At 39.9% G+C, this 60,948-nt stretch overlaps 3 long non-coding RNA genes across 3 annotated transcripts; 2 read left to right on the forward strand and 1 right to left on the reverse strand.

Annotated features, from left to right (window-relative positions):
* Nucleotides 1-4,260: 4,260 nt before the first annotated feature.
* Gm46122 lies at nt 4,261-16,353 on the forward strand. The gene is made up of 2 exons (XR_001779247.2): nt 4,261-4,513; nt 11,666-16,353. It is a non-coding gene; the product is annotated as a predicted gene, 46122 (long non-coding RNA).
* A 10,733-nt stretch (nt 16,354-27,086) lies between these two features.
* On the reverse strand, nt 27,087-37,350 carry Gm40536. The gene is made up of 5 exons (XR_003948197.1): nt 37,188-37,350; nt 36,456-36,797; nt 35,167-35,389; nt 33,056-33,162; nt 27,087-27,425 (listed from the first exon to the last, which is right to left on the reverse strand). It is a non-coding gene; the product is annotated as a predicted gene, 40536 (long non-coding RNA).
* A 1,701-nt stretch (nt 37,351-39,051) lies between these two features.
* Nucleotides 39,052-41,532, forward strand: Gm46123. Its single transcript, XR_001779248.2, has 2 exons — nt 39,052-39,487; nt 40,521-41,532. It is a non-coding gene; the product is annotated as a predicted gene, 46123 (long non-coding RNA).
* Nucleotides 41,533-60,948: the final 19,416 nt, after the last annotated feature.

Here is a 60,948-nt window from a genome sequence, read left to right on the forward strand (position 1 = left end):
GTACTACTGGAAGTTCCAGCAATACCACTCCTGGGCATATATCCAGAAGATGCTCCAACTTGTAATAAGGACACATGCTCCACTATGTTCATAGCAGCCTTATTTATAATAGCCAGAAGCTGGAAAGAACCCAGATGTCCCTCAATAGAGGAATGGATACAGAAAATGTGGTACATTTACACAATGGAGTACTACTACTCAGCTATTAGAAACAATGAATTCATGAAATCCTTAGACAAATGGATGGATCTGGAGGATATCATCTTGAGTGAGATAACCCAATCACAAAAGAACACACATGATATGCACTCATTGATAATTGGATATTAGCCCAGAAGCTCACAATACCCAAGATATAATTTGCAAAACACATGAAACTCAAGAAGAAGGAAGACCAAAGCGTGAACACTTAGATCCTTCTTAGAATGGAGAACAAAATACCCATGGAAGGAGTTACAGAGACAAAGTTCGGAGCAGAGACTGAAGGCATGACCATCCAGAAACTGCCCCACCTGGGGATCCATCCCATAAACAGCCACCAAACCCAGACACTATTGCAGATTCCAACAAGAGCTTGCTGACAGGAGATTGATATAGCTGTCTCCTGAGAGGTTCTGCCAGTGCCTGACTAAAACAGAAATGGATGTTCACAGTCATCCTTTAGATGGAGCACAGGGTCTCCAATGAAGGAGCTAGAGAAAGTACCCAAGGGAGCTAAAGGGGTTTGCAGCCTCCTAAGAGGAACAACAATATGAACCAACCAGTAACTCCAGAGCTTCCTGGGACTAAACCACCAATCAAAGAAAACACACGGAGAGACTCATGGCTCTAGGCACATATGTAGCTGAGGATGACCTAGTTGGTTATCAGTGGGAGGGGAGGCCCTTAGTCCTGTGAAGGTTCTATACCCCAGTATAGGGGAATGCCTGGGCCAAGAAGCAGGAGTGGGTGAGTAGGGTAACAGGGGAGAGGGGGAGAAGATAGGGGATTTTCAGAGGGGAAACTAGGAAAGGGAATAACATTTGAAATGTAAATGAAGAAAATATCTAATTAAAATAAACTGCAAAAAAAATCTTGATGAAGGTCAAAGGGAATTAGTAGTGTTTAGCTCTTACAATAGCTAGCTTTGACTGTAGACTTGGTGTATTGTAGAATCTCCTGGGAAGGGAGTCTCAATGAGAGGCTCTCTAGATCAGGTTGACCTGTGGGCATGCCTATGAAAGATTTTCCTAGTTTAATTCACTGAATAGGGAAAATCCACCCACTGTGGGTAGCACCATTCCCTAGAAAGGGAATTGACTGCCTAATAGTGGAGAAAGCAAATTGTGGGTGTGCTTAACTGTTTTAGGTTTCTCTCACTTTGACCTCCCAGCTATCATAGACTGTAACCTGAAATGGTGAGCTAAAATAATTGCCCCTAAGGTGCTTGGGTGGATGCATTTTTATCACAACAAGAGAAACAAAGCTAAAACACCTCTGCTCTGGTTGCTAGTGGCTTGGCAGTGGGTGCTTTGCTTTCCATCTCTCACTGGTGTTTCTCTTTTTATCTTGTTTGAATTATTTCCTCTTATCAAACAAAAAAAAGCTCTTAAAATATCATTGCTATGTACAATATCATTAATGGTGTAGCCGACAGTGTGGCAGGCATATACTACATGTGGGAGTATAAGTTGGAAAGTATTTCAAAATTAGTTTTATATTTAAAGAAAAGCATGAGAGTTTTGCGTGCCTATTCAACTCAGAAATTGTACTGCTTTTTATGGCGCCAATTTAAAATGAATGTTTATTCACTAAGACATGAATTGCATTTTTTTGCTGGTGTACAGTACTGCCAGATTGCAATTAGAACTTACATCAATATTCCCAGTACAATCAGTCTTTAAACATGTGAGGTACCAGCAGCTTCCTCTCCTTTCCTTGGGTATACAATTGGACTTTATAGCCCACCCTCCCTGCAATGAGACCCAAGGTCTGAGTCTAGGGATTGATGCTAGTTCCAATTCAAGGTTTTCAAAATGCAGAATATCCTCTTCTCACTTCCATCTTTATCCACTGACTGAAGACAAATGATACACAAAAGGCCACGAGTCTACTGACTGGCAGCAGAAGATAAATATAAAGGACATCGTAAATCTGGGTCTCTGAGTGTCTATGTTAATAAATATCCACCGCCAATTAGGAATAACTGTCTTGGTTTGTTAAGTGTACAAGAAATAAACCATCTTGTTTAAGCTACTATACATGTTTAGATCTATTTATCTGCACTGTAATTCACTTTGATTGTAATGCTGTGAGCAACCCATGAAGGGACTTGGTCACATACTTAAGTTTTCTTTTCAAGTTAAGCAAAGAAAACTTAAAAAAAAAAAAAAAAGACTGTGGAATGTACTTTCTTCCTGTAGCACAGCTTGATAGTGAGTTCAGATGAGGTACCTTATTACAAAGGAACTTTGCCTGATAAGCCAATTGTCTGTCTCTCTCTCTCTGTCTCCCCCCCCCCACGTCTCTCTCTGTGTTTGTGTGTCTTTCCTCTTCCCATCCCCCTTTCTTCCCCTGCCCTCTCCCATTCCCCACCCCCATTCTCCCCCTCTCTCTTCCCCTCTCCCCCTCCATGGGCATAAAATCCAGAGCCTTCTGAATGGCAGATAAACCTTCTACAACCGGTCTTAGCCCCTAATACACCTTGTGATAATGAATTTGCAGACATTTCAATTTCCTTGTTGATACTAAAATTCGTCCCTGTCATCAGCCAGCTGAGGATTTTATAGCATCATCAAAACTGTCTGCCCTCTATTGTTTTGAGTGGAATTCCCCTATTTTCCGCTGTGTCCCTAGTGAAGGCAGTGGGTTCAAATGAGTTCTTAGAAGAAACCAAACATGTTTCCCTGTTTCTCATTTTCTCTTTTGTATGTTTTGACCTTAGCCTCTAAAAGCATGCAATCCAAAAACCGTGTTGCAATATATTTTTTCACACTAGTGTAACTCTTTTAAAAATAACATTTCTTTATCTCCTCTGTCTCTGCCTGTGTCTCTCTGTCTCTGTCTCTCTGTCTTTCTCTGTGTGTCTCTCTTTGTGTCTCTGTCTCTCTCTCTCTCTTTGTGTGTGTGCGTGTGTGTGTGTGTGTGTGTGTTTACAATACACAAGTCAGTCCTCTCTTCCCTCCAGGTGGGTACCAGGAACTGAACATGAGTCCTCGAGCTTGGCAGTAACCACTGAGTCACTTCACCAGCCCCCTCAATACAGTCCTTTGGTCCTGTTCTCTTTGCACACAGCAGCAACTTCACCAATGCCATGAACATGATGTCATTGCTTACTTTTCTCCAAGGACTATCATGGTGTGTGTGTGTGTGTGTGTGTGTGTGTGTGTGTGTGTGTGTGTGTGTGTCTGTGTCTGTGTCTGTGTCTGTGTCTATATCTATGTCTGTGTGTCTGTGTGTAAGTGTGGTTACTGAATCTGCCCATTGTCTTTCAAATTAGTATAATCTGAATATGGCACAATTATTCTTGGCTAAGCAGTGAGAATTCTTATCTGGTGGCTGAAGGAGGGATTAGCCTGCTCAGAAAGGCTCATGTGTTTCATTGAATATCTCAAAAAACGGAGAAATAAGTGTGCTATCTAAGCTGATGGTGTTAAACTTGTTTGGATTTCATGAGTACCTCAGAGCGTCAGACTCACCGAGGGGTGCTGGCCCCTGGGGTTATTGGCCACTGAGGAAGTCTTGGAGTTACTCCACACAGCTTATGTGTTCCGTAATAATGAAACCATCAAAATGACACCAAAGAAAAACCTTTAATAACATAAAAATTCTGTCATGAGTTTCTCAATGAAAAAGCAATATATACACAGGATGATACTATGCTTATAAATAAAAGCATGGTTTGATGTGTTCAGTAAATAAACATTAAGACCCTTCTATGCATGTAGCAAACATTACAGATACTGGTACATATCTGTGTATGTTAAAACAGAATCTAATGTTATTTTACCTTTTCCAATTTACATTGAATATTCATTAACGGTTTAACAAGACATCACTATTAAATTAAGGCTCGTTTTTGAATTATAAGAAAAGGCTAATGTCGTAACAACCAGGTTTAATAAAGTAAACAGAAGACTCAGAAGTCATTCTAGCCCTGTGCTCTGCTGTGACTCACCAAACATGCCCTGCACTGTGTGTTTCAATCTTCTTCTATTCCCTTATTAAAATGAACAGATGCATTGCCCATCACATGGCTCGTGGAAACATGCCAACCATTTTCTTAGCAACCGAACTCCTGCCTTGTGCACTGTGCATGTTAACTAAAACAGCCTGTTGACGGCTTAAAATAAACCTGCCTTTTTCCATTTAGCATTTTATCAAATGAATGTAATTTTGTTTGCTGATGAATTTAGTTCAGCTTCAAGGAGATTTTTCTCTTCTTCCTGGGGAGGCTGGAGAATCAGAATTGTCATGCCAAAGGATGAAAAACAAGCCTAGGGAGAAAAGACAGGCTGATGTGGATGTGGGTAATGTAAGAATATCTTCTCAATTTCACCTCTCCCCTTGTCTTGTTTGTTCCTTCGCCCCCCTCCCCCCTCCCCCGGGTAGAATGTTGATTTAACTTTAAATTCTCCTTAGCCTTTGCATCATAATGTTTGGGTTACTTGATTAAATGCATTAATTTAAATGAGTGTGCTGATGATTGCTATTGTTATTATGTGAAGGCTCTTGTCTTATTTTTTTTCCCTTATTTCTTTTTTTCCCCTTATTTCTAACACTTCAATATGCTCTACAGTTAAATTATGCCCTTCTCACTGGCTAGTAGACCCGCTTCTACGGTCCAGAAATAAAGAGACCAAACAATACATAATTTGGCAAGGCAGGAAGGGGAGAGTTATTATCAGCAGTGTAGAGAATTGGTATTTTTCAGATAGAGCTGACTCTGCATCTTGGAATAATCTGCTGTTTTGCTGGGATATAAAAATAAATCTGTGTCTACATGTATATGCAGACATCTTGGGTACAAAGACCACCGGAATATTTCCTGAATAAGAAAACTCTCAAGTTGCCATGAAGACTAACGGTATAACAAAACCACATATATACTTAAACCAGCAAACACCTAACAGATCAATGGAAGAAAGAGGGTTTAAGTGAATGCGTGTCTAAGCAGGTTTCCTGTCATCTCCACTGGCTCCTCATTTAAACACTAACAGTTACAATCCAGCAGCAAAGGCAAGCTGTTGAGATTTCCACTTTCTTTCCCAGGAGCAAATTTCTACGGCTACCATCATCGAGCAATGAAAATTGATGACGTAGCTGTCTAGTCTCACATTTTCCCCATGGAATTATGAAGACAAAACAAATGCAAAACACATTTCTGTTCGATCTACTTAGTCCCGACTTCTGCTTCATTTGTATTTTAGGAAACAAATAATCTTCTCGTGTTGTCTTTAACAGTAGGTACAACCCACATGAAATCGACAGACATTTAACATTAGATATTGTAAAGGGGCAAGCTGCTCCCAAGTTTTGACATTCTTTTGTTGAAAGTCAGAATCCATTGCTTGTGCTAGTTCCCACACAGGTTAGCAGCTGTGGGAAATGTCACATCCATAGGGGTTGTGTCTGAAATAGTTAATATATTTTTAAAACTATCCAATAGAATTTTCTTTATGAGACAAGGTCCTGCCGTCTAGGTGAACCTTGAACTCACTATGAAAGTAAAGGTGGCCTTGAACTCCTAAACTTGCCATTTCCACATCCTCAGTTCTGTGATTACAGACATCTATCCTCGTGCATTGCACACTTTTCTACTTAAACACCATCTCAAACACGTCACTCTGTACAGTGGTTAGTGCTCTCTGCTGCTCAGTGCATAGAAGACACCCAACCTCACAGTAGGAGTTTCCTGTGTGGCTCACTACTCTTGGGAAGGTGCCTTGACAGTTTGGTGAATTACACCCAGGTAGGCTGAAGGCAGTTGCTAATTAAATCTTGGAAGCACCTAACCATCTAGAAACTGAGCAGCCTCAACACGCTATGGAAAAATTCAGTAGCTCTGACCGCTTGCTTCTTATCCATCAAACCATTCTCTCTTCTAAATAAAGGCAGAGATGGGCACACCTACCTGATCTGAAGAAGGGACCTTGACCTTAAACTTAACTATTTCATTATGTTATATTTCTCAATAGAAACCTTAATTTACTTACACTTCGGGCATTATTTTGTGCTTAAACCGTTAAATGTGTTTGCTATACGTTCCTCCCTACTGAATAGACCTGAACTTCATTCCAAGAGCTTTTGTGCTTATTAGACACTATTGTTCTTTGAGTAAAATTATCTTTTTGGTTAAAAACTCGATAAATATAACACCGATAGTCATTTACTGAGGGCAGGTCATTGGTACTTTTGTATTAAGGTCTAAAGGGGAATTGATTCTCACACTGGCTCCAGAAAGCAGAATCGTTTCTTTCTGGCACCCTGCATGGGAATGGAGAAGGACATATGACAGCCGCATTCAGGAAGATGAAATGTCTTAATTCTTAGTAAGAGACGAGTGAGCCTCTCCAAGGCAGACCCAGTGTAGCCCAGGTCACTGGCTCTGTCTCATCCTCTCCTCTGGAAAAGCCCTACCAGGAAGGCCAAGTCCATAGAGAATAGAGTGAGCACCCAGGTTCTCTTTGAAGTGTGCCAGCCTTCCACCTCCCCAGATAACTACAGCCTCACTACCTGGAATCATTGTTTTCCAGGTTCCATGTTCTTGCCATTGCAAGGTATCTCAGAAACACATTTTTACAGTGAGACGAGTCCTTTGAAAACTCTGGACATAATTGCCTTAAGTATGCAATGATATCAAACTATAGATTTAACTTCAATTTAATGACCCAGGGTAACTAAAATCTGGTTGGAGGATTTATGAGCCTAATTCCTAATGTAAGATTGGGAAAGTGAAATATAAAGACTTGTTAATATGACATCGGCAGTTGTTAGGATAACTTAAGGGTGGCTCTTCTTAGAACAGTAAGTGAATTGAACAAGCTCTTTGACTTACAATCTGAGGGTGTGCTCTTGTTTCTACACTCTCACACACAGGAAATATCTTAGATAAATGCTTTCCTGTAAGATGTTCTCTGTATTACTAGATTGCATCCCACTGAGAGTACCCACTGTGCACATAACATGGAACAGACAATACTTTCTTGGATCTATAATAGCATGGTTGCTTGAATAGCTAAGGTAAGACAGCTCCATACTGGCATACATGAATATTAACATTGATAATGATACATATACACACATTCAAGTTTATTATTTCAATATAGAGTAACATAAGCCAAAATTCAGTTATTAGGAAAAGATACTCTCCTAAAAGAGAATCTAAGGTATACTGTCTAATTTGGTAGTTACAACATGTATTTAAATGTAAATACAATTTGGGGGGGTTGGTTTTTTTATGTGGGTTCTCATGATCCCAGGCTAGACCAAAATTCACTATGTAGCAAAGGATGACTTCGAACTTTTGATCCTTCCTAGTGCTAGGATTATGAATGTTCACCACCACGACTCATCTATAAGGTACTGGGGATTGGACCTAGTGCTTTATAAACACTAAGCAAGCACTCTTGAAAGTTAGGTGCAGATAAGACCCCAGTAATCTTAAGTTCATCATCTGCTTGGTATCTGTGTGTTTCTACTAGGCTATTAGATTTCAAATACCTAAATTTGAAACCTAATAGCTACCTATAGCTAGTGGCTATTAGAAAAATAAAATAGATTTAGAAATCTTTCATCATTAGAGAACGTTCTATTGAACAATAGTGATTCATATGTTAGAGAAAATTTTCACATGCATTTAATTAGATCTTATTACTCTTGCTTGAGTTTTTGCAGCCCTGGCTGGCCTGAAACTCACTATGTAGACTAGGCGAGCCTCAAACTCACAGATCTCTACCTACCTCTGCCTTCCAAGTGCTGGACTTAAAGGTGTCCAGCCCTGGAGCCTTTTTTTTTTTTTTCAAGACAGGGTCTCTATGTAGCCTTGGCTGTCTGAATTCACTCTGTAGGCCAGTCTGGCCTCTACCTTCCAAGTGCTGAAGTGTTAGGATTAAAAAGCTTGTGCCACCACTGCCCAGCACAGTTTCTTTCTTTTGTCTTTACAATAAACTTCCCCTAAACCAATTTCTGTTGTACGTTACTAAAACCAGGCTATTGTATCATGCTATTCACACAGTGATTCAGTTTCTAATTAGAAGTTGATGAAGTCCTTTCATGCACTACAGTATCATTTGCACAACATTTTCCAGCTGCATTAAGAAGCTGAATTATCTCACAGAAGATAACAAAAGACAGGAATTACCCAACCGTCTAGAGAAGTAAATATATTCAGAGGATCTATATATGTGTGTGCATGTGTGTGAGCATGCCCATGAGTGTTTGTGTGTGTGCATATTTGTATGGAATGCAAACTAATACACCATAAAATACTGCATCGCTGTCTCATCAGCAAGAGGCCGGTTAAGCCCAGTGCCCATCACAAACTTCAGACCTCCACAGAGGCAGCTGTGGAGTCAATCCTTTAAAGGTGCTCTGCTGGTCAGAGCACACTGCTCGTGTTTCCTTGGGCAAACAATGTTGCTTGACTAAACCTGCCACCCAGGAAGGAGGTAAACATGAAACCTGCAAGGGGAGAAGCAAACAATTAAGGGCAGTAATAAAAACTGTCACAAAGGCCTGCTAGCACGTGTCTGCCTCTATATGGGTCTCCAAGTGGACAGAACACATAGGGAAGGTAAACCTGCAGAAGGAGGTGTGTTTAGGGCACTGTTCTGTGTGGTGAGAGAGGTCAAAAGGTGCCAAAATACACTATCCATAGGCTAGAGACCCAGGGTTGTCAATGCAATGGTAGGAGCTGATGTGAGTTGTGGTATCCGAAGGTCAGAGGCTCGGAGCTCTCAGGGGAACTTCAGATGGAAATGAGGAAAATGTTGTTCCCTTATGACGTTCCTGTTCTATTAAGGCCATCGGTGGATTTGATGTTGCTGCCTGATAGAAAAGGTCTGCAGCTCACTAACTCAAGTGCTAGTGCCTTCTAGACAAATCACTGAAGGACTCATAGACATGGCCTCACGGGCAATATTTCAGTTTCTCTCTCTCTCCCTTCCTGCCTCCTCCCTATCCCTCTTTCCCTTTCTCCATTTCCCCCAAAGTTTCATAAGTATGCTCTCATATACACGTGCATACACTCATAAGCACACATGCACTCATCTACTTACAAGCACACACAGACCCTCACAAGTATAATCTCATACATACACACACACACACACACACACACACACACACGAGTACCTTATAGACATAGCCTCATGGGTATCAAAAAGTAGCTTTACTTTAACTCTGTCATATTGTGACATAAAATTAACCACCTGTACTCTCTTTTGTGTGTCCTACTATAATGCAGCTGCTTTCTAGACAGTATTTTTATCTCTGACTAGAAAAGGAAGTCTCATTTTTAGAACATCTGAGGTATTTGGTTCTTCCACATTATCAGCAACAGACTGCTGTGGTTTAGAGCCTATTACAAGCCTAGGGCCTGCTGTACTGGCTGGCCTCTTGGTATAGCTAAATCTGTCATATGAATGTACAGAACAAAGACATGTTTATAGCTCTGCCTGTTCTAGTCACACAGCCCCTTACCAGCAGTAAGGAGTCTGCTTCCTTATAACTTGGATGGTTTTTATAAGAGATGTTCCCAACCACAGGGCCAAAAAAACAGATGCCACTGAGAATCTTTATGTAATAATTGTTCCAGTAATTACTATCAGGGCATCTCAGAGAAAAATTTCCTGGTTACTTTATTCCACATATATAAGTAGATATGAGGTAATCTTTTAGAAGAAGCTTATATTTAGTCGACAGGGCACCTCGGAACCATGCCTGTCATATGGGTCTTTTTATTCCTATGTAAGACAACACAAAGGCAAAACAGCCTCTTTCAGGTCTCACAGTTCTGACAAAGCCAAGCCTAGAGTACAAGCTTGGTCTTCTGCATTCAGGCTTTATACATGAATCTAGCAAGCATCCTCCTTTTCATTTCAATAACTAAAACTTCTTTGGTAATATTACTATATTTACCAGTCCATCTGCCAAAGGCATTACGGACACTTGCTCATGTAACCTTAAAGTCACCCTCTAAGAAATAAGTATTATCACTTGCTATCCTAGGGCTGAAGAGGTCAAGCATAAAGAAATAAATATGGCACCTGGGTTGATTTGCTAAAAAGTGTCCTAGTCAGAACTTGAAACCATGTCTGACAAAAGCATCTGCTGATACTTCTTATCCTCTGTAGCTCTCTTGCATCCAAATTTCATGTGCCTTGAAATGGAGAGAGAGAGAGAGAGAGAGAGAGAGACAGTAGACCTCAAGTCCCAGAAAAGGAAACTGAATTACTTGCGAATCAATGTGTGCTTTGGATAATGGCCTACATATTAAAGTGAGAATTAGAAATGAAAACCACTTCATCGTAAAATAAAAATGGACTCTTGTCCCAGTAGCTCTATTACTAATTTTGCTTCTCCGATCTAATTTTTGTCACAAACGTGCTTATTTTGAATCTAATCCAGTCGAAGCAAGCTTATAATTAAAGTGGCATTTACTCCGATGGACGTTTTTTCATACTGATTAGATGGGAATGTCTGGAGTAGAGGAGGTCCCTTGGGATCCTGGTACATCCAGTGTCTTGATCACATGGTAGAAATGGGCAGCTGGACTGCCCCTTGGGGAGAAGATAGCATGAGTCACAGGCATTTTCAGATGGAGAGCCACAACAGAAACCTGGGAGCTGAGCTCTCTAAGGGATGCTCCTTGCTGGGAGATTCTGTATCAGTTGATTGTGGGAAGAAACAAAGGAATGAATGAATGAAAGAGCACATGGCAAGTTTCGATGACTCTCACACAACATGTGCACACATCTGTAAATGTTAGCATTAAAGCACTTGACATCAGTTGTGGTTTCTAAGCTATTTAGCTCGGATCATTTTATTTATTTTTAAGAACTACAGGACCCCAAATAGTAAAGTTTAAAAACAATGCCCTAATGATATCAACTAATAGAAGTTCATAAATAATTTCTTACCGTTTCAATGAGTAACACTTACCAGGCTATGTAGCTGATGTTCAAATAACCACTACCGTACTTAGACATCCTGCCTCAAAAAAAGTATTCTCAATTTCTGTTTTCCTATCATGGTGCCCAGTATTTGAAATAATAATTCTATGTCTTGCTACTCATATTAATAATAATTAAAATAACATAATGTGCTTGACATCAATTGGCTGGGGAAGTGGCAGAAAAACCAATCACTTCTTTGTAAGATAAACCAGTCCACATACGTCAAACAATGTCAACATCAACACCAGAATATACTTATGATGAAGCAGTTGGGGGTCATTGTTCTCGATTTAATGAAGATATTTTGTTGGCCATGAAGTCCTAGGACATGCTATGTGAAAACTAGTTTCCCAGTATATTCAGAACTCTGTGAATCCTGCAAAAACTATAAAGGATTACGTTTTTTTTAATAATAAGTGAATATTCACTTTCATTTATTACTTCAAATTAGAATATCATGTAGGGAATTAAAGGATTTTCTCTAATCCCCATCCCTCTTTTTATTCCAGTATTGCAGCCTGATTATAAAACTTGGGATTCGGTGCCTATGGTGAGTCTAAATATGGATTAAGCCATTAAGAATCCCCCGCTTGTAATATACTACTACTTTATATAAAGAATGACCCCAATCATAGATTCTTACAGGTATTTAGACGAGAATTTAAGACTACAGGGAAAAGCAGTGACTTTGTCCCACCACAAACAAATCAATCTGTGATTTGTGAATTGAGACTTCCCCAGAGAGATTTAGGCAATTAAGAATTGGAAGCCCTTAATTAGAGGGGAAAAGACTTTCAGCTATGGTGGATGGAGAAATGGGTGAGTTCCAGAAGGGTGCTCGGTGCTTCAAGAGTGGGGTACTTGAAACAATGTAACTTCTAAAGCAGTGTGGAACAGCTTATTACGAAACTTTAATCATAACCACAGCTTCCTGGAGTTTGCTCCTCTTGTACTCTGATCTCAGTGGCTGGTTTCTTTGGCTGTGGTTTTGATGGAGTCTTTGAGTAAATGGCCCCCTCTTTCCCCCAGTGGCACTAAACGGGGCATTGCAGACACAACACCTTCCAGACCTTACACTGGGTTTTGCCATAAGGATAGCTTTTGTAATCCACCATAAGCAAAGGAAAATGACTTCTACACGCCTCTGCAAGAATTCATTCCACATGAGCTCTCCCATGTTGACTGAGGGGTTTTATGACACACTTTTCTATATAGAATGGCCTCTAAATCCCAAATCCTTCCTGTTTTTAAACATTGGAGTTTGAATTTTTCCAAACAACTATCCAAATTTTAACCTCCAGTTTAATTTTTTTAAATGTCACTGTGAGTTCCTTGATTGCACTATAAGTCTACAGGTACTGAACACGGTATGAACACAAGGCCCTCAATCAAGACGGGGTCACCGTGAAGCAGGTATAATTTGTGGTTTGGAATTTAGCAAGCAAATAAATAAGAAAAAACGGGAAAGTAAGACAACACTAGGTATTTCAATGTGAAGACTTCAAATTAAAGACTGTACTTGGCATACTCGTGATGTATTTAATTATAAATATAAACCCAAAAGTAAAGCTGAATGAGTGTGTCTGGAAGAGTTAATTTGTGGCAAAGCAAAAATTAACATTTTTTCCAAAGTAATCCAGAAAATAGAATAAATCTAAATATCCTAGGCTAAAAGCAAAATTCTCTGTGGTCTACCGGAAGATAAAGGTGAGCTGATATTTCCAGCGTATGTATCATGTTTCCAGCCTTTCTCTACCCCCTGGATGCCTCTCCAATAGCTTTCTAAAGTGATCAAGAACTGCTACAGGCTTGCCTAAGTTTATTTCCCTGACATTCTTATTTTATGTGTTACACTGCAGGCATCTTGCCTACTTTCTTGCCTACAGGGAATAATTTTTATCTAAGTGTTAACATTAGTGACTTGAGCATAGTATTTCCTGAATATTTTTATCCCCCTATTTTAAAAGGTCATCCATTACCTTGATGCTGTTTCCTGAACTGGTGTTTTTCATGCTGTTTGCAATAATTTTCAGAAGGCAAAAATCTTAAAGGCATACAAGGATGCTTCCTTGAAACAGAATTTTCAAAGAGCTGTTTCTTGGAGCTGTTGCTGGGGGTTTAAAACGAGAATGTTCTACCCGGGAAAGCCTGCGATGTGTGAATAGGACATATTTTACCACTGTGGGTATGTTCAAATTTCCCCCAAATATTTTTGTCTTCTTTTCATTCCTTTTCTTACATTTCATAAGAAATTATTTATGTACTCCGATTTTTTATTTTTTTATTGTTCCTTGCTGTCAGCGCACATAAATATATGATTTCAGGATGCTTTCTGGTTGGACTCCTGAGAGATTGCAACATCAAACAGGTTTATTTAGGCCTGTGCTAAGCAGAACCGCAGGAAGCTAGCAAAGGCTGTTAGCAGAAGCCAAGAGGAAATCTTTAAAAACGTGATGAGCTATGTCACACTCACAGAGGACACAAAGAAATTGCATTTTTTGCACCTCCACAGATAGCCTCAGTAGGTAGCAGGATGCTGGGAAGCCAAGTACTTAAGGAGGATCCATGCCGCAGCACAGAGGGAGAGAGATGCCTGGGCTGCCCAGCCCGCATCACCAATGACAGAGTAGGAACACCGCCCCCAGCCTCAAGCTGTTCCTGCAGCTTGGGAACTCCGCAAAGCTAGCTGTGGGGAAGAGGTGTGTGTGTGTGTGTGTGTGTGTGTGTGTGTGTGTGTGTGTGTGTGTGTGTGTGTGTGTGTGTTTAAACTGAAGAGAGATGCCACCCTTTAGTTCATGGGTATTGTAGTTATTAGATCCAAAGACAAACTCAGCTGCTATTTTTAAAAAAGGAAGAAGAAAGAAAGAAAGGAAGGAAAAAAGAAAGAAAAGAAAAGAAAAAGAGAATTGCTTCAGGGTTAGTCCTTCCCCCTGATAGCTGTTCACACTGATTTGCTGCATAGATTGATTGCTTTTGGCATTTGCACCCTTCCTGAACAACGGGGAAAGAAAATCCAGTGTCTGGGCCAAATTCAAGAATGATGAATGAATGTGGAAGACACATTCGGTGTCATGCTGAGTTGCGATGGATAACAGCACTTAAAAGTAGTAACAGCTGGATTTTAGTTTTTAAAATTAGGACTGTGTTATTAATGGGGGAATTGGGATGCAGGGAGTCTGCAAGGCAGATTAAACGCTTATCTGAAATGAACGGGCTTTATGCTCTGTCTTGGGAGGGTGGCAGGCAGGTGGATGTGAGGGGAGGCTCTGGCCCTACCCGAGGACTTTTACTGAACCAAACCACGGCTCTCTGCTGTATCCCACCACTGGGGCATGCTAACTGGAGCAGCATAAAATGGCTTTTGTATTTATTGTGGGGATTTTGAAAGTGTATTGTCTAATAAATCTCACACTGTCTTCATGAAGATATCAAGGAGATATTCCACACAGACTTTAGGGACAGGGAAAGCTATGTTCTCCAGAGAACTGATGCTATTTCTCCTTTATAGACACTGAATCTTGTGACTGGCAGGGTTTTCTGCTGGCTGAGCCCTAGTGAAGCAATTGGTTGAATGTAAAGTCAGACTAAGACCTCCAGGGGATATTGGTACTTAATGCTTTTGTCGATGGCTTAATTTGCTGTCTTATTTTTACTTCAAGTTTAGTTTTACGTCTTTTTTATCTTTTAATAAGTATTTTATTTTATATGGATATAGATACTAAATTTATCTACTTTTAGTATGATATGTATATGGGTGCTATCAAAATAGGAACTATTTTCTTTTGGGGGAGGGGCAGAATCTTGGGATCTTATTTATTCCAAGCTAGTCTCAAATTCTATATATATAAGTAGCTGAGGATAACCTGGATCTCATGAGTGCCCTACCTCATATATTTTCTTTTAAATAGTGAATTGTTATTTAGAAATATACTAATGTAGTAGAGTAATTATTAGGCAAACTTTATTGATTTTAAAGAGATGCACATAGAAGCACAGATGGAAATATAATGACACGGGGCTGTGGTCTGCGTTTAAATATCTCTTGAACAACAAGAAAGACAGGTGAAAATGGGAAGATTTAGGGGACTGGGAAAATCTCAGTGGGTTTCACTTTACCATTTCACTAACTTCTGCATGCATTAGAATTTTAATTAGTGTCTGTCTCTCTTCTTGACTTCCACAGGAGGACACAAAACTCATTCTTAACTTGACAATTCAATTTCCGTCAGAAAATACGTTATTTGTTAGTTGCTCATCTATTGTTCTGAAAGTGGCTTGGCTGTTTGATTTTCCTCCCCTTTCCTTCTTAGTTGCCATGTTAGGTCATAAACTCTAGGACAGACTGGGAGCAGCAAGTCTGCAATGGGAGGCTGAGCAAGGTGTGCAAGGTGCGAGCAGAGGGGCCCATGGATGTGACTCTCCTCTGCTGCCCGTCACCTCTGGACTTCTATTGCTCTCCACCAGAGCCAGACTCCGGAATTCAGGCCTGAGCGCCTCACACTCGCACATTTTCATGTACACACACACACTCACACAAACAAATTTTATTTTATATAACTATATAATATGTAATTTTGTTTTGTATATGTGTGTGTGTATGTATATGTATATGTAATTACACTTTTACAAATGCCGTTGATACTCCTGAGTTCGATTATATATGCATTATAATATATATATATGTATATACATATATACATATATATATATTATAATTACACTTTTACAAATGCCGTTGATACTCCTGAGTTCGATTACTCTCGGACTCCATGTGTTTCTAGTAATTTTGCTTGCCAAGACTTATGATTTGAACAGAGTTTGAGTACTAAAAAAAGAGCGAATTGATAAAATTATAGAGTTTGAAAAGTCTGTTGTGGCTACTAAGCTGTCTGCCATGAGAAACGGTTTCAGAGAGTATTGTCTGACAACTGGTGGAAACAAAGTAGTAAAATAACATCTGCTCTCTCCCCATCTCACACTGATTCGGCGGCTGGAGAAGGGTGGGAGTGGTGTGTGCGCCCTGGCCCGTGTTTTATGCCTGGAGGAGCACCAGGGGCCTCATGTCTCCAAGTGATGCCATGAAACACTCAAGCTTTATTCTTCTGGTCCTGGCACTTTACTCCAGCACACCAGGTGGTCAAGAAGTATCTGCAATGAAACTAAATAAAAAATAAACTAGAACATTTTTTTTTCAAAATTGTCTTTAAAGAATTCCGACTGTGAACCTCAACTGTGGTATGAATCCTTAGGCTACTGAAAATGCTGGTGTTGTTTTTGGTGTTATCCGAGGCCACCAACTTTCCATTTCCACAGTCCACATTCGGTGTGTAATGTTGAAGGACACTGAACGAACTGTCCTGCCTGCGGTCCAAAGTGTATCACTTACAATGAGCGGTATGACTGGGGGTCACCGGCACTGGTGATCCCCACAGGTTGCATACTACAGTTTATTAGGTGTCCTGGCACACTCACGTGCGTGTGTGTGTGTGTGTGTGTGTGTGTGTGTGTGTGTGTGTAGAACAAAAGTCATTTTGATACAAATTCACCAACAAAACATCACACAGCTAGATTAACATAGTCACTCAAGCATTCGCCCAGTCTCAGACTCTTTCTATCCCAGGGAACTATCGGTTAGAAGAGCTGTTGTTCTGTGCCTGTGCCACTGCTCTTGGAATTTTACACTTCCACTGCCTATTACACTGCTACGCACTCACACCTCCGCATAAGCCACAAAAGAGTTGACGATAGAAAAAAAAAAAACTCTTTATATTTCCTTTCATGACTCGAGTCCTTCCCCTGGGCGGTGCCCTTCCTCATCAGCCTGCATTCATTCCTTCCTGTGTTTGGAGTTTATTTATCTATTTTGCTCAGTATAATGTTGGCTGATTAGAGCCTTTGTGGTTTCATAGGACTTACAGTATTGTTTTTCTATGACGAAAGCCGTTCTTACTGACCTGTTTGTTTCAATTTACTATTATTATTTGTCTGCATGTCTGTGGCGATGCCTACGCTCTTATCTGAGGAGCCATCATGCCGGCCCAGGCGCATTTATATTGATGGAAATTGCAGTAGTTCTCCGTATCTCTTTGAGTAGAGCAGTCATTTAACAATACAGTTTTTATGTTATTATTTTTAGTTTATATGTGTGTGATACCCTGGGCACATGCATATACATCACATATATGCCCAGGGGGTCCAGAAAAGGGTGGTGTGTACTTTGTTTGCAACTAAAATATCAGGTGGTTTGAGTTGGCTGATGCGGGTGCGGGGAACCAAGTCTGAGTAGTAAATGCGGGTAACACTGAACCATCTCTCTAGTCTTATCTAAAAATATGTATTCTTCTGATCCACAAACACCTAGCCTCCTTGCATTTCTGCATCCTCCATAATGTCTGTAGTCCATGCTCCATAATTTTCACTGTAGATAGCTTACTGCCTTGCTTATTGCTATTTTTATACTATTGAGAGTGGAATTTTTTTCTTAATTTCTTTTTGAATAATTTTTACTATTAGTATAAAAACGCTACCTTTTTTTTTTTGGTATGTTGATTTTGTATTTCGACCATATTTTGGATTCTTCTAAGTATAGGCATTTGTCATCTAGCAACATAGATAATTAATATCTTCTTTTCCAATTTAGAATCACTGTATTTATTTATTTATTTCGCTCTCTCTTAGCTGCTCCCCCTAAGACTTCCAGTTCTCTAATAAATGGGAGTAGTAAAAATGGACACCCTGACTTTGTTTCTAACTTAGGGAAAAGCTGAGATCACACATACTATTAAATATACAACTTTTGTTTTTAAATATACAACGTCTATATCTTGAGATGTGTTCCTTATATGCCTAAGCTATAGAGAAAATTTTATCCTGACAGGAACTCCAATTCAATACATGCTTTTTTGGTATTTGATGATATGATTGTAAGGTTTGTGGTTGACTTCTTTGATATCTCATATCTTTGCTTGGTTGATGCTAAGCCATCATATATCCCTGGTTAGTTCCTGTCAACTACACCCAAACCTAGACATATCTGGGGATCTCAATTGAGAAAATCGGGCATTTGTTGCTCTCAGGGAATTGTATTTTGAACTTTAACAAGCTTAATTAACTTTAATTATCATCTACTTATTTGTGCCATTTTATCCTTCTTTAAGTTTTGACTCTCACAATCTCTTCAAGACATGCCTCACCTTTCTGGTTCTGCGCTCATCTGTCTCCATTATCAATCCCTTACATGAAGGGCAAACTCTTCACATAAAATCATTCTTCATCTAAAAGCATTACCCCTTTCTTTAATCTTTTTTTAAAAATACATCATAGATGTATTTATATTTCTTTATCTTACTTAATAGCTCCTTTCTGCCTTATTTTTCTTTAGAGAATTGAGACACACTCTTTTCTGTATAACGCAACTGTATCTTAATTGAATCCAAAAACACTGCATCTGAAACTGAAAACATGTATGTGATACCTTAAATATCAAACAACTATTAATATGGGCAAAACATGTTAATAGTTCTGTCATAAGAAATGTATTAACTATTTGCCCAAGATTTAAGTCTTCTAATAATAAACACTTGGGAATTGGATTTTTTAAAACAAAAAAAAAAAATCATTTCTTATTTGGATCCACAAGCCAACCAAACAAAGAATAAAAATCAGGCATTTCTACTTTTTTTTTTAACCTTTTGAGTCACCCACTTATCTTTGTAGTAGCATGCTAGTTGTTTAAGAGCTATTTGCCTAAATTACGTTCTTTCTTTAAAGACATGAAAGCACAGAGATGAGCTGTTTCCCCAGATGTGTTGTAAAAGATAAATTACAGTTACACTATAATGAAACTCACTAAGATTATCTGCAAACCTCAAGATGCCTTTACAAGCCTTTAAACCAGTACACAGAAAAAGGACATTGTTTTTCCTCTTTAACTCGAAATTTTTAGAGTTGAATATGTTATTCCTAAAGTAGTTGCATTCATCAAATATATCCTTAAAACACTTATATTGACACATGCACACACACATTCATATATATATATATATACACATACATACATATATGTATGTGTGTATATATATGTATATATGTATATACACACACATATGCACACATCTTGAAATTAGGTGTAGTACCAAATCACTTTTTAAAAAAACTACATAAGTAAGGTGGTCACAGGTTTTTGTCTGTCAGGTCTTTCTTAGAACCTGAGATGACAGATAGAGTAATGGATATAGAAACAATCTCCATGAACAGACAGAAAGCAATTAGACTAGAGTGCATATCAGAAAGGCACGCGCGCGCGCGCACGCACACACACACACACACACACACACACACACAGATCGACACACAGAGACAGAGAGACAGAGAGACAGAGAGAGACAGAGAGACAGAAACAAAAAGAGAGAAGGGAGGGAAGAGAAAGGAAGAAAGAGAGAGGAAGGGAGGGAAAGAATGAAGGGAGGAAAGAGTGGGAGGGAAGGAGAGAGGAAGCTAACGTAAAAGGTATCAGTCTTCACCTCTTGAAACACGAGATTTTGTGACACAAAAGATCTACAGGTGAACTTTGGTTTGTAGAATTAGATTCTTATATTTCCCTGTTCAAGACATCACCAAAGTAGCCTTTTATAAATGAGAAATTTTAATATAATATAGACTCTTAAGTTCTGATATGAAGCCTGAAATATTATTAGCTTCCTACTATTGTGTGACATAGTCTGTAGATGCCTCTGAGGTGTCTCTGATTTGTATGTGCAACAGTTGTTCCTTCTGTTGGAATTTCTTAGCACTGAGGTATGTTGTATCTTCCCATTGTTTCTGTTTTCAAAGTCCATTTCTCCTTTAGACCTAATATTTTCTTTAAATATTCGAGAGATTCTGTTTTGAGTGCACATATAATTACAGTTCTAAAATTTTCTTGCTAATTGATCCCTTTATCAGTAACTAACGAAATATGTTTCTCCAGACAGTTTATAATAAAAGGTCAACTTTATCTGATGTGATATAGCTATTTATGCTCACTTTTGATTTCCACTTGCGGGACTTTTTCTTCCCTTTAGCCTATAGATCTTGAAGCATTGTCAAGTTGGTGATGGGAATGTCATTATAATGACTGGACAGTTGGCAGTCACCCTAGTCTTCTGGGTTGCTTCTGACTGGGTTGGGATGGTTTTGTTGTAATATAAATCTTTGGTTACACCAACTCCAGCTGTTTGCCTCTTGTTTTGCCTTTGCCTTTCTTACCCATCTCAACTCCACAGAAAATGGAAAGACAACAGAGGCAAGAGAGCCAAGATGACCCAGTGTGTACATCCAGCTCTTTTCTTTAAATTGCAGTGTTTTGATTTGGTCTGTTGCTCTGTATTGTAATGCTAAATACAGACTCCCAAGGTCTGGTTGCCCGAAGGGATAAGGAGATCTTCATGTACACTAGGTGATGTTATATAACCTTGTTTCATAATTTAAAACAACTGGTTGAATAACGATGCCTACAGCCTATAGCTGGGCAGAAGAGAGGTAGCAGGGCTTCAGTTCCCAGTCCTGGGGTCTGAGGCAGAAACCACAAGGAGAAGAAAGGAGAGAGGGAAGAAAGAGGAAGATGCCATGGGGTAGGTGGATCATGAAAGCATGGCAATGAGGGCTGGCTAGTTGAGGTTGGAGCAGCCCAGGCAGAACATGGCAAGTGATATCTTGGGGTTATTGGCAAGGAAGTAGACAAAGTATCACCAGAGGTTGATATCTGCCTAGCACTAGTGCTTTAAAGCTTATTAGAAATATAAAGGTTTTGTGTCTTTATTTGGAACGAAATGATCTGGGGGGGGGGGGGCGGGGGGGCGCTAGAAACCTCCAACTAATATATATCCCAATATTGCAGTGTCCTTGGGAGTTCAAGGCTCTGATATTTTGGCCCAAATTACACACTTCAACACACTTGTCTTTCTTCTCATGTCTAGTTTAGTGATATTAATGCAAAAAGGGCCACCTAGGAAAAACTTGTTTTTCTGACTCATGTAGCTTCTTTGTAAACTAGCAAAAATGCTAATTATTTGAGCAAAATATTTTTAATGTGTTGCTACAGTATTTTGTATGAGAAGTTGCATGCTTGCACTGCCCACTTCTGGTCCCAGAAGTAAGGTTCTCTGTGCTCATGAGGAAACTGTAAAAACCTTTCTACAAAGCAATTTAAAATGTGTCCCTCTTGCTGGGCGTGGTGGCACATGCCTTTAATCCCAGCACTCAGGAGGCAGAGGCAGGCGGATCTCTGAGTTGGAGGCCAGCCTAGTCTACAAAGTGAGTTCCAGGACAGCCAAGGCTACATAGAGAAACCCTGTCTCGAAAAACAAAAAAAACAAAAAACAAAAAAAAAAAAAAAGTGTCCCAAATTTGATACAAAGACCTTTCTTTGATGCTTATCTTATGATAGCACAAGAAAAATATTCATAATATTACATAACTTCTAAAATATTTTAGATCACCTATAAACCCTATTTCTAGAAGGCTGAGGCAGGAGGATTACTGATAGTATGAGACCAACCTGGGCTACAGAGTGAGACTCTATCTCAAGTCAAACAAACAAAAAGTGTAACGTTGGGTGGTAATGGTTGTCCATAGCTGTAGTCCCATCAGCTAAGAAATGGAAGAAAGGAACAGATGTTCAAAGCAGATTCAGATATAGCAAGCTCCAGGTGTTCTTGAACTACATGAGTTCCTGTCTCAACAGCAATAAAAAAAAAAAGAAGAAGAAGAAGAATGAAAGAAAGAGAAAGAAAGAAAGAAAGAAAGAAAGAAAGAAAGAAAGAAAGAAAGAAAGAAAGAAAGAAAGAAAGCAGGAAGGAAGGAAGGAAGGAAGGAAGGAAGGAAGGAAGGAAGGAAGGAAGGAAGGAAGGAAGGAAGGAAGGAAAGAGCCCATAAAGCAAAATCAAACCAGAAAAGGCACAGAAAGTGAATATTAACTGAGTTAATGTATTTGAAATTTATTCTTGAAGTGAACATCTTGAAGTGGCATGATCAAATTGGGTAAGCTCTTAGTTACTGAATACCTGGATTTAATAAATCTTAAAACATTCAAGAGTGTAGAAGACATAAAGAGAAGACGTGAGATGTGTGAATTACAATTCTTATCTAATTAAAGTTGCCTTGATAGAAATCATACAGTATATTCCTAGGTTGGCAGTGTGGAAATGAGAATATCAACAGTGTAGATTGTTGACAGTGGGGCCCACACTACTCACATGGATGACCAACTAAAGGGCTTGTTACCGGTACCAAATCTAAGACAATGCAGAATATCATTGTTCAAACTGGGGTCTGTATACATTAATGGACAAGCAGACCTGTCCTTACAGACCCAGAACAAATGAATAGCTTTAAGGTTTCTTTCACCCATGGTGTATTGATTGTCAACAGGATCTATTATCACCCTGGAGACAAATCTCTGGACATGTATGTGAGGGACTTTCTAGGTCAGATTAATTAAGATGGGAAGCCACACCCTAACTGAGTGATAAATAGGAGAACAGGAGCTGAGTACCAGCATCCCTTGCTCTGATTTTTGACTCTCAGTTCAAGGTGACCAGATGCCTTGTGCTCCCGCCTACATGCCTTCCCACCATGAAGGACCACACCTTCAAACTGTGAGTTAATTAAACCTGTCCTTAAGTTGTGCCGTAGCGTGACTATGGCCATGATGGAACACCATGACCAAAAAGTTGGGGAGGAAAGGCTTTATTTGGCTTACCCTTCCGTATCACTATTCATCATCAGAAGAATTCAGCACAGACACTCAAACATGGCAGAAACTCGGAGGCAGGAGCTGATCCTAAGGCCATGGAGGGATGCTGCTTACAGCCTTATTCTCCATGGCTTGCTTAGCTTGCTTTCTTATAAAACTCAGAGCCACAAAACCCAGGAATGACACCACCCACAATGAGCTGGGCTCTCCCCATCAATAATCAATTAAGAAAATGTCTTACACACTTGCCTACCATCAGTTCTTATGGAGGCATTTTCTCTATTGAGGTTCCCTCCTCTCAGATGTCTTAGCTTCTATCAAGTTGACATAAAACTATGCAGCCCACGTTGTGTTTGTTGGGCATTTTATTAGAACAATGAGGAAAGTAACTAATCGGCCTACAGATGTCTCATTGGTAAGTCTCCCACTTTACACAAGAAAGCCAAATCTTCACCTTCTTGAATCTAGTCTTCACACAATTTCTAATTGTAGATAAATCTCTCATCAAACCAAAGGGACAAATTAACATATAAAATGTTGGCATTGGAGCCGACCAGTAAGAAATAGTATAGATTTAAGTATTTTATGTTGCTCGAGTGACAGTGTTAAAAAAAAAATTGACCTTTTCATCAAAAGCTTTTTATTTATCAAATAATTAGAATATTCGGCTGTGAAAAGCAGGCTTTTAAGTTAGCTGTGTTTTCCCTACATGCTTGTGATTCTCAGTAGAAACAATGAACTTGACGACTGCACCGCGCTTACCTACATTGTGGCCTGTGTTTCAGTTGCATGGTTTTAAAGAAAAAGAGATGGAAATGTGCGAGAATACTGGCATCAAGTCTTTCCAAAGAGATTGCTGTGTGTACCATCTCAATGCCCAAATGCTGTGTGTACCATCTCTGTATGCTCATGCACAAGTCTCCTGCTCACTGTGGCTCATCTGTGAGCACGTCTTTTCATTCATGCATTTCACATCACTGTACTATAATACTCCCCTGAGCATGACTCACATTAATTCCCTGTTGTAAGACCTTACAATGGTTAAGGGCTTGACATCTGCTCCTCTCTGTTGTTACCCCACAACAAAACACCGGACTTTTCAAAATATATCTATTTATCTATGAGTATCTAACAAAATATACTCAAGATGAATTCTAGGATATAATATCCTAAAATTTAGAAATCATCCTTATTTAATTAGGATTAATTTCTTCCTCTCAGATGTTGATATTTTAGCACTGTCAAATGTGTAATTATAAACTTAATCATTTTCAAGTATGAAATGAAATTACTAAGTGTGCTGTACGTAGTAATTCTTAAGTGTCTGTCTGTAAAGCCATCTGCCACGTCTTTTCAAGGCCCTTTAAGTCAAACTTCAATATTGACACTGACATTAAATGGGTCTTTGTTCATGGATGTAGGGGGATAATTCTTGAAATCTGTGGCTCATAAGTATCTTTCAAACTAGTTTTTTGTCCAACTCTAGTGTCACAATTGAGATGCTACTGTGAGGAAGATGGCAGGTATAATGAACTGCCACTTAATTTGTAAGCCTTTTAAAATATTTTTCACTTTGGAAGTTTATTCTCTCTGTCTGTCTGTCTGTCTGTCTGCCTGTCTGTCTGTCTGTCTGTCTGCCTGTCTCTGCATGTGTATGTATGAGCACATGTGCGTGCCTGCACTCATTTGTGCGTCTGAACGATGGTATGGCCTTGCTATAGAGCATGTCTCCCCTTCCACATTGCTTGAGACAAGGTCTCTTGTTTATTTGAACTTCATATACAGCCAGGCTATCTAGCCCACAAACATCTAGGAATTCTCCTTTTTCTGCCTCCCATCTCTCTATGAGAGTGCTGGGTATTGCAGATGCATGATGTAAAATCCAGCTTTAGGTAGGTTCTGGGCATTCAAACTGAAGTCTTCATACTTGCTCAGGAAGCACTACTCATTGCGCCATTTCCTAGATGCTTTGTTGTTGTTTTGGCTGTCGTTATTAAGACTATGTAGCCTTCACTGGCTTGGAACTCACTATGAAGACCAGGCTGGGCTTGAACTTGAACCCACCTCCTGCCTCTACTAAGTGCTGTGAGTACAGACGTGTTTCACCATGACCAGGACTAAGATATTATTTTCCTTTATTTTTGAAAATGTATTTGTGGCTACTGTCATTTCCCGTTATCCTTTGCTATCGCTCTTCCTTCCTTTCCCTCTGAACTCCTTCTCCCCACAGTCCTCCGATGGCTACGCCATCTATACACCATTAGAGAATACGGCAGCCTCTCCTCCAGAAGCCTGAACAGTTGGCAGTTCCTCAAAAAGAGGCAGATCCTAATGGGTACTTCTTCCATTCATGGTGGAAGATCAGGAGGCCCAACTTGAACAGGTCTTCCTAGCTGCTGTGGGATCACGGTTGGCATGCAATGTCTCATTCAGATGACATTCTTCCCCATCCTCAGGTCCTAAATTCTTTCCTTCTCTTCTGTGTCTCTTCTGTGACCCTCTGGGTCTTAATGCAGTGAGGTGGGAGTAGAGGCCCATTTAAGACTGAGCCCTTGCCTGTCATTTATCCTTAGCCCTTTGACTGGATATGAGTTTCTGTATTAACTTTCATCCTCTGAGAAAAGGAGATCTTTTTTTCCACCTCAATCTGACAGATGAACTAGTAGTCTATGGTTATAAACACAAATGCTTAAAGCCGGGTTGGCAATATGTTCACTTAGGGAAACAAGAGTAATGTGTTTCTCCCTTGGGCATATTCCCTCCCAGGTTTATAGCATTAGGTACACATTTCCCCTCATGGGGTGAGCCTCAAATCCAATGACAAAGTGGTTTATTATCCCCAATATGCTCATGCTAATATCGCACCAGTGGGTATGTGTGTGATGGCTTAGCATTATACCACACATGGTCTGCAGCTGGGTGACACCACTGACGAGCCTTCTCACCCACTAGCATACATGTCTACCAGTTGACAGATAGATAGTGAAAGTGCGTTACACAAAACAGTGAAATTCTATTCAGCTGGCAAAGAAGAAACGAAACCATGAAGTCTTTAGGAAGATGCATAGCCCTCTAGGCACCATGAATGTTAGCCAGCAAGGAGGGATTTTCCAGGGCACTTCTGTTCTTGACTTTTCTATGTCCCATAGCCAAAATGTGTGGTGTCTCCAGCAAGAGAGTCTTATCACCTAGTTCTAGTAGGCAACCAAGAGCAGTGGCAAAACCCATATACTTTGGGACCTTCTGAGAACTTTCTGGCCAACAACTCTTAGGGAGCTATCTCCTCTGGTGCTAGGTTCTTATTTAAAACCGTGTCATTTGGAAGTGCACCATTTTCCATTCATGAATGGTACCTTCCTTCCAAACCTTCTTTTCAACATAATTTTAAAAATTATATATTTTGGTTTCTATATGACTTTTTAAATACATATTCAACTTTAAAAAAAACCATTTCCCCTCATCCTTCTCTCCCAGTTCCCCACCTCACTCCTGTCTGACTAAGGTGGAATTATTAGGACCCCTGCTGTCTTCGTGCCCTCTGTGTCTTACTATCTCTACTTCACAGGGCTCTCTTCTTGATGCCTGGTCTCTAGAGACCCTCACTCAAATTTAAATACAGAAATCTAAAAATTCAAAGCTAGAATCTGCATACGAGAGGGAACATATGGTGTTTGTCTTTCTCGGTCTGGGTTGCCTCACTCTGTATAATATTTCCCAGTGCCATCCATTTTCCTGAAAATTTTCATAGTGTCACTCTTTAACAATGAAATAGAATTCTACTGTACATATGAGCCATTTTTTCAATATTCATTCATCAGTTTGTGAACAAGGCTGAATCCATTTCCTACTTTATTGTGTCTAAAGCTGCAATGTATATGAACTCTCAAGTATCACTCTTGCTCTGAAAACATATGCATACAAGTAACATTATATGCATTGAGCAGGTTATATCTATCTCTATCCCTATCCCTATCCCTATCCCTATCCCTATCCCTATCCCTATCCCTATCCCTATCTCTATCCCTATCCCTATCCCTATCCCTACCCCTATCCCTATCCCTATCCCTATCCATATCTATCTCTATCTATATATCTCTCTGTGTGTATGAATATAGGAGTATATAAATACATAAATATATTTATGTAACAGTAATTAAAGAGAAAGAGACCATGGATTTGAAAGGGTGCAAGGAGGGGGTCTGTATTGGAAGGTTCAGAGGAAGGAAAGGGGAATAGGAAATGATATAATTACATTATACTTATCTCAAAAGATTGAGAAAAATTCAAAGCTAAAAATAAGACTTCCATATGGTGTAGCTGCACCATTCTGAGACATATACTCAAAGGACTCCAACCTCCAACAGAGATCCTGTTCACAATGACCTCTGAGTCTTACGTTCAAGAGTTGAATTGTCCACATATCAGTTGGGATTGGAATCCTCACCTCCAAATTTTCATTGGTTGTGGCTTTCTGTAATGGTCTCCATCTGCTTCAGAGAGAAGCTTCCTCAGTAAGGGTTGAAGATGAGACTTCTCTGTGGGTACGAGAACAAATATTTAAAGTGTGGTTAGGGATTGTGTTGGTTTACTAAAGTGGTAGTTTTAAGTTCTCCAAGGTCCATGACTTTACTAGCCTTGGATGGGTGGCTAGGTTTCCAATACCAGGCATGATTTTCCTTTTGTTAAATTGGCCTTAACTCAAATTGAAGGGCTACTGACTACCACCGAGGTATGTGGCCATCATTGCACCCCTGAAGTTATTGTGCCAGGCTAGTGGCCACTGAGGTTCATAGGCATCATAGTTGCATGGGACTGTTGGTCGTGTTCTTCCTTTGGAAGCTTGCATGGTGCCTTCTGATGCCATGGAAGCTAATCCTCAAGAAGGAAGCTTTCAGGGAAATTCCAGCTCAGGAGACTCTGGGCCCTGAGTCCAAGGTGTTTGAGCACCCGTGCACATCTATTGCATCTGGGATTATTTCCCTAATTTCTTTCTCAGTATGCTCATCATCGGTATACAGAAAGGCTATTGATTTTTTATATTAATTTTGTATCCTGCCATTTTGTTTAAAATGCTTATCAGCTCTAGGGGTTTTCTGGTGAAGTATTTAGGGCTTCTTATGTATAGACTCATATCATCTACAAATAAGGATGTAGAGGAATTTTAATCCAGAAACATTGCTGCTCTGGCAAGGGATCACATCCAAAGATATGATCTAGCTGGAATGCAGGCATGCCACACACATTTTCCCCCCTCTGGCTGGCGTACAGACATGCCTTTAGTACACATCTTTAATCCCAAATGATTTGGTTTAATTGGGGGGGGGGCAGAAAAAGTGATGAATCAGGGAAAGATTTGACAGAATGAGTCAGAGATAGCATAAACCCAACTCTCACAAGGACAGGAAAGAGAAGTTACTTAAAGAATAGTAGAAGAGAGGGTGAATTCAGTTCAGTTCAGTTGAGTTCAGTTTGGAATAGTTGGATTGAGAGTCAGTCTTTTTAAGCAGAGCAATCTAGCCAGAAGTGGAGAGAAGTCAATTTGAATCTGTCAACTTGGAGAGCAGTTTGAGCCAGAACAGCTAAGTTGGACCAGCTAGAAGCTTCAAGAGCTAGGCTTAGAAATACATAGAAATGTTCTGGCCCAGCCCAAGCCATGTATTTGTAAAGCTTGGGTAATAGCTCTCATCTCTTCCCTTCATCTGAGGAAGTAAAAGCTACATTTACATAAGGGTATTTTGACTTCTTCCTTTCTTACTTATATCCCTTTTTTTTATTTATTTGTCTTATTATTCTAACTAAAACTACAATCAGTATATTAAATATGAGTGGGATAGTGGGCCACTATGTCTTGTGCCTGATTTTAATGGAATTGTTTTCCCCGTTTATCATGATGTTGCCTACAGGCTTGTTGTATGCAGTTGTTATTGAGACATGTCCCATCTGTCCATGTCTCAGTAAGGCTTCTATTGTGAAGGGATATTGGATTTCATCACAGGCTCTTTCTTTGCATCCATTGTGATGATGACATGGTTTCGGTCCTTGATGGTGATGTGGTTTCGGTCGTTGCGTTCATTTACACGGTGGATGACATTCACTGACTTACACGTGCTGAATCATTCCTGCATCTCTGGAATGAAGTCAGTGTGGTTGCAGTGGATGATCTTTTTGATGTGTTCTTGAGTTTAGTTTGCTAATAGTCTAGTGAGAACTTTTACGTTTGTGTTCATCAAGGATATTGCTCTCCTTAATGGGTTTTTGCTTTTGTGATTTTTTTTGTCTTTTGTTGTTGTAATTTTTATTTAGCTTAGGCATTGCTATAACACTAGCTTTGTAAAAGGTTTGGAAGCACTTCGTCCTCCACTATTTTATGGACTAGCTTGAGGAGTCTTAGGTTTGGGCCTTTGTTAAAGGTCAGGTCAAATTCCATAGCGAATTTACCTGGGCCTGGACTTAGCCTGGAGGAGTTTGTTATTTGTTTTTGTTTGTTTGTTGTTTTTACTGTGTCAACCTCATAGTGGATTGTGAATATTATATCTTTTTCATTTAGCTTTGGTAGATCATAGGTATTTACAAATCCTTTATTTTAGATTTTATTAGTAAGGACATAGGTTTTTGAGGTATGACCTTATGATCTGAATTTCATCAATGTTTTGCAATGCCTCCCTTTTTGTCTATAATCTTATTAATTTGGAATTGAATTTGTGTATGGTGGCCCACATGCATGTAAGTGCCTGAGGTTAGAAGAGGGTATGAGGTCCCCTGGAACTAGAACTAGAGTTACAGGTAGTGGTGAGCTGATGTGGGTGCCGGGAGCTGAAAGATAGTTTTTGTGACTGAGGGATTGACTTTTAAACTGCACATCATTTCATTTCATTTAAATCCAGTTACATCATGTATAATGTTTTGGGTTCAGTGCCTACCACTGCAAAATGAATGAATGAATTAATTAATTTAATGAAATGTGACTAGTAGCTACTGTATTGAAGAATGCAGCCCTAACCAATTTTTTTTCCAAGTTAGGTGGCATAGAACTTTTACATTTATAGAACTGAAGAAGAACACAATCTCCAATAGGCAGGATAGACTGGGTTAGTCACATCACCATGTGACAGAAAACATATGATATTCTCAGTTGAGTTACAAGATCAAGAAAGTTTAGTAATTGGATTGTTTGTAAATATGAGCAGGACATAAAGAAACCGTGATGATGGGGAACATCCTGGGTGATAGCAGGAAGTTATTATCTGTGATCATCAAGCAACACAAAGAAGCAGAGTTTCCAGAACATTCTCAGAAGGATGCGGCATGTGTGAGATCACCTCTCTTTGAAATGACTGTTCTGAGTGCTGGCTTCTGGTGGCTGTGGACATGGGTTATGAGTAGTCTGCAGCTGTTGTCACATGACCTTTCCTTTATAGGCCTGCAGGTCTCTCTGTGTGGCTCTTAGAATAACTTCTCATTGAGTTCAGGTCTCTTGGATAACAGAGGGTAGTGTCTTCATGCCAGGATCACTTACTTGGCTGTGTCTGTAAGGATCTCTTTAATAATAACTTTTTTCTCCCTTTGGTCTCTACTAGAAACTGAAAGCCAATCACACTCACGTGTCCATGGGGATCAGCGCAGGCAGGAAGTGGGGCAGAGTAAGAAAGATTATGTTGATAGGAGTTTAGGATCCTATTCATAGAAAATGAAAACAAAATCATTCTTATTACACACATGCTTGGAATTCAAAACCACCAAGTGGCAGCGCTCGAACTAAACTCAACTCTGTTTGCCAAGTCACGTGAACAAGATCTTCTCCACCTGAGCCTTGATTGGCTTCAGCAGAAGTGATTCATCTGAAGGAAGCCTCCCTGAGGGAGAAGGCAGATGCCTCACTCATTTCACAGGTGTTTTCCCCAGATGTGCCTGGAATTGTTAAACATCTGCTAGGTATGGGGCTTAAAGCATTGGTGAGTCACAGGAATCACCACTACAGTTTAAACCAGAGGAAAATTCTCAAAGCCAGGAGTGTATAGAGGAAAAGAAATTTTTACTTAGTTTATTCGTATTCAGAGGGAATCCTTGTGTTGATAAAACTTTTAATCATAAAGATATTACGATAATATCTGTAAAAGATGTAAAATGCTGAATTCTGTGAGCGTCAGAAAACTATTTTAGAATTATTCATATCTTATTTGTGGTGTGTGTGTGTATGTGCGCTTGTGTGTATACACACACACACATGCACACACGCACTTGCATTGGTTTTTATACACCATGTGAATGTGTCTACAGAGGCCAGGAGGCGTTGGCTCCCCTAGAACTGGAATTGCAGAGGGTGGTTGGCCATCTGATTTGAGTGCTGGGAACTAAACTTGGGTTCTCCAGTGCTCTTAATTGCTGAGCCATCTCTCACCTCTCACTCTCTGAAAGAGTCTCACTGTTCCTTTTTTGAGGGTGATGCTGTTGATACTGGTATTGAACCTAGTCTTCGAATGTGTTACACAAGTTCTCCATCATTGAGTTATAGGCCATGCCCTTTTCTGAACTTTTAAAAATATTTTTTATATATAAAAAAATGAACTCAAATCACCATAGCTAGTGAACTGTCAGTGCAAAGGATGGATTACTCCACAAACAGAAGGCAGAAGGGTTAGGGTTAGGGCTAGGGTTAGGGTTAGGGTTAATAAATGTTTTTAGAAATATGAAATTTAAGCAAAGTCTTATGTAACATGGGGAACATTTAATCAACAAAGAACCACCGGACCTTTCATGTATGGCCCAGTAATATCCCACCCTATGTCTATATACACCCAAAGGACTGAAAATATGCTCATATCAAATTTTGACATAAATATTTGTAGCAGAATTATTAGTAATAAAGATGTCAAAATGACCTAACTGTCCATCAACAGATGATAGTTGAAATTTGGTATATTTATACAATGGAATATTATTCAGCTATTTAAAAGGAATGAAGTATTGATACATTAGTACATAACTACAGTGTGGATAAACCTTGACAACCCTATGCCAAGTGAAATAAAATAGACACAAAACAGCTGTTGTATGGTTAACTGTTATAACCAGTCCAGAGCATACAATCTCATAGAGGAAGAAAGAAAGAAAATCGATAGTTCCCTGGGGATGAAAGGTGGAGAATAACCGCTCATAGACATGGCTTCCTTTGGGATGATACAAATGCTTTATGGATAGACGGAGGTAATGCTTGGACAATATCATGAATGGCCAAACCCCACCACCTCTTCACTTAAAAATGGTTAAATGGTAAATTTTATGTAGTATGGATTTTGTCTCCATAAAAAATTCCAGGGGACCTAACAAAAATCTGAAGCGTTTTCTTCTGCAAATTTCATATTTTCAACATTCTTGGTAGTAACCTTTGTAATGTTTAAAATTTTAGAGTGGAAAACACCAAGTCTGACTTTAAGATATGTGGCAGGGTAGGTTGGGTCAAGTGAGATGGCCACCATTTCACTGTTTTTCATGTAAAAGAAGGAAGAAGAGGAAAAAGAAGAAGGAAGAGGAAAAAGAAGAAGGAAGAGAAGGAGGAGGAGGAGAAGGAGAAGGGGAGAAGGAGAAGGAGAGAAGAAGAAGAAGAAGAAGAAGAAGAAGAAGAAGAAGAAGAAGAAGAAGAAGAAGAAGAAGAAGAAGAAGAAGAGGAGGAGGAGGAGGAGGAGGAGGAGGAGGAGGAGGAGGAGGAGGAGGAGGAGGAGGAAGCTGGATTGATTTTTATAGCTTCACAATTTTAGGTGACTCAAAAATGTGTAGATTTTAGGTCTCCTAGGAGGTCTAAGAACAAGTAAATATGAAGGTCACTGGCCTCAAGGATGTGAGAAAGAAGGTGAATTTAGCCTTGGCGAGTTGGAGGGGAAGGATTAGACTTTGAAAGGACTGAGATTTGGAGATACAGGAAGGAAGCATAGGTAGAGAATCTTGGGATGCAGCACACCAGAGCCCGGACAGTACAGATGCGAATGCTGCGATTCCCTGGTCCATGCAACAGCATCCAAGCATGAGCAGTGATGATGGCATTAGATTGTTCTGAGGATTCAGTGACCTGGCCTATGGAAAGAGTTTCGGGTACCCATGTCAATACTTGCTGATCAGTTAACAGTGTGTGGTGCCAAGTTTCATCGGTGTGACCAGTGGGCATTCTTACCTCACATTCACCCAGGCTGGGTAGTCTTGCCATAGACCACAGGCTGGGTCCTGGTCTCCTCCAAACCTTTCATCTACTTTGAAATGGTTGTTGACCTCAGCACACGTCTGTACAGGTGGCAATAGCAAGAACACGGAACGTTACTCTTCAAAGAAATGCCACTTTACGGTTGTTTTCATTTTATTTGTTTTATGTGTTTCTCTGGTTTTTTTGTGTTTTTTTGTTTGTTTGTTTGTTTGGTTGGTTGGTTGGTTTTTTTGTATTTTCGCTGAAATTTAAATAGTGATTACGCAACCATTTAAGCATTCCTTGATTGTCACACAAATACATACTTCAGTCAAAAAACACCAGCCCATATAACACCAGCATTATATCAGCAGTGGCAAGAATCCTGAGCAATGAGGACAGAGGGGGGGGGGGAGGGAGAGGGAGAGGGAGAGGGAGAGGGGGAGGGGGAGGGAGAGGGAGAGGGAGAGGGAGAGGGAGAGGGAGAGGGAGAGGGAGAGGGAGAGGGAGAGGGAGAGGGAGAGGGAGAGGGAGAGGGAGAGGGAGAGGGAGAGGGAGAGGGAGAGGGAGAGGGAGAGGGAGAGGGAGAGTCCTTTGATCCCAGTTTCATTTTTATAATGATTTTCTCTGTTCTTCTTCTGATGAGCCAGCCGACTGTGTGTGCTGTCCGGGATATGTTTGCAGCATCTAATACAGATAAATAATTTGGAATTCTTGATTGCCTGAATGGTTTGATGTGCTCTTGGGCAGGTGAGACACGGCTGAAGGAACTCAGGCTCTCCGCCCCTGTTTTGGCTGTGTGACTTATAATCCAAAGCCAGCAAAGCTGTAATCTCACGATTTTCTGTTTCCTGGTGAGAAAGCTAAGGAAAATCATCCTTATAGAAAGATAAATTAGAAACTGGTGAATGACTCCTCTGTAGGCAACCTAGATTCATAAACCTTGACAACCAATCACGAGTTTTTCCCCTAGAATAGCCCTTTCAGCTTGTAAGGCTTTTAGTAACTATTTTTTTAATTTATTTTTATTCATGTGTATGTGCCTACATGTCTGTGTGAGCACTACTTGCATGCAGTAACCTTAGAGGTCAAAAGAGGACATTAGGTTCAATGGAATTGAGATTACAGGTAGTTATGAATCACTTGGTGTAGATGCTCAGAGCTGAGCCTGGGTCATCTGCAAGAGCAGCCAGTGCTCCTAACCACTGAGCCATCTCTTCTGCTTCAAGCCTCTGGGATTCTTCTTTTAAATAACAAAGTAAATAAAATTAGCACTCTATAAAATTTTTACATTTTTATTACTAGTGTTTGAACGTATCTTATGAAATCAAGTGATTACCATGAAAAAGTAATAATGGTGGAGTGTTCCAGCCAGGCAACAAAACCCCTTTCTCACAAATGTACAGTGTGCCTTTCAAACACTGGTGGGATGGGAGTATACTTGTTTCCAGAAAGACAATGCTGATTGACTATGACTGGATCTGAGTCAGAGTTAAGCTGTTGACAGCTGTGCTTGTTAATTGTAGTTTAAATGTTTTATAAGGCAGTTATATTTCCTTAGAATGTGTGAGCAACAATAGCCTAACCCCAGAGATAGAAGAGTGGCTGCCTCGGGAAGTACTAGTTACTGAAGTCCGTGTGAAGGACAACCATCCTTCTGACCTTGTGTATGACTGCCCAGGACCAAGGCTTGAGCAAGTGAACACAGCTGCCATTTATCATGATGCCACCTTAGAGCCTCTGTGACAAGAGAAAACCATCCCGGGAAGACCAGACGATTTCAAAGTGGGGGGTGGGGTGGGGAGAGAACCAAAAAAAAAAAAGGAATAGAAAACTAGTTAAACTGTGTGATTCCCATTGATACAGGAATAGTTATTTGGAAGAAAATACTCCTGAATACTTATTTACAAAGGGACTTGGTGTGATTACTGCTCTCTGATGTCTTTCTGTATGTACACACCACTGTGGATCATCTTAGTTAGCCAGGTGGGAATTAAATTAATTTTTTAAGAATATATATATATATATATATATATATATATATATATATATATGCTGATAAGGTTACAAAATAGATACATTCCATCTTTTAGATAATATCTTACCATCATCCCTTAAGTGATACAGTGTAATGCCTTTTTTATAGTACTTCCATTGTGTCCAGCCTATGAGTCATATGAGGAGGAGTCAAAGAGGGTGACATCATGGATCTGTTGATCAGAGGAAGGTCTTGGTCTCACAGACACCAAGGGACGACTGCATTACTTTCATAATCGGAATGCTTTCGAGAATGTCAGGCTCCTCCTTCCCCTCAATTCTTGAAATACACTGTGAAAGAAATAGCATTTTATACATCGATATGTTGAAAAATAATAACCCCAGTGTCGCATGAAGGAACTCATGAATAAAGTAAAAGTAACTTGAAAGGCTAATTTCTTTTTTGTAAGCAGGCTGTCTACAGAACCCACAATGGGCCATTGAGCACACAGAGCCATGATAGCATCTGTCATTTAATACTTGACGGAGATGGCGATTGTGTCTCACCCCATTGGTGGAAGCTTGACTTTACAGTCTGAAGTGATTGGCTAACCAGGGCAAAGGGAAGGAGAATCAGAGAACATGGACCCTTGTTAGGCTAATTACTGTTGATAGAAAAAAGCTGCCCCACGCCCGAAACAAGCACAAAAGAGGCTTCCTAGCTACCAACCCTCATCATCTTTCCTCTTCACTCTCATCCCCTCAACCTCAATCAATATCATAATGATACAGTAGATATTGGGTTTGGTGACAATCTCAGGAGGGGTCTGAATCAAATAAAATCATGAAGTTATGTAGATAGTAGCAAACTAAATGAGAGACTTTTATTAAGAAAGCATACATTTCCAAAGGAGGGCGCCTGCAACTAGGGGACAGCAGTTTCAAGGGCTCCATTTTAAATTGCCCCCCATGGGCATTTTGGTGTTATGATGAGCCACAGGCTTGGACACTGGCATTCTTATGCCTTCACCCGTGGCTACATTTTAGTGGTCGTTACAGGAGGCACGTGAGCCTTCTTCATCAGTTTTTTGTTTTTGTTTTTGTTTTCCATGTATTAATTTAGTAAGGCTTGGCCCAAGGTCTTCTGGACCTGGCTTTCTATTCTCCTTCCTCAAAAATTTCTCCCGTGATTATGACTTCAGAAGTCCCTGAGTCCTCTTCACCAGAATCCTCCCTCTGAGCATCGAGCAGTGGCTGCTACCACATGGCCGTTGGTTAAAGTGCACTTCATCTACCTTAAACCAACGCAGGAAGGCCCTGCTCACCCAGCTCCCGCTCAAGCTGCTGCCGACTCAGCTTTCTCATAGTGATGATAAGGAGCAATCTCCGTTAACTCTGTTAACAGGGTTATCTGTACCTTCCCTGGTCTTCTCAAGCAGCTGTCCTCACGCTCCTCTTTAACAAGAATCCTTCCTCTCTGAGGCCGGCACACCCCATCCATGGCCATCACTTAGGCAAGGGCATCTCAGCTCTATTCTCTTCACTCGCTGGCCTAGGTCTTCACATCAGCCGGGTGGGGCATGCGCTCTTCTTGCTGTCGCTATTTCATAGTAACTTGCTCCCACCGCAGATCTGAGCTTGTACGGTGAGCTGAGATTTCACCCAGGCAGGATAAAGCCTAAAATCTCCTGGATAATTTCCACTGGACTCACCCAGAGACCAGGTGTATTCTAAGAGCTTCTCTGCCATCGCACAGAGCCTGGAGAAATAAAAAGCATTCGGTTTTTCCGAAGTACAAAGAGTGAACTCTGACAACGCTGTCTCGTTACTTCTCTCCTACGGTGGCGTCCCATGGTGAACATTGTCAGCTCAACAACATATATAAAGTAATTATTTTTTTTAAGGGCAATTGCTAGTGAGCAGAGTGGAAGCAAGAGGCTGGCTTCCTGACTCTTAGCTAATAACCCTAAGAAGGATGGCTGGGCTAGTCCCTGCATAGAGACCTCTGTGCCCAGAGGGCCTTTACATTTCTCTCCTGCTAGAACTCCTACTTCCTCCCCTCTGCTTCTCCCTCGTCTGTTCTTCCTCACACTCTTTTTGCTCCTTCTCCTTCTCTCCCCCTCTCCTCCTTAGTCTCAAGCCCTCTCACCAAAGAAAGTCTTCCTGGGGACAGTCAGTGTGCACAACAGATTTGAAACAGCTGCTCCTCCTGCTGCCAGTGGGTGGGGAGCCGGGAGCCTGCCTCCTGTCCCCTGCTTGCTACATTCCTGCTCTCTGCCTCAGAAATCTGAACAGACCTGTTTAAAGGACCAAGTGGGTGGTGTGTGCACGTGTGGGCATGCATCCCTGTTTAGAGATGGGATGGAGAAAAGGTAATTTTATGGTTCATTAAAAAAGAAAGAAAGAAAAATAGAGAGAGAGAGAACATGCTCAAAGCTCCTCCCCATTTTCTCTCTAAACTGCTGATTTTTTTGTTCTGGGCTCCCTAGAACTGGGGTTCACTTGTAAGCCAACAAACACTTATAGTCCTGGCCAGGATGCATTCCTGCTGAGAGCTCACAGCAGCCACAAGAAAGCTGCAGCTGACCTGACTGTCTGTCCTTTTCCTGAGAGGGAATGCAAACTTGCAGACTTTCATCTGATTAGTTGCCTGAACTTCAGCAGAAATACTTTTACTGTCCTGGTTGCTTCTTGCAGGAGGCCTGCTGGTACCCTGTTCTCATCGGATCTCCACATAGTCACACTGGGTAGCATGCCCTTTCTGCATTATACCTGGAAGCATGCCCTTTCTGAGGCAGCCAGAGTTTGTAACATCAACACAGAGTTGTTTGGTAAAAGCGGGAGTCTGCAGAGACCACCAAATGACGAAAGCTGCATAAACAGTTGTGGGTGGCTCTGAGTGCTGTGAATTATCTGAAACCCATCACTAGGGGAGGAAGCTGAGACCTGGACCCTCCCGAGATGAGCGAATGGTTATTGTTATCTCAGATGCTTCTCACATTGTGGGCTCCTCAGTTAATATGAGTCATAAAAGAAGTGTTTTATAGGAAGTAGACTTTTTTAAGTTAACAACTACATGTAACATTCAGCCAAATTAAAAAAAAAAATCTGTTCCAAAGAACTGGCCTTGATGGCCATACCAAAATAAGGCACCACATACAGAAAATTATATTTACTGTCATTTCTGGTTAACGACTGCAATTCTGAGGGTGGTTCTTGAGGTCATTGTGTCTACTTTAAAAACAGTCCGGCACAAACGGCTTTGTTGTGCTTGGCTTTGTTGTAGGGGACACAGATGAGACCAGCAGCAGCCTGTTGCTCTCTGTTAGGAAAGCTTTGAACTGGCCCTGGAGGGGGTTGGGCGCTTTCTTCCCATTTCAGACATGGTCAGCTGCTGCCCTCTCAGGGAGCTTACACTGAATGTCCTCCGAGGTTCTTTCCAACTACACATTTTTGGAGTATATGAATATAAGTTCATGTGGAGGTCAGGGGGAGGAGAAACTAAAATCAGGAGTTTCATGGGGGTGAGGGGCTTTTGGAAAGGAGAAAGTTAGAAGGGCTCGCTTTCCAAGGAAGGCCTGCCAGGCTTTAGATTTACAGGAGGGACAGAGCACCAGTCCAGGTGGAAATGAATATGTCACAAGTGTAGAAGAGGCTGGGTAGGCACAAGCAAATCAAGGTGGCAGCGGGCACTGATGGAAGAAGGAGAAGTGCAATCGAAGAAGCCTCTAGAAAGGTAGAAATTGAACTGTGTTGGAGGCAAAGGTGAGCTGAGCAAGAAGCCTGACAGACACTCATGCATTATCTGATAAACCTGACAGTAGCCTAAGGACACATGAACTTCAGAGCAGCTCAGAAGCACAGGCAGGCGGGGGAACTATGTACGGATTGGAGCACTAGTTCCTTCCTGCAGAGGGACTGGGCTTTCCTGGCTAAACACAGGGGCATGGCTGCAGATCCCAGCTGTCTGTGGATCTGGGGCAGAGCCCCCTTCGTGTTTGAGGTTTGTCTCTTGTCTGTATGGAGATGAAAGGGCAGGACAGAAAAATCTGGAAACAAGCTCTCCAGGCCAGAGCATGGGAGTCTCGGGACTTTCATCTTACCACAGGGCTTATGGGGACTTTTAGCATGTGGGACAAATCCTTTGTTAGTGAACAAAGAAATATGGCTAGAAGAACATTAATGAGAAATTGAAAGACTGGAAGCCAGCCAGGTGTGGAGCTGTTTCCAAAGGAGTGAAACTGGATGGATGTCTATTTGCAACTCCACCATGATAATCACCTCTCTCTCTCTCTCTCTCTCTCTCTCTCTCTCTCTCTCTCTCTCTCTCTCTCTCTCTCTCATGTGTGACTAATACTGGTCATAGAATGGCCTGGAGAGGGTGTAGTGTGGAGTGATGGTACACCCTCTGGACTGGGAGGGACTGGTTCCTTGCGTCACAGACCCCAGGTAAGCTGATTGCTGGGGGCCGAGCTATGAAGAGTGGAGCAGGCAAGAAGGATCAGGGTTCCCTGAAGGATGTACACATTCCAGGGAGTTTTACCTTTTACATTTCAACATTCTGCTTAAATCTGTATTTTCACTCTATTTCTTAAATGTATGCTGTCAAAGCAGAAAAGAAAAAAATTAAAAAGACAATAAATCGTTCTGAAAGCTGTGCCTAGAATTTGAACCACAAGACGTCAGCTCCATTGTGACCCTCAGAGGCTCCTATGTGGATGTCCAATCATGGTTCTACCACATTTCCTCCCGTGAAGAGGCCACTTCTCTAGAAAGCCTCCTGTCCTAGAGTTGACCTTGTCATGCTTCTCTCCCTCTCTTGCAAAATGTTGCTCCAGGAAATCACAGTGGGAGGAGCCAGGCCAGAACACATGGCTTCTCATAGGCATACAACACACACACACACACACATCCACACATGCACACTACATACACATACATACACATATGCATATACTACACATATTCACACACATATACATATGCATATACCACCCATACACACATACCATAGACACACATACACACACACTCACACACACATACATATACATATGCATACACCACACACACACACACACATATACCATAGACACACATACTCACACACTCACACACACATACATATACATATGCATACACCACACACACACATATACCATAGACACACATACTCACACACTCATACACACATACATATATATATATATGCATATATATATATGCATACACCACACACATACACTCACACAGATAGATATACATAAGCATACACCACACATACACATACCTATAATAAGCATACACCACACTCACACATAGTCACATACACATACATATGCATACACCACACACACACACACACACACACACTCATACATATACATATGCATACACCACACACACACACACACACACACACACACACACACACAGAGGAGAGTTTTTCTATACCATTTTCTCCTCCTTTCTTTCCATTCAGTACTTCTAAGGATTTCAAGGTACAAAACTACCTATGCTCAGAAGACCCTGTTCTCTGACACTGCTAACTCACACTGAGTTCAGAGTGGCCAGCCCATCTGATGGACATCAGGTCAGGTCAGAGTTCTTGCTTGTATCTGGACAGATTCCACAGAGCAGACTGAGGAAACTTCCTGGACCCAAGTCCCCAGAGGATGCTGTGGGTGAGGTTAACTTCACCTCCAACTTAAAAAGAATAAATATAGTGCAGGCCACCCCAAAGGCCAAAGGTTGAAAGTCTGGTTTCCATGGCAGGAGAGAGACGGCCCCATCCTCTGAAAATGGAAAGCAATGAAAACTTCCGGGACCATCTACTGTCAAATAACAAGGTTCCGAAAAGCTTCATATTACCCTAAAAGGCATAAGATGATTGAGGAGCCACGGTCCCAAGTGCTACAACAGCTCCAATTGAAAGTCTTCGGACAGTTCCTTTGAAAGTCCTGCCCTGTGGCTTTGAGCTGTCCATGAGAGTTAGTACTGGTCATGCTGTTCCCTTGAACAAACGCCTTGACAGAGAAGTCATTCCGATGACGGATGATAACTCATTCCTGGACATGTGCCACCTCAAGTCGTAGCTCACCTTTAGTCTTCTTTGGTTGACCAGATTTCTGTAAGTATTGCCTGTCTTCAGATTTTAAAAGAAAAAAAGCCAAACCTCTTTAGAAAAAGCAGACTGGATCTGGCATTCAAATGTTTTATGCCTGTATGATCAATGCTATTGGACTTTATTTACAAATAAAATCTTCCTACACACTTTTGTCTCACCAAATCATATGGTACAAAAGGTAAAAAGGCTTTGACTTGGTAAGAGTGACAATTATTGGTGAGGGAAAGCCATATTAGATATGTTCCCATCTGCCCGGAATCCCTGTGATCTTTGCTTTCAATGTCATCTTGATTTAAGTGTTTTGTTCTTACTGCACTTATCTCAGAATTGGGAAATGAAATAAATAAACAGCATTATTTTAAAATAGTGTGTTTTTTATCTAGTGTAGTACTCTAATTACACAGAACTATAATTTGAAATATTTCATATCCAGTCTACATTTTCAAAGGTCACTATTATATTTTATAATTTTTGCTAGCATTGATTACACTATTATGCTAGTGATCTGCTTCACATATTTAATTAAATATTTGGTTTTTTTTAAAACTTATACACGGAGGCATTTTTACTATGAAGCTGGTAATTTTCTAAGTGGAAAAAATACCCAACTTAACACATAAAATGGTGTGCTCTTTGCTACATAGACATTTAAAAAACCAGAATTTCTCCCTCAAAATATTTCCAAGCTAAGGAAAATTAGATGCTTATAAAATGTGAGGGATAAATTTAAGCCATGTGTGGTGGCTCCTGCCCATAATGGGAGACTGCGACAAGCTCAATGCTGGCCTGGAATGCACAGTGAATTCCAGGCCAGCCCGAGATGCAGAGTGAGAGTCTGCCTCAAAAACAAAGACAAACAAACCAACCACAAAAGGAGCAAGGTCGTTGTCTTATTTACTTTAACTTTTGTTTTGCTTCATGTTTTCATCAATCTGATCTTTTTAACAATGAATCTATTTTTGCTGAAGTTACAATATGAAGGTTTATCATCACATAAGCAAATGGAGAAGAGGAGGAGGAGGAGGAAGAGGAACAACAATAACATTGGAGAAACTTTACCTCAAAACAGGGAGGTAGAGAATCTATACCATGTGGCCTATAAAAAGTTTATAAAAATTATTTAATGGTACAGAAAATGTTTGCTGCCTTATATAAAAAAATCATATTCGATATTACATTCAAAGAATAACAAGAAAAATTAGAGTCTGAAAAATTATACATGTAAATATGTATGAAGCGTATTGAACGCTATTTATACCACATTAACAGTGGTCCTCTTTACATCAGTTAGATAGGTTTCAAATCATTAATTTTTAGATTTGAAGGACCGTTGAGATCACTTGATTCAGACGCTCATTAATTCACTAGGTAATGCATTCTGTTTATAGATTCATCCAAATATTTGGGAGTTCTTTCTTAAATGAATCTTACCTGCCTTATCTGGTTTTGACTAGTTGCTCCAAGCTTGCCCCTGGGAGACAGGAGTAATCTCTAATTCCTTCCACAGCCAGCCCTTCAGGTCTTTGAATTCTAAAGCTATAGATTCAACCAAACTCAGACCAAAATCTTTTTTTAAAACTTATAGCCATACTGAACATGTACAAACCTTTGTCACTATTCCGGAAACACTACAGTACGACACTATTTGCATTGCATAGAATTCATGTTGCATTAGCTATGACAATTAATCTATCGATGACAACATACATAGCAGAATGTGTGTGAGTTTTACATAAATACTGTCATGCTGTGTGTAATTGATTCAGGCAAACAGACATTGTTTCTAGTACTTAAAGAAAATGCCTAATTTTTCTTTTTTTTAAAAAAGATGTATTTATTTACTTTATGTTTTCACCATTGTTCTCTTCAGACACACCAGAAGAGGGCATCAGATCCAAGATCGTTGTGAGCCACCATGTGGTTGCTGGGAATTGAACTCAGGACCTCTGGAAGAGCAGTCAGTGCTCTTAACCACTGAGCCATCTCTCCAGCCCATGCCTAGTTTTTCTTAAATCTTCTTTTCCTCACTGTGACTCCTAGTGTCTTCTCTCTCTTGACTCCTTCCACAGTCCCTACCACACTTTCTGGGGGGTCCCAGAGGAGTCTGTATCCCTATAAACGTTTATGACCCTTTGGGGGTTGCATTTTAGATACCCTGCATATCAGATAATTCATAACAGTAGCAAAATTACAGTTATGAAGTAGCAACAAAAACAATTTCATAGATGGGTTCATCACATGAGGGACTGTATTAAAAGGTGGTAGCTTTAGGAAGGTTGAGAACCACTGTTGTAAACGGGGTCATGCGGTGCAGACTAAGCTGGCTCAAATCCCAGATAATCATTTCCTCCTTCAGTCTTTATACAGTGGAGGTGGAGGCTGAAACCAAATAAAACTCCCCCTAGAACCTTTAAGCAGGAGCCGCTGCTTAGAGTGGTCTGCCCCCATCTGAGTTTCTTCTATTAATTCTTAGACTGCAGCACAGGGTCTATAACAGTCTGTGATTCCGCATCTGGCCTTTATATTAATTCTTACTAAGCCAAATCATATTATTTCACCTTGTCCCCCAGTCTGTATCAAGCTCATTTTGAACCACAACTCTACTCAGCAATACGCCGGGTCTTCTGTTTTCTCTTTCTCGCAACGATCAATCAGTCTTCTCTATGTGTACTCGTCTCAGAAAACCATTTCAAAATCAAGAATTAGACATCGGTCTTTTCTCCTTGATGTCCCAAACCTGTATTTTTACAGAAGACGTTATCATGTGTTTCACTGGAGCCTGAAACTCATTCCCAGCTCTGTGAGGTAAACATCAAGGGAGAGAGAGGGAAGGACTCGGTCTCTATGATTGAACTCCAACATGTATCCTATTTAACTTATAAAGAAGGCTGAGGGCAAGGGCGGGATGCGGGGAGACAAAACAAAAACAAACAGAGGGGACAGAAACAGAGGGAACCCTTTGTTTCGAAAAGAAAGGGGACCAAGAAAAGGATAATGCCTCTTGGCATCAGTGACACCACGGAACTGAGAAGCTGGAAGTCAGCAGAGCGGCAAGAGGCTGGGTTTCCGCTTAAGGACCCCTGTAAATGTTACGAGTGCATGATGCACTTCCTTGGAATGTGGCTTCCAGAAAAATCCAGGACAAAAGACCTGAGCTCCTGGGGAAACTGGGCAGCTAGGTGTTTTGGAGACCATGCGTGTTATCCTTAGGGTGTTGCATGCAGGCCTCAGGCTCTACACCTACGATCTAAGGGAGTTTAACTGGTGACAGAAGCGTTGTCCTCACTTCAGTGGTTTTGACATGATGAGTTGATGCACCGTTTAAGATCGTTTACAGCATGTTTTACTTTTCAACCCAAATGATGGCCCATAGAATGGATCATTCCAGGACGTCTGTCTTGCTCAATTATTCTTCCATTTATCACAAAGTGAACTTGCTTTTCCCACATTCCTCAGACATCATTTTATCCATTCCATATACTCTGAGCTTGTACATACCCCATGCTATTCAGGGAACATCACTGCAGTCTAACATAATGGCACTGTTCCTATAAATTTCTATCCTGGAACTGAGTTCTGTGCTAGTCATTTGAAATGCAGCAGGAACCATGCTTCCTGAAGACACTCAGCTTGCAGAGCTGGGCTTGAAAGTAAGGACAGGCGTTACCACAGACAGCTCTGAATGTTAGTGCATCCCCACCATGTCTGCTCGCCCTGAGCCTTTGGCCTCATCTCTTCCTGTAGCTCTTACTCTATCCACTTACTCTTTTTCCTGAATTTGCAATAGTTCCCCTTCAGGTTTCTTGCTTGTGCTTGCTCTGAGTCATTGAAATTTAAAATAATAAAAATAAAACAGAAAAAATTAAGTTATAATTGTTTAAAAAATCAATCTCTCCCCCAAACTCATTACTCTATCAAGCTAGCTGGACCTTCCTAGTGATGGCCTTGTCCAGTGGAGTCTGCCCATCACCTTTACCTCCGTTGCACCTCTGTGTGTTCTCTGTAAATAAAGTTAAGTGCCATTTGCATGTTCTGGCTCCTCCAGTCATTACATCCTTCTCTTTGGAGGGCTATTCTTTTTATCTGTCATTTGGTTAGTGTGTGTTGACCATGTGCCCACCACACACTTGGATCGATGCTGAGACCACAAACATTGAAAACTTTTAGACCATGCCTTAATGGATGATACAAAGATCAGCAAGGAAATAAAAAGAAATATTTTTTAAAGGAGTTTGTCCATAGGAAGTTATCATAACCACGAAGTATGACTAGGGAAGCACACACAGGCTGGTTTGGTTAGGAGGAAGTCGGTTGGAAGCATGGGAGTCTGAAGATGGAGTGCTTAGAAGGCAGGGGGTTGTCAGTTCACGTTTGGATTGTGTGAGGTGGGTCATGGGAAGCCACTGGAAAATTCTGAGCCATTTAGATCAAATTTCCACTTTAGGAGGAACATTCTGGTGGGATAGTGAGGAAGGGGATAAGTAAGTAGGTGCCCAGAAGGTAGATGACCAGAAGGAAGCAACTAAATAATCCAAATAAAGGTAAAGATGATGATGTGCCTGAGTTACATAGATGGTGATAGGTACAAAGAAGGCCAACAAATTTAAGTAATGTTTAGGAAATAAAACTATATTTAAAATGGACCACTTTTTTAAAAAAGTAGAACTAAAGGGAAGAAAAACTCAATCATGAAAATACAGCAGAAAGGCTGGCCACAGAAAGGACACAGAATACTCTGCTTTTCTCCTTCCTTTTGTGACTGGCTCTTATTCTTGGGCCCCCAGAGGTGACGCTGAGAGGACTTCTCTCTGCTGTCCCTGCATGATGTCCAGCATTCAGTAGACACAGAAAGGTCACAAGCTCCAGATCTACATAAAGGACCTGGACTTTGTCTCAAATCCCAGCACCAATTTTCAGCAAGTGCCCAGTATCTCTTCTTGAAGGCCATTTGTACATCTCTAACTAGGAACCATGGTCCTCGCTGTTTATTTGTTTCTTATTCTTTGTTTCTTAACCTGTTGGGGAAGAACATTTCTATTCCAGGTATACGGTCTGCATGCTTGCTGTCCCAGGTATACATATGGTATGCATGCTTGCTGTTCCAGGTATACGGTCTGCATGCTTGCTATTCGAGCTGGATGCTTTGCATGCCTTGGCCTTGGTATCATCAGCAGTTAGCTATTCACCAAATTATTGAGCAACTAAAACCTGTCTTAAACTATATTCTAGGGTTAGGACGGTGAGTTAAACAAAGTTATTTTTCATAGATTACTTCATTCCAGTGAGAAACTACTAGACAGGTTATATGAGATAAGCATAACAATGTAAAATAAACAGGTTAAAGACCATACCTCTTTCAGAGAGCTTGCTTTTCTTACTCAGTTGAATACTAAGTCAGTCAGTCTCTGTGTCTCTGTGTCTCTGTCTCTGCCTGCCTCTCTCTGTCTCTGTCTCTGTCTCTCCTTCCGACAGGGTCTTACTGTACAACCCAGGCAGACCTCAAATTCACTATCATCCTACCATAACCTCTTAATTGATAGGATACATATGCACACCAATACTCCTAGCTTCTTTCACTTTGGTTTTTTTCATTTATATGTTTGTGTGTGTGTGTGTGTGTGGTGTATGAGTGTTCTCCTGTGTGTGGGTGCACAGCTGAGCTTATACATATGGATCCTCATGTGTGGGGCCCAATGTTGATATTGGGAATCTTTGTTCAGTACTCTTCAGAGCTCTTAGACGTGGCTAGTCTTACTAGCAAGGATCCTGCAAAGGCAAGGATGCTTGGTGTTTTCATGGATTCTGAAGATCCAAATTCTAGTCCTCTAGCTTGCCTGGGAAGCACTTAACTGCTGAGCAATCTCCCCATTAATCATTTCTACATGTTGGGGGATTCTTGTTCTTCTAGGCACTTCACAGGTTGTTTTAATCTGTGCTTATCCCATTGTGCTAAGGACAAATCAGAAGTAATCCTCTACTCTGAGTTTGGTACACTTAATTCAACTTATTTCTGTCTCCTTTACCCATCTGCTCCACCCTCTAGTGGAATTCATTCCATTCTTCTGTAAAATTGTCATATTACACTTTACTAGTGATTAAGAGCATGTGGTATCTGTCTTTCCATGTCTGGCTTACTTCACTTAACATAATGACATCCAGTTCTATCCATGTCTGTGGGTGTGTGACAGCACTTTGTTAATTTTTATGGCTGAATAAAATAGGCCATGTTTTCTTTGTATTTTCTTCTTCTGAAGGACATCTGCAGTGAGCGCTGGAATGTGTGAACCTTTTTGGTAAAATTATCTCATCTCCTTTGGATTTAAAGGAATGTTAGCTTACACAGCAGCTCTATCTTCAGTTTGGGAATGGGGGACACCTTTATACTGACCTCCATAATGATCGTACTAATTTATTTTCCCACCAGCAGTTGAATAAGGGTCCCGGTTTCTCTGCATCCTCACTGGTTGTTGTTATTTTTGTCCTTGAGAGGCTAGTCATTCTAATAGCAATAGTGTGACATCTCATTACGGTCTGATTTACATCCCACTGATGATTAGCCAACTGAGCATGACATGAAACTGAGCACCAGTTATTAACGATATTGGCTTCCCATACTGCCTCGGCCTCCCAAGCCTGTCCATGTTTATATTATAGTCATAAACCACCAAAGACCAAGAAGAAGAGGAGGGAAGGAGGAAGGGGAGGGGAGGAAAGGAGAAAATGAGAAAGAAAAGGAGGAAGAGGAGGAGGAGGAGGAGCAGCAGTCTTTATATTAATTGTGTTTCCATTATATGGCTACAGTGCCCGGCATTGATTCACTAATTACTCAACAAACATCTACTGAGTGCCTGTTATATGCCAGACCTATTCTGGATGTTGTTAATTCCAAGAGCAATGAAGTAGTCAATGAAGAGAAAGAAAAAACAAAGATACTGCCTTATCCTCACTGTGTCTTCTTTATGTCTTCATAGAAAAGTGGCTAGAACTTCTAGGTAAGATGGCAGATAGTGAATGGCTGGCTGCCTCCATGTGAGCCAGTCAAAGGGGGAGAATAATTGCAAATAGAGTTTGTCTCAAAGAAAGAAATAGAGGAAGGTCATTAGAAATCCATGCAAGAAACAGCAAAGAACTCCTGAGACACAGAAAAGAAAGCAGCCTCAGCTGTAAGCTCTCTGCTGCCCAAGAAATGCTACTTCTAACTGGTAAGCTGCTACCAACATCTTGGTTAGCACTGAGCCCTCAAAGGTCACCTACGGAGGACCCTGGTTAAATTCAGTGGGGCTTAAAACAAAACAAAAATGTCATGAATAGGGGAAAGGAACTTGTCTTGAGCGGTGTGGGAAGAAAAGAGAGTAGGTGGAGGTTACAGTAATCAAAATGGATGTGAAATTAATTCAATAAAAGGATATATCTATCTTTATCTCTATAGATATAGATTATATATATATGGAAAGCTTACCTTCAGGACAAACGTGCAGCCCTCTCAAGCCCCAATAGAATTGTGGGTTCGGGTAAAACAGTGGTCTCTCCATTGGATGGCTCAGTGGCAGAGGGAAATCCCATTTTGTCAGAAGCCATATTACAAGTGACTCTATTGTTAAAAGAAGAGTTAACTTGGGGACTGGGCACAGAGAACAACCATAGGACAGGGAGCCTGAGTTTGGCTTGCCATAGCCCCTAGGCAATGGGAGGCTCTGAAAAGCCTTTGTGGTTGGTACCAGAAATGAAAACTAACACACAGAGCCTAAGGGTTCACAGCAAGAGTCTGAGCTCAAGCTGAGAAGTTCACAGAGAGATAGGCCTGCTGTCCATAGCTGGTGATCAGGAACAGATCTCATCCACCAGAACAGCCTATAATTTGACAGCTCTGAGATATAGGCCGATAAATAGATGTAACTGTGTAGCCAACTATCTATCCTTCAGTACTACAGTGCCTGAGAGCACTGAAGTTCCAAGGGTGTACTTGATACTCAGTGCAACATCCCTCCAGCAGGGTGATTGAATTATAAAGACCATCCTCTGGTTATATTGCCCTGCGAGCTATCCTTGCTTTGGACTTCCCACCTTACTGAAGAGACAGCCCTTTGTCCCAGCTAAAAAGTTAGCTGGTTCAGGGATGTGATCTGGGAAGTCTCTGAAGTTGATAGAATCAATACAGTCTATAGAAGGCAGAGTATGTCCAAAAGAGGCTCCTGATGCACAGAGTTCTGGTGGACATCAGATTCTTGCCTCACGTAGACTCAGACACAGTAAAACCATATGATAGCTCATCTGGCTCCTCCACCCATTCATGTAATTATTCCACCCCTATTCATGTAACTAGCAGTCTCCAGTTCTTGAAGATCCAGGAGGGACTGCTCCTACACTCAGCCTTTCCTTTCCTTTTCTTCCCATGTGCTGCTTACTTTCTCCTATATATTTAGCATGTTTATAATGTCATGCTATTAAAATTTTTGTGGTTTCCTTTGTTACTACTCTTTCTATATTTATCTATTTCTGTTTATGTATTTTCTTTCTATTTGGGGGTGATATATTTTGTCACTTTCTTTTTTTAAGATTTATTCATTTATTATTATATGTAAGTACATTGTAGCTGTCTTCAGACACCACAGAAGAGGGCATCAGATCTCATTATGGATAGTTGTGAACCACCATGTGGTTGCTAGGATTTGAACTCAGGACCTTCGGAAGAACAGTCAGTGATCTTAACCGCTGAGCCATTTCTACAGCCCCATTTTCTTCACTTTCTTTTTCTTTCTCCTCCTCCCTCCTCTCTCTACAATTAGCAGCATTTTGACTTCATCTAGTTTTTTTTAAAAAATCTTGTTTTAATACTAAAACTCTTCTTGCATTTATCTATTTTTACTTTTTAATTTTCTCATTATTGGAAAGTAATTTTGCTTTGTTTTTTTTCTCTCCATTCCTTTTTATTGTTTTCTATTCTCTTGCTTTCTCCTCCATGAGATTCTTTTCCACTTTCCTTCTTTCTCCACTTATTTAATCTTTCATCTGCTTCTCCTCTCCCCTTGTCTCTTTCCTCTAACTCACTCATTTACTCCTTTCACACTTGCCTAAAGCAAATTTTAACTTTAGAAAATATTCTCCAGTAGTTTTGCCATTTCCATTTTATGGTTATTGATGATGTATTAGTGGCCGTGATCAATCCTGTGGACTTCTGCACCTTCTGTGTTTTAATGTTGTTATTCTTCGAGTTTGTTTCTTCTTTGCTTTTGGGATCTGTAGATTGAACTTTCGAGAGGAGTTTGCTCAATAAGAACCTCCCCCCCCCCCCCGCAAAAAAAAAGCAAAAAACCAAAACCTGAGACTATCTTAGTTAGGGTTACTGCTGCTGTAATAAAACACCATGACCCAAAGCAAGTTGAAGAGAAAAGGGTTTATTTGGTTTCCATATCACTATTCACCATGGAAGGAATTTGGGACAGGAACTCAAGCAGGGCAGAAAGCTGGAAGCAGGAGCTGATACAGAGGCCATGGAGGAGTGCTGCATATTGGCTTGCTCCTACAGCTCCGTCAGCCTGCTTTCTGACGGAACTTGGGAACATCAACCCTGGGTAGCCCCCACTCTCACACTAGGCTGGGCCCTCTAACAACAATCCATAATTAAGAAAATGCCCTAGAGTCTTGCCTACAGCCTGATCTTATGGAGGCATTTTCTCAATTGAGGCTCCCTCTTCTTCAGTGACTGTAGCTTGTGTCAAATTGATATAAAACTAGCCAGCACAGAGACATTCAAATGTAGATGTGTAAATCACAACACAGAAATGTAAACAAAATGAAAATTCTAGGTAACAATTTTCCAAAAATCATAGCTTTTAAACTATTGAACTCAAAAGATAAGATGTGAGATGAGTATTCAAAGCTTTTCTGATTTAAAAAAAATCAATTATTTAAAGGAAGATACAAAGAAATAGATGGATTCAATTCAGAATCCAGCAGGGAAAATAAGCAACACAGAGAACAAAATCATTAAAAATGGATGATAATATTAGCAATACAAATAAAATATTCACCAAGGAAATTGAGGGTTTTTTGAGAAAAAAATCATACTCAATAAGTAGAAATATTAGAAATTGTGATGATTTGAAAGAAAATGGCCCCCATAGACCCACAGGGAATGTCACTATTAGGAGGTGTGTTTTTGTTGGAGAAGGTGTGTGACTAGGAATCTTTGAAGTATCAGAAGCTAAGCCAATTGGTCCTCCTGCTCCCTCTGGGTTGAGATGTAGAACTCTCAGCCCCTTCTCCAGCACCGTGTCTAACTGCACACCACTATGTTTTCCGCCATGACAAAAATGGACTAAACCTCTGAACTGTAAGCCAGCCCCAATTAAATGTTCTCATTTATAAGTGTTGCAGTGGTCATGGTGTCTCTTCACAGCAATTAAACCCTAACTATGACAGAAATTAATCAATTTTAACTATTAAATGAATCAAACAACAAAATCCAGTGAAGAGCATTAAACTCAATCAAATGACCAAGTGGAAGAAATATGGCAACAGTAGCCAAGAACTCTGGTAAATAATCAAGAGACTGAACCTAAAGAATCCACAGGATGGAAGAGGAGTTGAGATTAGACACATAAAGAATTTATTTAATAAAATTATAAGAGAAAATTATCCAATTTAAAGAAAGAAATAGATATATAAATATGAATCATTTAGAGCTCCAGAGTGCACATGACCAGATAAGTTAGATTTTCAAAAAGCATAAAGCAAAGTAACAATATTAAAGGCTGAAAGAAAAATGCCAACATATCTACAAAGGGAGAAATATCAGGAAAACATCAGATCCCTTATCAGTAAATAATGACGGAAACAAGGAATTTCAAGTTCTGAAACTAAGTAACTGCCAACCAAGAGTGCTACATCCAGCAACATCATCTAAGATTGCTGCCAAAATAAGGAAAGGTCAAAATAAGCACAAACTAAGATAGTTCACGATCGCCAGGCTAGCATAGCGTTTGAGAAATGATGTATACTCAGTATGAGTTTCAATCATGAAATCATAGGAAAGTAAAATTGTATAACAAAAGTTAGATGAAGAAAGCAAACAAGAAATCCGTTGTGTCCAATGCAATAAGTCATCAAACCCCTGATACATGTTGATATGAATGAGAAAGAAAGTAAAGAATAAGCATAAATCCAATAAGAAAAAAAAATGACAAAGTTACAGGACTGAGTAAATATCTCTCAGTAATAGCATCAAATGTAAATGGCCTCAACTTACTAATAGAAAGGTACAGAGTGACTGGATTTAAAAACTAGATCTCGTTGACTGTTATTTCTAAGAAGCATTACCTATAGGTGGAACAACAATATGAACTAACCAGTACCCCTAGCTCATGTCTCTAGCTGCATATGTATCAGAAGATGGCCTAGCCAGCCACTAGTGGAAAGAGAGGCCCATTGGTCATGCAAACTTTATATGCCTCAGTACAGGGGAACGCCAGGACCAAAAAGTGGGAGTGGGTGGGTAGGGGAATGGGCGGGGGGAGGGTATGGGGGACTTTTAGGATAGCACTGGAAATGTAAATGAGGAAAATACCTAATAAAAAATTTTTAAAAAAAGAAGCATAGTTCACTGGTAAAGAATCTTACACACTGAGAGCAAAGGGGTGGAAAACCATTTATCAAAAATAAAATTGGTTGGGAGGCAGAGGCAGGTGGATTTCTGAGTTCGAGGCCAGCCAGGACTACACAGAGAAACCCTGTCTCAAAAAACCAAAAATAAATAAATAAGTAAACAAATAAATAAATAAATAAAATAAAAATAGAAAAATAAAATTGGAAATGAAAACAATAATGTTACTGTAGATTCCAGTGAAATTCAGAGAATCATTAGGAGCTACTTTAAAAAATTATATCCCACACAACTGAAAATTTTACAAGAAATGGATAACATGATGTATTTGGGGCAGTTTTATGTCAACTTCGATACATCAGATTTATCTAGGAAGAAGAACATCAACTGAGAAAATGTCTCCCCAGGCAGGACTGTGGGGCACTTCCTGATTAATGATTGATATGGGAGGGTCCATCCCATGGGGTGGTACCACTTCTGGGCAGGTAGTACTGAGTCGCATAAGGAAATCTGACAAAGTCACAAGGATCAAGACAGGAAGCAGCCTCCCTCCCTCCACAGCTTCTGCTTCAGTTCCTGCTTTCTGCTTCCTACTTTGAGTTCCTGCCGTGCCATCACATGATGAACTGTGATTTGGAAGTATAAGTCAAATAAGCTCTTTCCTCTCCAAGCTGCTTTCTGACCATGGCCTTTAACACAGCAATAGAAAAGTAACACATCACGGAAACACAAGATCTATCCAAATTAAATCAGGGAGATATATAAACAACCTCAAAAATCCCTATCAATGAAATTGAAGCACTAATAAAAAGCGTGCCAAAGGAGAAAACTCAGGACCTAGAAAACTATCAAACATTTAGAGAATAACTAATATCAGTGCTCCTAAGGGAAAGATCCTTACTCACCTTTCTTATGAAGTCAGCATGATCCTGACTTCAAACCAGGAAAAGGACTCAAGGAAAACAAACAAATTAAAAGTAGAGACCAAGTTCTCTTGGTTCCCCTGTGAACGTATATGCAAGAATTGTTCATAAAGTTCTTACAAACCAAATCTAGGAACACATTTGGAATATCATATACCATAACCAAGTTTATTTCATTCCAGTGATGCAAAGTTGGCTCAATATGTACAAATCAATAAGTGTAATTCAGCACATAAGTGGACATATGTCCAGGAATCGCAAGGATCTCATTCGATGCAGAAAAGGCCCTTGGAAGAGTATAACATCTTTTCATAATAAAAGCCCTGAAGGAGTCTGGAAGAGAAGAAACATATATCAACATAGTGATGCCCTTATATGACAAACCTACAGCCAACATTATACCAGTGGGGGAAAGGAGATTTTAGAAGATTATTTAGAATTGTTGCACTTATATTCATGGTGTGTAGGGCTGTTAGTTTTCTCTTTTTAATGTAGTTTCATCTGGTTTGGGCATTAGAGTACATCTGGCTTCTTTAAAAGAGTTTGAAAGATTTCTATTTTAATTTGTTCAGTAATTCAAAAATAACTGGAACTAATTTTTATTAAAACACTTTATAAAATTCATCAGTAAAGCCATCAGATCCAGAACTTCCATAGGACAAAATTATTGCTTCAAGTTTATTACACACCATTAGTTTGTTTATATTTAAATTCTCTACTTATTTTCTATTAGGTTATATGATTCCAGAAAATTATCTACTCCTAAGACAGATTTTTAATGAAATAGTCATTCATGTACCTTTAAGGTTTTGTATTTCTGTGTTATAAGCTACAATGTGTCTTTTCCAATCTTTTATTTATTTGCAGCAAATAGTTGGGTCTTGTGTTTTGTTTTGGTGTGTGCATGTGCATATGTATACAGTCTATGTCTTTGTTTGGTACATTTAATCCATAATTTACATTCAATATTATTGTTGATAAACACAGCTTTCTCCTTTCTTTAGGTTGATTATATTCTGCTTGTTTTGTATATTTTTTTTCATTTCACCTCTTTTACTATTTCTATGACTTAGCAGTTTTCTGTTGTGCTAAGGTTTAACTCTTTCTTTTGTATATCTGTTCTTCTACTGAGTTTTGTGTGATTAATGTTCTATGATAAGTTATCCTTTCATTTCTAATGTAAGACTCTGTTAAAATATTTTTATAAAATTATATTATTGTTATTATGTATATATATGATATGTATATGTGTGTGTGTGTGTGTGTGTTCAGAGGACAACTTTCAGAATTTGGGTTTCTCCCTCTACTGTGTGCTTCTTGAATGAAACTCATGTCATCAGGTTTGCACAGCATTTCAATATGTCCATGGCAATCAATGTCCTCAGTTTATTTTTATCTGAGAGAGATCATTTCACTTTCAATTTTTATGAGTAATTTTGCTGGGCATAATATGTTTTTCTTTAACCTGCAGAGTAACACTTGTGTGTTAAGGTACACATACATAGAAGACAAAATGTGTGTCAGATCTCTTGAAGATGAAATTACAAGCATTTGAGGGATACCTAACTTGTTACATGGTGCCGGAATCTAAATTATGTCCATCATGTTGTATGTAGAAAGTATCCTTAATCAATGAGGAATCTTGTCAGCCCCTATACATATTTGTTTGTTTATTTGTTTGTTTGTTGGTTTGTGTGGTTTTTGTTGTTTTTGCTTTTGTTTTTGTTTCTACATCAAGATTTGCTGTATGCCTAATAAGCTTTCTCTTGACAATGCTCTTGAAACTTCCTGTTTTTAGGGGCTTCTGTTTAAACTTTTGACATTTTAACTATAATATGACTTGCTGAAGGATTATTTGGGTCTAATTGGAGGCTTTTGAGGCTTTAATTCACCTCCCCACATCTCTGAAGATATCAACACTGTCAGATTATCATTATTTATTATGAATTTTCATAGTATAAACAATTGTCTGATGAGTTATATTTTAAAGTTTTTATAAAATTTATTCTCGTTTCTGATAGAATTCTATTTTTATTTTTCCTTGTCATTTTTGCCTTACTGAATCTATTCAACTAGTTGTATTTCTTTAAGAAGAAAAATATAACAGAAAACTTCCATAACAACTAAGGTTCATAAATTCTTTCTTCTTGTTTTTCTAGTTTTAGTAGAAGTTTTCTATTGTATTTTTCATCTTAAAGGTTTTATTATTATTTTATTAATTTATGTGTATTTGTGGTTTTGCCTGCCTATGCATCTGTTCACTGTGTGCATGCAGTACCTGAAGAGACCAGAAGAGGGCACAAGAGTTTCCTGGAACTGGAGTTATAAATAGTTATGAGCCACCACATGGATGCTGGGAATTGAAGTTGGACTTTCTTGAAGAATAGCAAGTATGGTTAAACAATAAAACATCTCTCCAGCTCCCTATTATGTTTTTATTTCATTGACTGAAGTATTTTCGTTCCATGACATCACTTTCTTTCTTTCTTCCTTCCTTCCTTTCTTTCTTTCTTTCTTTCTTTCTTTCTTTCTTTCTTTCTTCCTTCCTTCCTTCCTTCCTTCCTTCCTTCCTTTCTTTGTGGTTTCTCTTTGGTGAATTTTTCCATTATTTTTATATCCTTTTGTTATCTTTCTACATCCTCTTGCATCTCACTTCATTTACTTTCAGCCACTGTTATAAAATTATTGTTTTCAGGCATTTTATAGGCTACCTTCAATTTCCTATTTTTGAAGCATTAGTGTACTCCTGAGATATGTTTTAAAGTGTCATAGGGTTGATCCCTGATGCCACTGGTTCTTTTAGTGATAACTACTACATCATGGTGGTGTGGTGTGGAAAGGGCTGTCCTCAGATCCCTTAGAGCAAGTGCAGTTGGTGCCCAGGGTTTGAGCACCAGCAACCACAGTTCTGGCAGCACAGGATATAAAGAAACCTTCTCCAGGACTTTCAGGATGAATGTGGGAGATGCTGGAATATTTGACATCATCAGACAGTTCTTGCATCATACATGATAAGCGCTGTCCTCAGATCCTGCCAGAGGAGCACACCTGGTTCTGCAGTTTGTGGCACTGTTAATATTGAATTTAGTATGTTTAGACACAAAGTATATCTTCTATCATTTCCATGGGGACGTTGACATTGGTTTCAGAGGTTATAGAGTAGCTAACCTCTTCCCCTGAGTTAGGGAATCCAGATGATTCCTTCTCCTTGTTTCAGGGAACAAATAGAAGTGGCTCTAGGATGTTGGGCACCAACAGCTGTGATCTCAAGTTCATGATTTTCTGAGATGTTCTCTAGGTCATGCATAGCATCTATTGGTAGATGACATTTTGGCTAATAGAAATAGTATCTATACTTCTTTTGATATAGGATATTGTGAAGCTTTTAGTTTTAGTAGATGTGGTCATGAAACTGCAGAGCATGGGTAAGAATGTCCCATATGTCAGGATGTAGAACGATCTGGCAATGGTGAGTCTTGTGGCATTGGTAGTCACTATCCTGGGCATGAATGATATGGACAGGCTCTTTCCCTAGTTCCAGGGAGAAGGTGGAGTGGTATCAAGACTTTTGTACCAGCAGTCACAGTCCCCAGTCCATCACTCAGAAAGGAGAACTTCCCTACATCCCACCAGTAAAATGCAAATGTTGATCAGTTAAAGCCATTGAAAAATCTTGCGAGGGTGATTACAGTTTCAATGGCTTGAGCTGGGAAGAAGACTTTTACTAGATATTGCCAGGTGAACAAGGGGTTGGTGAGGCTCAGAGCCAATCTGAACCTATGTTCCTGGAGTTGTGAAGCCAGCCAAAGGCTTTTCTAGTTCTGGATACATAAGCTTAGTGTGACTGACATCTTTCAACAAGTGGTTCCAGTCTCAAAGCAATGAGCATTGCTAGGAGGGTTAGGAAGGACTTCGTTAAGTTAGAAATATTCAAAATGCTGTGAAAGATGCATTAAATATTTATGTTTATATTTCTGGAAATATGTGCCTGATAATACTGGGAAGTGTCATTCTCTGAGAGCTTAGATCGTTGGTAAAGGAATCTGAGGCTAAGAAGGTAGACCTGGGCATCCAATGAAGAGTTCAAAGGGCTGACTTGAGGAATTAATATTGAATTCATTAGATAATGGGAGTTTATTGTTTTGTTTGATCTTTGGAACATAATGGCATTTTCATTTGTTTATAAAATGTTGCCTTTTCTTGACATAGACATTGACAATTCAGTAAGAATTTACTGTACAAGATACATGTTTGGTCACTACTTTGTGATATGAAAGTGAAGCAAACCTCTACAGAGGATAATATGAAAGTATTTGCATCCACAATAAAGGCTTTTGAGCACTGGAATATTTGAGACTTCCTTTTATTCTAAATTTGATTTTTAAAAAAGCAGTAAACATTCTAGATTTGATCAAAAACAGCAGTAAACCAATCTTTCAATGTTTTTGTTAATTTAGATGAAACAAACAAAAGGAAATATCCTTTGTCATTTGTCAAAATTCAATGAATTATCAGATTCTATAAGGCACAACAAATTCAAAGAAAATATTTTTACAGTATCTCCAAATAGTCTTAATGAATTTCTGAATGATAATCCTACAAATACAGGGTCTCTCAAATACATGTTATCTGTTTCTAGAATGAGATAATGGATCCTTAAAATGTGGTTATGTTTCTAAACAAAATAATTGGATTATTGAAATTAAATTTTATATTATGTTACAAAAGCAAATTTTCATTTGAAGCGTTTTAAAAGGCAAATGCATCCATTGATATAACCAAATAGCAAATTGTGTGTACTGTTTGATGACTTGTCTTAGCAACTAACACTCTGGATTAGCTTTTGAACTGCTCTGTTAATGGACAATCTAGTCCAAGTACTAGACTCGTAATCTATGCTAACTTCCTTCTAAGTAGTTTTGAAACCCAGTAAGATTTCAACTTTGGCCAACCTTCCCAGAGAACATGAAGAAAGGTTCCCATGGTTTCAGAGAATCAATAGTGCCCTCTAAAGGAAATTCACATGACATACATTCAATATCCAGGTTCAAGTCAGCCACAATGCAGCTTAGTTGGAATTTATGACATGGATTTAAAATTATGAAAGGAATTCAAGGTAACTTATCATGGATATCAAGGAGCTGTCAATACCAATCTTGGATCCCATGGTAGAGCCATTTTAGCGAGACTTATTTCTTCTGTTCACTATGAACTACCTCATCTTTGAGAAAAGTTCCCAGAGAGGGGGAAAACTGGTTTCTAAGTAGAAAATTAGACATCCTGGTTGATGAGCTATAGGAAACAGCAAGTCTTCATACATGTCTTGTGAAAATGTACTTCCTAAAAGAGCAAATGTGTAGAATCAAATGCTGGGAAGGTCCTGTCAGTTTTCGTTCAGGGAAAACTGAACAACTGTGTCCTGGGGAAATCATCAAACAGGCTGAATTAGAAGGAGGCCAGCACAAGATTGTGACTAAACATGGGAAAATTGGAAGATACAGTGCTGCGAAACATTTATGAACTCACTCCTCTGTCTAATGTTGTGTTTATTCTTGTATTTTTCTCCATCTGGCATGATATACAGAGGTTTAAATACTACTCAAACTTGCTTGATAATGTAAGAAATAGGAGGTAAAACTTTCCAGGGTAGGTGCCTGAAAGTAGTAATGCTTTAGAAATATACACTAATGAATGCGTGTAAGTTATAACGTCAATGAACACAGATAAGTCATACATCAATGAGCACGGGTAAGTGTTACAGCTGGAAGTAAATGACTGCAGCAGTTAATGTCACAGTAAGATGGAAAGGAATGGAAGTCATTTGTTTCTTCTTTATCAAGCCCACACATCTAGAACATTGTGAACATTTGTATGATTTTCCTTGGCGTTGAAGCTCAGTGTCTGGGAAGATGGCTCAGATGGCATTTGATACTTAATCATGAGAACCCAAGTTTATATCCCCAGAATTCACATAGAGCTGTGAACCCTGGTATACATCTGTAACCTCAATACTCCTGCATGACAGGGGAGATGGAGACACAGAAGAAGTCCTGGGAACTCACAACCCAGCTAGCCTGCATATATACATATGCAAAATTTAAAAATGCTCTGTCTTAAACAAGGGGAAAGATGAGTACCGATGTACCATGGCATTCATGCACCTGCACTCACTCACACAAACATCCACACACATAGACAGACAGATGCACATAGACAAGATACTTAAAAATCATCTAGACTTATTAGGCAACAGAAAGACGACTTTCGGTTGGTACTTGGCACACACACACCTCTGCTGAGCTCAGCATATTTCCCTGCACAGTTCCTTGTGAGGTCAAAGAGCAACTCATAACAGCCAAGTTAAAAACAAATCTCCACCTGGAGCCCAAGTAGGATTATGTAGGAAGATTAATTTTCCAGTTCTCATCTTCTTACTGATTGTAGGAATGTTAAATCACTCAGTGCTCTATTAGGTTAAGTATTAATGGAAACAAAAAAATCTTGTTCCCCAGATTTGGGAACAATCAAAGTTATAAGGCATGTTTTAGCAGATGCAGCTGCTGTGGGTAAAGCAAGCTGGTCACCGTATCACCTTAATTAGATATGACATGTTCCAAAGAAATCCGAGAATTAAGGCAAAGAGTCATTTTTAGCAGCCTCCTCAAAATAAGACCAAAACGAAAAGGCATGTCACCAGATCAGCAGAAACGGGAATGCTGCTGATGGTGGAGGGCCCTGATACTCCCACACACTTGTCAATCACAAAGTCTCCAAGGATGCATCTTGAAAATCACAAGCTAGGATGAAAGGAGACTTTAAATGTCTGCTTAGGTTTTTCTTCCATGTGTCCATACAAAAGGCAAATCCCAGACAGCACATATTCTTAAGTCTCTAGGGTGGCATGTGACACTAACCCCCTCCCATCATCTACCCTTTTGAAGTAAGAGGCTACTTGAAATAGATGCCAAAGATATACCTCTAAGGACTCTGCTACCACTGTAACCAGCTACTTGGGCAGGGATTATCATGGACCTTCATTCTCCCTGTGAGTAGTGGGACACAGGCATCCTTCCATTAGCATTGGAGTTAAATGAACATAAATCTCTTCCTGAACCAAAGTTCTGCTCAGGAAAAAAAAATGGGTCTTGTTGGACTTTGCGATTGTTTATACATGACTCTAGATGAGTACACAAGCAAATAGCCTGGGTGACAAAGGACCTCAATACTGAGTGCCTCGAGTGTCCTGTCATCTACGTTA

Source organism: Mus musculus, chromosome 9 (genome assembly GCF_000001635.26).
Source record: "Mus musculus strain C57BL/6J chromosome 9, GRCm38.p6 C57BL/6J".
NCBI classification, from domain to species: domain Eukaryota; kingdom Metazoa; phylum Chordata; class Mammalia; order Rodentia; family Muridae; genus Mus; species Mus musculus.